The sequence below is a fragment of the Ruditapes philippinarum genome, unplaced genomic scaffold (assembly GCF_026571515.1).
Source record: "Ruditapes philippinarum isolate M1 unplaced genomic scaffold, ASM2657151v2 ctg6255_1_1_1_1, whole genome shotgun sequence".
Classification (NCBI taxonomy): domain Eukaryota; kingdom Metazoa; phylum Mollusca; class Bivalvia; order Venerida; family Veneridae; genus Ruditapes; species Ruditapes philippinarum.
The window spans coordinates 1-59114 of NW_026859679.1; the positions used below are offsets into that span (position 1 = coordinate 1).

General features: G+C 33.7%; 3 protein-coding genes and 1 long non-coding RNA gene across 4 annotated transcripts; 2 read left to right on the forward strand and 2 right to left on the reverse strand.

Moving 5' to 3' along the window:
* Window positions 1-13: 13 nt before the first annotated feature.
* LOC132757486 (protein furry homolog) lies at window positions 14-31734 on the reverse strand. The gene is made up of 10 exons (XM_060748774.1): window positions 30767-31734; window positions 30175-30299; window positions 27583-27805; window positions 24579-25269; window positions 23800-23898; window positions 19437-19520; window positions 16812-16922; window positions 5953-6152; window positions 4175-4272; window positions 14-1184 (listed from the first exon to the last, which is right to left on the reverse strand). Exons 4-10 carry the CDS (start codon window positions 24624-24626, stop codon window positions 1033-1035), a joined length of 792 nt encoding a protein of 263 aa, XP_060604757.1. The 5' UTR covers window positions 24627-25269; window positions 27583-27805; window positions 30175-30299; window positions 30767-31734; the 3' UTR covers window positions 14-1032.
* Window positions 7461-16220, forward strand: LOC132757485 (uncharacterized). The gene is made up of 2 exons (XM_060748773.1): window positions 7461-7615; window positions 12212-16220. The coding sequence occupies exon 2, from the start codon at window positions 12219-12221 to the stop codon at window positions 14019-14021; it is 1803 nt and encodes a 600-aa protein (XP_060604756.1). The 5' UTR covers window positions 7461-7615; window positions 12212-12218; the 3' UTR covers window positions 14022-16220.
* Window positions 31735-45737: 14003 nt separating the features above from the next.
* Window positions 45738-47156, reverse strand: LOC132757487 (uncharacterized). The gene is made up of 3 exons (XR_009629463.1): window positions 47082-47156; window positions 46482-46582; window positions 45738-46179 (listed from the first exon to the last, which is right to left on the reverse strand). It is a non-coding gene; the product is annotated as an uncharacterized LOC132757487 (long non-coding RNA).
* A 547-nt stretch (window positions 47157-47703) lies between these two features.
* On the forward strand, window positions 47704-55949 carry LOC132757484 (xaa-Pro aminopeptidase 3-like). Its single transcript, XM_060748771.1, has 7 exons — window positions 47704-47743; window positions 47919-48649; window positions 49708-49795; window positions 50552-50686; window positions 52398-52591; window positions 53529-53649; window positions 54854-55949. The coding sequence occupies exons 1-7, from the start codon at window positions 47704-47706 to the stop codon at window positions 55021-55023; spliced, it is 1479 nt and encodes a 492-aa protein (XP_060604754.1). The 3' UTR covers window positions 55024-55949.
* The last annotated feature ends 3165 nt before the right edge of the window (window positions 55950-59114 follow it).

Consider the following 59114-nt stretch of genomic DNA (forward strand, 5'->3'; position numbering starts at 1 on the left):
AGGGTTTTTTGTATGTATCATGTTGACAATGACCATGATAATTTACAATAGTGACAAATATATCACAACAAATATTTCTCTAACAAAGTCTACAACCTTTCTAGTTTAAAATTAACATGTTTTGAAGAACAACAACAAATTTGGCACTTCTTACAAATAAAGTTACATGACATGATTTTGTTCTCTGGTGAAAATTGCATGAAAACATCTCATTTAATCATATCAACAATAGTAAACAATAAACAATTTAATTTTGATCAAATGTGAAATGTGATGGTACCCTGATTGTTCGCTATAGATAAAGCCTAGCATAGGTGACATAAGAATTAACTGACAAAACGTGTTAGAAGTAATAAAGCACTGTAACTATGAATGTGCTTGGCGTGAACCAAATCTTTTTAGTTCACACATTATCATGTGATACATGTATATCACTTAAACATTGTCCCAAATTTAGCAATCTAAGGGTGCATTCTTGTTCTATTCCACCTCACAATACTTGTGTTTACTAGTATGCTCAAAATATATACATCTCAACTGAGTTTAATACACATTCAACAGTCACTTAACAATGAAATAAAAGCAATCCTTGTCTGCAAAAATTCTGGACAAAAAATGTAATCACAGCATCAGTAACAACAAAATTACATGACGATTGCAGACTCGATTTGATTAAGGGATTATGAAACAGTGCAATACCTTTCTCACGACCATTAGCACCGGCTTGAGCGGTACTCAATTTTCCACATGTAAAAGTGTTGTAAGCCATGTTTACTTTCCTAATTTATTCTCACAAAGCAAGAAATATGAATGCCATAATAAGATAATGTGATATACTTAATCCTGTGATATAATATCTATATACAATGTTCTCAAATCTGGGTGTGATAATTCATATCACTTTGTGTATCATAATATAACTGAGAACAATAAATTGTAGCTTCCTCTCATGTTCAGAATACATGTACTATTATTATTTATTCAAGTTCAATCAATTGTAGTTTTCTTGTTAAACTCAGAATATTCATATAATCATAATGTACTGGAGTCCAATAAATCGTTGTTTCCTGTGCATGACTGTTGAGGAGAGGGTATAGTCCAGTTTCTAATTTGTTGATTAATATCCAATAACTGGCTATATAACAAACCAATGTCAAACTCCACCTTTGTTAATACAAATACACCTGAAACATAACAAACATAGTTGATTTAATAAAATGATTATTGCATTTCTACATTAATTAATGATACAATATTTTAGGTTATCAAAACAATAATTTCAGTTTGTTCTTTTAACAGAAATAACATGCTTGAAAACAGAAGATATTTCCCTAAACAAGGGTGCCGTAGTCACAAAATACGCCCATTTACGAAAGCTTTAGATGGAGATGGGGGCATTATGGATAAGTGTTATCTAGCAAGCAAGTTTTTATTCTTGGCACTGTGTTGTTAAATGAACCTTTAAACAAATCAGTAGGGAAGATATGCACAGGATGTGTGACCTTGACCTTGGTCGCAGGGACCTGAATTTTATGCACGGCACTCAGCCTCACAATGATAAACATTTGTGCCGCATTTTATTGAAATCCCTCTATGCATGTAGAAGTTTTGCTCCAGACAAGCATTTTTCTATGAGCTCTAACTGTGACCTTCACCTTTGACCCAGAGACTTGGTTCATGTGCAGGGCACTACGTCTCATGGTGGTGAACAATTCTATAAAGTAACATTAAAATTCCTCCATGCATTTAGAAAATATGCTCCGGACAACATCTGGATATTTAATCATCTACAGTGACCTTGACCTTGCAAATATTAACCTAAATTAAATGTGTCACACCTGTAGTCATGATAGTTACCATTTTTGCTACAATCCATCAATAAATGATGACTAAATGGTCCCTATACACATCTTCAAATTTTTATCTGAACTTTGACCTCTATGTGTAACATTGACTTTGGTCGCAGGGATCTGAATTTTGCCTGCGACACTCAGCCTCACAATGGTGAACATTTGTGCCAAGTTATATTGAAATCCCCCTATGCATGGTAGAAGTTTTGCTCCGGACAAGCGTTTTTCAATGAGCTCTAAGTGTGACCTTGACCTTTGACCTGGATCATGCATGGAGCAATACATATCATGGTGGTGAACATTTCCATAAAGTATTATAAAAATTCTTCCATACATGTAGGAGATATGCTCCAGACAAAAATCTGGATATTTCACCATCTTTAGTGACCTTGACCTTGCATATATTGACCTAAAAGTACATGTGTCACGCCCTAGTTTTCCATGGGAAATTCCCTTTTTTTTTTTACAAAACCCCTAAATAAAAAAAATGGGTTTACTCGTTTTTTTAAAAAAAATTTTCAATATTTTTAAACTAAACTTTTTTACCCCCTTTTTGTTTTGAAACCTTTTAACCCTTTGGGTGCCCAAAAAGGCCCTTTTAAATTTTTTTTGCGCGGAAAACTTCCCCCTCAAAAGGGGGGAAATTTTGGGGCCAATTTATATTGAAAAAAACCCTCTTTTGGGAAAAGTGGAAAGTTTTTTCCCCCCCAGACCAAAACGGTTTTTTTAAAAAGCCCTTTTTTAAATGTGGGCCCTTGGGCCCCCCTTTACCCAGAAAAACCCAGTTTAAAAGTGCGTTGGAATTTCCCTTCCCCAAAAAATGGTGGTTTAAAAAAAATTTCTAAAGAAATTTTAATTAAAAAACCCCCCTGGCCAAAGTAAGGAAAAATTTAAAAAGGTAAATTTTATCATTTTAGTGGGCCTTGGAAAACCCTTTTATATTTTAACCCCAAAAAATTTTTTTTATTAAAAACCATGTTTTGATAAAGAAAACCCTTTGTGGTTTTTAAAACCCCAAAAAAACAAAAATCCTATACACATTTTTTTATAAATTTTAAAACTTTAAAATTTGAAACCCCTATGGTTTTTTGAACCCTTTTTAAATTGGGGGCCCCCCAGGACCCCGAAATTTTTTGGGCCGGGGAAAACCCCCCCCCTAACAAAGGTGAAAATTTTGGGTTTTCCAAGTTTTAAAAATTTTAAAAAACCCCCCTTAAAAAAATTGGGGGGGGGAAATTTTTTTCTTTTCCCGACAATTATTTTTTAAAAGAACTCCAGTGGACTTGAAAACCTTTTTTACCTAAAAAGACCTTGGGGGAAAAGGTGCGCCGAAAACCCGCTCCTCATAGTGTTGAACATTTCTATTTAGTTTCATGAAAAATCCCTCCATACATGTAGGAGAGCTGAACTGATATTTACTTGAAAATTAAAATATAATTTAAATTTCTATGAGAAAGTATTTACATTTGATAAGGTAATTACTGTATGATCTTTATGAACAAATACCAAGTCTACAGAACACCATAGTTATCACAGTTAAGAATCTTGACCAATGAATGAAACATGTGTAAATAAATGTTACATTCTTTAGAACATACTCAAGTCCAAGAAAGAGGATTATTTTATGCCCTTTGATTAAATTCTATTTTTAGAATTGAAAGTGAAAGTAGATCAAGGGGAGTAATTGTGTAAGTCATTTATGAACAAAGTAATAACTTTGTTGTCGCCTTTGATTAAATTCTATTTACAAAATCTGGATATTTCATCATCTTTAGTGACCTTGACCTTATATATATTGACCTAAATTATATGTATCACAGCCATAGTCTTGATAATGACCATTTGTGTTACAATCCCTCAATAAATGATGACTAAATGGTCCATATACACATCTTCATATTCTTATCTGAACTTTGACCTCTATGTGTGACCTTGACCTTGGCCGCAAGGACCTGAATCTTGCACGCAACACTCCGCCTAACAATGGTGAACATTTGTGCCAGGTAATATTGAAATCCCTCTATACATGTGGAAGTTTTGCTCCGGACAAGCATTTTTCAATGAGCTCTAAGTGTGACCTTGACCTTTGACCTAGAGACCTGTTTCATGTGCGTAACACTGCTCCTCGAAGTGGTGAACATTTCTATGAAGTTTCATTAGAATCCCTCCATACATGTAGTAGATATGCTCCGGACAAAATTGGATGCCACCCGCCCGCCCGCCAGGGGCGTTCCCATAATACGTCCCGTTTTTCAAACGGGCGTATAAAAATCACCAAGATCTTGTACAACTATGAAATATTGATAATATAACAGTACTGGTACCTGTTTTCTTTTCAGCCATTTCAATACAAAACACATTGAGCAGGGTAACAAGGTCATCATCCTGTGATTGTCCAAACATGTCACCAGGCCACATTGTCCTGAAATGTTTCTACATTTATGCATTCTAAAAGTAAACTGGAAACCATAGAGTGAAGTTTGAATGTCATGTTTCATTTCTCGGCATCAAAACCTTCCAAGATCAGCAATTATAATGGTTTTAAGGTAGTACACCCCTAATGCACTACCTCTACTTTGAAGGGTATTCAAATTGGCTATAATCACTGCAAAGTGTATTGAAACTGAGGGGTGTGGGTTCAAACCCCAGAAGGGGCAACTTTTTTTTTCTTTTTAACATTTTTTATTAATCTCTCAGATCCCTAATGGAAGAAAAAAGTGATTCATTTTAATTATATAATTATTGTAGGTATTTATGTACTAAATAATGCCAAATTTAATAGCAAATATGATACAAGAATTTTTCAAAATTTAATAAAAAAAAACTACACGGTAAAGGTATTATATATTTTGCAAGACCAACAAATATACATTTAAGAGAAATTAGGCAAACTTTGAAAACAGCCCCTCATTGTGGAAAATTTTAGGGATATTTTACATCAGGCCTTTTACATAGGGAAATGGTCAAAAAAGTGTTGAAAGTGGGTGGGGTAGGGTTACATTTTTATAAATATTAAAAACATTTCGTTTAAAAACAATCATTTTGCTTGTTTAATTTGTTACCTAAATGTCATTATTTCTTTCTTAACAATGAGCTATAGGAAAACATTTTTCATAATGATGATATTATAGTTTATTTAGAGTTTCCTCATTTCTGAAAAAAGTCCTTCTAATGGCAAAGTTATGGTTCAGAAAAATGTCCATAACTCATAAACCACATGGTAAATGTTGTTTAAATTTTGCATACAGGTGACATTTAAGGCATATAACTGTCCTATATTGTCAATTTTACAGTTCCTTATAGTGCCCATCAGGGGTGTATTAAGTCTTTTTTTTTTTTAAAATCCTTTTTACTTTGATTAAATGGAGAAATTTATATTTTAAATAAAAATAAATTATACTGTTTTCAGGTCTTCAAAATCCTTAAAATCTTGATTAAATGGACAAAATTAATGGATATTTTGAATACGGACAATTATGAGTTATGGTCTTAATTTTCAGTAAGGATAACTTGTTTTTTTTTTATATCATTTGCTCCTGTCAGTACCAGTGTCTATGTATCAATCAGCCCTCAATAAGATTCACATCGACACAGTATGGGTCATATCGCGACGTTCCAGCTTTACTGGTGGAGGAAGACCTCTGGTGCATTGTTTCAGGCACACACAGGCACCTGAGTAGAACCACCAACATCTCGTAAGCTAGCTGAATAGCTTCCTCACATGTAAGAATCCAAAGTCCCTGTCAGGATTCAAACCCAGAGTGATGAGGGGCAATTGGTTTGAAGTCAACGACCTTAATCACTTGGCCACACACCCCTCCATAAGATTCATGTATTTATGTTAACAACTGTTTTCAAAAATATGAACAAGTCCATTTACTTGTTAAATGCTTAGAACTCATTGATTTTCTACAAATTGAATATGATGTTGATGTTAAAAATGTTTAAACAAAAAAATTATAAAAATACTTTTTAAAGGATATCTAAAGCAAACTATTTAAACAGTTCACTACTTTAAAAAGGTTTTAACAAATTCCTTTTAAAATATCTTTCAAACGATATCTTCAACAAAATACTGAAATAGTTCCCTACCAAACCATACCTGAAAGATCTGACAAGCTGAATTGCTTTTTGGTATTGTTGACTTTTGATATACTCTGTAAGACTGGAGAATGCATCTTGTTTTGTGACTGGTTTAGGGGAGTCAACATTTAGTGGTGATGCCTGACCATTCTCTAATTCTGACATGGCAGCAGTTACTTCCCCTTTAATACTCTCCACTTGTCCAGAAATATCATTCACCTAAATCAAGCAAAAAGTACATAAATTTTGCCGATCAATTAAATACTATTAATCTGTCCCTATAAAGCTATGTGGCTCTCTGTGGTGATAACTATTTCTCAACAAGAACCAGTTGAACCAGGTGATGCTCCCCAAGAAGGTTTTGGACACAGGGAAGTATAAAAAAAAATGAACAAAGGACAGAAACTCCAAAATTAATGGGATCTATCTACCTACAAAGTTTCATGTTGATACCTCTTATAGTTTTAGAGTTATGTCCCGGACAAAGTTCAAAGTGTCAAAATGAACAAAGGGCAATAACTCCAAAATTAGGCAAGACAGAGTTACGGTTCTTAAGATAGAGTTACGGTTCTTGTGCACTGCACACCTATTCAATGATATCTATCTACCTACAAAGTTTCATGTTGATACCTCTTATAGTTTTAGAGTTATGTCCAAGACAAAGTATAAACAAAGGGCAATAACTCCAAAATTAGGCAAGACAGAGTTCACTGCACTGCACACCTACTCAATGACATCTATCTACCTACAAAGTTTCATGTTGATACCTCTTGTTGTTTCAAAATTATGTCCCGGACAAGAAAAGCTGACAAACGGAAAGACGAACAGCCAAGGCGGCGACTATTCGAAAATTTTCGGGGAGCATAATTATGAAAACTAGAAACATTAACTTTTATGTGTACATGTTATAATGAGACAAGCCATTCTTTAAAAACCACAGACAACTATGTCTGAGTAAGTAGCTTTAAAGCTGAGAATCTAAAGTATGAGTTTTGAGAGAAGTTTAAAACAAGAGATTAGATAGTTTGAGAGCAGCATTTAGCAAATTCAAACTTCCGAGTTTTAACAGTAACCTTGAAATCGTCATTAAACTTAAAGTGTTATGCACGAGATGTCAAATCATATTGATGAGATACCCATATATCATTAATCATAATAATCTTTCAATGGAAGTTGAAATCCCTAATTGTGAGGTCTACTCAATCTGCTCTAAATGCTTTAAAACACATTTACAACCCCCTTTAATGTATATATATCATTTATGATCCTTATACATGTAAATGTCAATTTAAACAATGTGGACATGTATAAACTTACAGTAGAGGTAATGGTTTAAAATCTGTGCAATCATGAAAAAGAACAACTGGGATTTAAATATCAAATTTATCTTTCCTGAATGATTAAAATACTAGTTTTAAACACAATATTAAAATCTGATATATTTTCGAACACCATGTACTTGTATCAGCTAAATAAAGGTCTTATATTTAAACTGTTAAGTTTAAAATGTATACAATTTCAAAAATCAATGTTGCAAAACAAGGAAGTAAATATTGTTATCGAATTCCATGAATGCATGACTCCAATAGTAACAGCAAAATATTAACATTAAACCTTTAAAAAATAAAGACATTACAGTGGATGATTTTAAACCTGTGACACAATTTTGAGGATAACTGAAGGTAGGATGGTTTCCTTTTTGTTTTTCTTAATATTTAAATTATGCATAAACTGCTTTTTAAAGCATGATGGTTTTGGTTTTAAGCTCTACGGTAATAAAATACTGTTGACAAATTTAGGTTTATGAAATTTCAACACATTATTGAATAGGACTTTTTTAACAATGTTTAACCCTTTACCTCATATATACGCGAAACAACGCACTTTCAACCCCCACCCCCCTTTTAGGCCTCAAATAGTAAAAAAATATCCTGTTTTGGCCCCCACACATATTTATGTTTGAAAAATGTTGATAAAAAAGTGAGCATATTTTCGACGCTGCCCCCAATCCAAAAGGTACATCAGGAGGTTGCCAGAAGGGGGATGTGCCCCCTTATCTTTAAAGGGTTTGAAAGGGGCGGCAGTCCCCCTCATCGCCAAAACAAATTTTTTTGGACTTATGAGAGGCTTAAAATGACCCCAGGTCAATCATAAGGTTACGTGCACAAATGCTGAAAAGCCTTTGACATCCATTGAGAAGTTGCAGCACTTTGAAATCAATTTTGATGGAAAAAATCAACGCAAAATAGAGAGTTTTGGCAATTTTGAGATGTCCCCTCGTTGCCATGGTAACAGGAAATTTAACACTGAGCCTGTTGTTACAAAGGCAATGGTCCAGTCAACATATGTGCCAAATTTGATTAGTATTGAAGAAGTTTTTATAGTTTTATAGCAATTTGAACTTATAACGGGAGACTTTTCAATGAAAACAGCCATTTTTCACAAAATACTCATGCAGTAATGGGTTCATACATAAAAGCATATAAATAACACTTTTTAAACAGTAATGATGATCGCAAAAAATTAAAGATTTTCATTCCATATATTTTTTGCTTTTGTGCTGTCTGTATGTCTGTCTGTCTGCAGACAACATTTACATTGAACACAGCATCTACTTTGTATAAACTTGTCATAATTGATTAATTTATAGTGTTTGTTTCCCCTCCCACTTCCTTATCAGAAATATAATTGCTGCCTAAAAAATTAATTATCAATATAATAAAAACACACAAAAATAGAGGATATTGAATGAGTGCAAGTTCAATACTGAATTTATTGCACGAGTTGAATACAATTATATTATGCGAGCCTCTGGCGAGCATAATATTTTTTTATTCAACGAGTGCAATAAATTCGGTATTGAATTCACACGAATTTAATATTCTATTTATTACATACCCAAAATAAAGACAGTTTAAAGTGAAATGAGAGTCATTTTCATTGACGCGCCTAAAGTATAACGCTAATATTAAGCGCGTCTTTACACTATGTTTGTATAACGCTTATGACGTCACGTCAAAATATATGCACGGCCGTGCAATACCATATTTACGGAGTCGCAAAATCGGCACGGGTGTGTGATAAAAAAATATATGCAATATAAAAGAATATTTTGGATAAACAAACTTAATTGTTTTGGCTGACCAGGAAACATTCGAAACAAAGGCTTTTCATTCTCACATACAAAACAAAATAACTTTGGCCCGAAAATGAGGTAAAAGTAAAAAAAAAACGAAAGCATTCAAGTGTATATACAATTCAGTCAATAGCCAATATAAGATGAAATGCAGTTTTTATTTCTTGTTTTTATTAAATTGTGTAATAAATGAACTTGACATTTGATGTCAAAAAATGGAATAATTGTGATAATTTAGGCTCATGAAAGTTTCATTGATGAGGTACTAAATTCTCAATTCTTTAATTAAAATAGTTAATGTCATTTTGCCTGTCACAGTATTTCATTTGCCTGTCAAAATGGCATACTTACATACATGTATTTGTACATATTTCATTTTTGTTTGTCACAATGGCATACTTACATATTTGTACATATTTCATTTTGTTTGTCAAAATTGAACTTTCATATATGTGTACATGTCACAATGGCATACTTCTATATTTGTACTTTTTTGTGAAAATTGTATACTTAAATACCTGTAACAATGACATATTTGTACATATTTTATTTTGTCTGGCACAATGGCATACTTATTCATTTGTTCATATTTTCTTTTGTCTGTCACAATGGTATTCTTACAAATTTGTACATATTCGCCTTTAACAATGGCATACTTTTATATACAGTCGACTTTTGTTATCTCAAAGTCATCGGGACCGTTCAAAAAATATCGAGATAACGAAATGTCGAGATAAACGTATAAGGTTTGAACAAGGCAGTAACTGATTTTTACAAAGGCATGTGCATACCTTAAGTCAAATAAATTAAAAGTATGATATCTCCATGTCTTGTTTTCTTGAGCCTTATATCCCAAAGTCGATATTTAACAAAGTTAAATTAGCGGATGTTTACCAGCGGAAATATGGAAGTCTGTGATAAAAACACATAGTGAGGTTTACTCAGTAAAACACCACTATAGTGAAAACGTTTTCAACATGGTCGATCCAGATATCCTCCCGGGTTGGTTATCGGACCATTCTCGAGATAGTTATACCGCTGTTTGATATTTTTTTCGATGTTGTAAAACAATATTGCAACGAAAATGTTTCTATACTGAACACTTTTTCATTTACATCTAAAGTCACAATGAATTTAATACAGTGTTCAAATATTTTAAAAATAGCGGAAGATTCACTCATTTTGGACATAAGTCAATCAATACGTTAATTAGGTAAACTTTTATAAACAAAGCTCGACTTGTTACAAACATAGTCATCATTTTGACACATGCTATTAAGTGATTATTGTCAGGTTTGTGTTTTTCACACCTCTGCAGGGGAGAGACAAAAAATTATTAGTCGAGATAAAGAAAGGATAATAGCATGAAAATTACTGTTGGGGCTGAAATTTTACTTCGAGATACTGAAAATGTCGAAATAAAAATATCGAGCTAAACAAATATTTCCAATATAGATAAAGAAGGAAGAAAATCGGGACTTTCAAAATTTCATTGAGGTAACAAAATATCGAGAAAAGCGATGTCAAGATAACGATCGTTGACTGTATTTGTACATCATAAATTAAGTGTTAGTTTGATGAGATATGATATCACAACAAATATTTTTACTTTAACAAATACATAAAAATATAAATTTAAATGAAAACCAATACAGATCTTATTATGAAGTAAGAGAGTTATACATGTATTATAAGAACAAGTCTAAGATGTCTTATAGATAATAGATTTTTTGCTCAACCTTTTACCTCAAACAAGCCATTAATGTTAGCAATGTACTACCTATGTTTTGAATTGTCTGCTAGAGTATGACATAATTACATATATACCAAAAGGCAATTTAAACAAGAGGGCCATGATGGCCCTGAGGTCGCTCACCTGTATATAGCCCCCCCCCCCCCAACGCCAGGCCAATTTTTACCCAAGGGCTTTTATTTGTTTATTTGAACAGACTTGGTAGACACCCATAAGAAGATGTTTCATGCTAAACATCTAAGTTCTAGCTCATTGGGTTTTTTAAAAGAAGATTTTTAAAGTTTTTACTATACACATACAGTTAAAAACAATGACACCCCTGGGGCAGGGCCATTTTTGACCCCCAGGCTTTTATTTGAACAAACTTTGTAGATATTTACTTAAAGATATTTCATGCTTAATATCTAAACTCTAGCTATTTGGGTTTTTTCAAAGAAGATTTTTAAGTTTTTGCTATACACATATAAGGAAAATCAATGACCCCCCCGGGCGGGGCCAATTTTGACCCCAGGGCTTTTATTTGAACATTATTGGTAGACACCCATTGGAACATGTTTCATGCTAAATATCTTAGCTCTAGCTCTTTGAGTTCTTTAAATGTGGATTTTTTAAGTTTTTACTATTTGCATATAGGGAAAATCTATGACCCCCTGGGGCGGGGCCAATTTTGACCCCAGGGCTTTTATTTGAACAAACTTGGTAGACATTCACTAGAAGATGTTTCATGCCAAATATCTAAGCTCTAGCTCTTACGGTTCTTTAAAAGATAATATTTAAAGTTTTTACTATATGCATATAGGGAAAATCAATGACCCCCGGGGCGGGGCCAATTTTGACCCAAGGGCTTTTATTTGAACAAACTTGGTAGACACTCACTAGAAGATGTTTCATGCCAAATATCTTAGCTCTAGCTCTTTGGGTTCTTTAAAAGAAGATCTTTTAAGTTTTTACTATATGCATATAGGGAAAATCAATGACCCCCTGGGGCGGGGCCAATTTTGACCCCAGGGCTTTTATTTGAACAAACTTGGTAGACACTCACTAGAAGATGTTTCATGTCAAATATCTAAGCTCTAGCTCTTAGGGTTGTTTAAAAGAAGATATTTAAAGATTTTTCTTTCGATTGCCATGGCAACCAGAGTTCTGCATGGAATTAAATTCTTTGAACAATTTTTAAAGGCGACCACCAAAGGAACATTCCTGTGAAGTTTGGATGAAATTGGCTCAGTGGTTTATGAGGAGATGTCATTTAAAGCAAAACTTTACGGACGGACGCCGGACGACGGACGGACGCCGGACGAAAAGCGATCACAAAAGCTCACCCTGTCACTTTGTGACAGGTGAACTAAAAAAATGCAATACACAGTAATCTATTATTATACATTTTAGGTAAAACATGGCAGTCTCAGGAAAGAAAGCATCAAAACAATTTTTATCATCTACAACATCCATGGCATCAGATGAAGATCTTCAAATTTACTGCCAACCTTGTGACGAGGAAGGACCTAGACTACCTGCCCATGGTTACTGCACTGACTGCAAGGAACACCTCTGCAAGACATGCTTTAGAGCCCATAAAGTCAGTAGGTTTTCCAAACATCACACACTTCAGGACGCTACTAATATGCCTAAAGTATTGCAGCAACCCTCAACATCTATTCACACAGGCCAGTCTGATGTCCTGACCACACCCTGTCTTAAACATCCACAAGAAATGATCAAGTTCTACTGCAATGACCATACAGAATTACTCTGCAGTGTTTGTGTTACCCTTGAACATCAAGCTACTTCCTGCAAAGTTGATTATATACCAGACATTTCTGGTGATATATTAGACAGCAAGCAATATCAAGATATTCTTAAAACATTGAATCACACTTCTGACCAATTTCAACAGATGGTAGAAGATGTCAAGAACATGACAAACAAATCAAACAGCTCACTCAAAGAATCATTGGCAGAAATCAAAAAGTTTCGGCAAGAAATCAACCAAAGACTAGATGTACTTGAGAGACAGGCTGAAGATGCAGCTAAAGTCATAAAACAAAAAAACAACAAAAATCTGAAAGCAGTAGAAACAACATATGAAGATATGAGCAAATCCCTGAAAACATCATCAGATAAAATCAAACAACTCAACACATCAAAACAGACCAACAAACTTTTCATGGAACTTAAACTTGCAGAGAAAACAATACACAATGTGAAGGGAAAAACTCAACAACTTTTATCATATGATATCAAAGAGCACAACTTTCAATCAAATGATGAAATATTAAATTTCCTTAAAACAGAGGAGTCACTGGGTACATTGACACATAAAACTTTTAATACAGAATCTCAATCTGTACAAATAAAGTCTAGGCAACCTTCACATGAGGGAGAAATCTGTGTGAAGACATCAAAAGATAAATATAGATGCTGGATAATAGGAATGACTCTGCTGACTCCTGATCTTCTTATCATCACTGACTATGATAACAAAGCTGTAAAGATGGTGGATACCAACAGTCAATCTGTGTCTGATCAACTACAACTAGATGCTGAACTATGGGATATCACTACAGTAACAAGTACTCAAGTTGCTGTCACACTTCCTAGCATACAGACAATACAGTTTATATCAATCTCATCAAACAAACTCATAATGAAGCACACTGTAAAGGTTGGTGGAAACTGTCATGGTATAAGCTGTTACCAAAGTAAACTTGTTGTGTCATTCTTTAATCCTGCAAAACTTCAGATCCTTGATATAAATGGCACTATACTGACAACAACTGATGGAAAATATATTTTCCAAAATCCACGGTATATCATATGTAACAGAAGTTCTATCTATGTATCTGACAGTGGCATGAAGAGAGTAAGATCTATCTATGGATCTAACGATGACATGAAAAGAGTAACAATGTTAAACTGGCAAGGTGATGAAATAGGTAGTTATAGTGGTATGGGTGATCCTAGAGGAATGTCACTGTCAGATGATGGTACTGTCTTTGTGTGTGTCTGGCAGAGATATGGGAGACACTTTGTTATAGAAGAGATATCAGTAGATTGTTCTACAGGAAAGGTGGTGCTGCAGGATCATAAGAGACCACAGGCTGTATGTTGGTGTGGAAAAACAAAGAAACTGTATTACAGCTGTTATGTGTCAGATGAAAAGTATGGCAACTTCCTTCAAATCTATAAACTGTCGTAGAACAATACAACTTTAACTGTATTTTATCAAAACCAGTTAATACCCAATTCACTGCCTATGTTTGTTATTTTGTCAACATTTAAGTGCGTAGATCTACAGTAAGCACATTTTCCATAAGTGTTTTAAAAAATTGCTATAAACAAAAGAAATGTATCATTTGGAAATTGTATTTAAATATTGCTTGGGAAAAAGTGTTATTAATGTTTTAACTAGTATACATAGTATGAAACATGTATATGATGGATAATAACATTTTGTTATAGAACATTTTTATTATCTGCAATATAAATATATGTATTATCGGATCATGTGTCTCACACCGGCCAACAAGATTTATAGAAACTTTTTTTGTGGTTTGTATTTATATCTAATACTAAACACTTTCAACATCATAATTTTTTGTTTTACAAATCATCCATTATAGACCGATTCACTTTACAGTAAGCCATTAAAAATAAAATTGGTTTTGTCATATAATCATATTACAAATTTAGGGAAGAACTGCTTTAAAACATTTAAAAGCCTATGTGATTTGGTCACATACTCTTTAATTAACATTACGGTTGAATGATCTGAGGTAATCTTCTGCTGATGAAGAACTTGTGTGATGATTTTACAAGAAAGCTACAATATTGAATAATGGTAATAAAATACTGAATAATGATAAATTTTACATTTACTGTCTGTAAATAGTAAACAAGAGGGCCATCATGGCCCTGAGGTCGCTCACCTGTATATAGGCCCCCGGAGCAGGGCCAGTTTAAACCCTAGGCCTTTTATTTGAACAAACTTGGAAGACACTCGTAAGAAGATGTTTCATGATGTTAAGTTTTTACTACACACATATAATGAAAAACAATGATCTCCTTCTTCACTCTCCCCCCCCCGGCAGGGCCAATTTTAACCCAAAGGCTTTTTATTTGAACAAACTTGGTTGATACCTATAAGATGTTTCATGCTAATCATCTAAGCTCTAGCTCATTGAGTTTTTTAAAAGAAGATTTTTTAAGTTTTTACTATACACATATAGTTTAAAACAATGACACCCCTGGGGCGGGGCCAGTTTTGACCCCTGGGCTTTTATTTGAACAAACTTTGTAGACACTTACTAGAAGATGTTTCATGCTTAATATCTAAACTCTAGGTATTTGGGTTTTTTCAAAGAAGATTTTTTAAGTTTTTGCTACACATATAAGAAAAATCAATGACCCCCAGGGCGGGGCCAATTTTGACCCCAGGGATTTTATTTGAACAAACTTGTTAGACACTCATTAGAAGATGTTTCATGCTAAATATCTTAGCTCTTGCTCTTTGAGTTCTTTAAAAGAAGATTTTTTAAATTTTTATTATATGCATATAGGGAAAATCAATCACCCCCATGGGTGGGGCCAATTTTGACCCCAGGGCTTTTATTTGAACAAACTTGGTAGACACTCACTAGAAGATGCTTCATGCCAAATATCAAAGATTTAGCTGTAAGGGTTTTTAAAAGATAATATTTAAAGTTTTTTCTTTCGGTTGCCATGGCAACCAGAGTTCTGCATGGAATTAAATTCTTTGAACAATTTTCAAAGATGACCACCAAAGGAACATTCCTGTGAAGTTTGGATGAAATTGGCTTAGTGATTTATGAGGAGATATCATTTTAAGTAAAAGTTTACGGACAGACGGACGCCGGACTGACGCCGGACGAAAAGCGATCACAAAAGCTCACCCTGTCACTTTGTGACAGGTCAGCTAAAAAATAATAAAAAATTATTATTCAACTGCAAATTTTAAATACCTATTTTATGCCTATTGATAATGTAATACATTTTTAAAAGACTTTTAAAAGAGATTTGCTTGGATATATCATTTGAATACTTTTTCACCAAATGGAACAAATTGCAAAGTTCTGTTTTAATGCATTTCTCTTTTTATTTCTGTAAATAACTAAAAAGTATTTTTTATATACCTTAGTCGTTTTTTTTAGTGTTTTTACTTAATAAAGTTTTACCGGTGTTTCACTTAATATTTGTTTTACTGGTGTTTCACTTAATATTTGTTTTACTGATGTTTCACTTAATATTTACTAACTGAAATACTTGAACAATTCTGAATTTAAGCGAGTAAGCACTGTGACTTAAATTTGTTTTCTTACATAGATACACATGTTATAATTTATATATAAATTTTGTACAGGACAATGTGATGTTACATGCCAGAATACCTATGCTCTTAACATTTATAGTTTTATAGAAAATTTGTAAAGATTTTATTTTTAAACATTTTTTAGCTCATATACCCTATGTGTGCAATGGACTGACATAATTTATATAACTTTTGTACAGGACAATGTGATTTTACATACCAGATACCTATGCTCTTAACATTATAGTTTTATAGAAAATTTGTAAAGATTTTATTTTTAAACATTTTTTAGCCCATATATCCTATGTGTGCAATGGACTGACATAATTTATATAACTTTTGTACAGGACAATGTGATTTTACATACCAGATACCTATGCTCTTAACATTATAGTTTTATAGAAAATTTGTAAAGATTTTATTTTTAAACATTTTTAGCTCATATATCCTATGTGTGCAATGGACTGACATCATTTATATATAACTTTTATACAGGGTCATTTTAGGATCATTCCTTTAGGTCAAAATTCACACATTGTTTAAGTAAATGTTGTTTATATGAATTGTTGAGAACAATTGTCAAATAGCAATGACTATTTAATGCCAGGGTTAGCTAAAAAAACATCAACATATAAATGAGAGAATCTTTAGGATGTTTACCTGTGAGGCTGTCTGTACAAGTTTGAAACAATCTAGTAGCTTGATGTTACTTTCAAACAGCATAACTAGTTGGAAAATTAGTTTATATAACTTTTGGCACAGATCTAATTTCTGAAAAAAAGAGAAGAAAATCTGATAAACTGTATCAAATTTTTACTACATGTGATTTTTTACTTGTATGCATTTTTAGAAAATAAAGTTTGATTTAACAAAGTGATAGTTATTTTGAATCATGATTGTCCCCAATTTCTAACCTGAAATACATTGATGGCAGTCAAACTCATTTCAGGTAAAAGCAATTTTGGGTTTAATGTCCCAACAACACTTTAGGTCATATGGCGACCTTCCATCTTTACCGCTGGAGAAAACTTCAAGTGGCCTTCCATGCTTTATTTCAGGCAGCATGAACGGGCACTTCAGAAGAATAACAGACATTCCAAAAGCTAGCATGAAGAATTGAAGGTCCCTGTCAGGATTCAGTTGTGGAGGGCAAGTGGTTTGAAGCTATTTGACCATAAACGTCACTTTGTATATGTTGTCATTTTTGGCCCAAGCTGCATTATTTTTGAAACATTTGTAGATCAGATGTATTCCAGGAAATGCTACATATGTACCAAACCATCAAAGCATTGTCTTCATACAAGATGAATTAAATGTGTTGTTATATTTTTCTGGTCCATGGGCATCATTGAGTCCAGCACTTTTTAGTGTTGAGAAATGAGTAATGCTCAAGTCGGTGCTAGTATAGGGGGCATAAGTGATGTTGCACTTTTTTTATTATATCTCATACATGACTCAATCAAACCAAGCATGCAATCTATATAATTTTGCTGTATTTAATGCTTCAAAGGGATCACTTTTTTCCAAGATATATACTATGCAGTGCTATATATACTATGTGACCAGAAGGCTGAACCTTTTCGATCCCATGGGCATAATTTTTTTCAATTTTGTTAAGGACCACAAAGCAAATGCTACATTCATTTGTACTCAAAGAAAATCTAAGTTCTGGGCAATATAATTTTACAAAAGACAACTTAAATGTGTTTTCCTATACAATTAGACATAAAATAAGTGACCAAAGGTATGGGCAAATTTTGGACGAAGGAGCAAGACTTATATAACTGTTGTTGAGGTTCATAAGGCAGATATACTTGCCAAAAATCTAAGTTCTGGGCTTTGTAGATTTTGAGAAGACCACTTTAAACTTAACTTTTTTCTTATAAAAGTTAATAAGTTAATATAAACTACAGTCGAACTTCAGTAAGTCCAAGTTGAAGGGACTTGCGTCAAAACTTCGACACATCGTTGCTTCGACTCATGAATCGCTCTCAATTCCATGACAAAATTTCGACCCGTGACTAGTCCTAATTATAAGATCTATAACGAAACCTATTTCATGTTTTTCCATCATTAATCTGATATTTACATTTTGCAAGGATAAATATAGCATGTTAAATAGGGTTTTTCACGGCTAATTATTTGGACTACCCATTGACATATACAAAAGAGTTATAAAAGACGTATTGATACGAAAGGGTGATAACTAAACCAACTTATTAGTAAATATTTTGCGTGTTAATTTCAGACGCAACACCAGGTCAAGGATGTTTTCAAATGAAAGTAGTTCTTACTGTTTACTTTCAAATACCACTACGGCAATTAAAATAGTTACGATTTAAGTATTTTATCACACATTTTATCGCAAACAAATGCTGTTTTAACACATGGCTGTGCAATTAACACCTATCACACAAGTTGATTGGAAATCGTCTTCGCAGCCAGATAAGGTGTGAAAAATGTCTCGAGATCAAAGGTGTCAAAACAATCAAACGACTTCGACTTATTTGTGGTAAATTGCACTAGATTTATTTATACGGACCACGAAAAAACCTTGACACTTCCAAAAATTTGACACATAAAATTTTAACTCATAAATAGGTTTTTATAAGGAATATATAGGGGGGAAAGTTGGGACTTTCATTTTTCTTCGATACATCGAGAAAAATCGACTAATCTAAGTTCGACTCATAGAAGTTCTACTGTAATTGATACCCTGGGTTGGGACCAATTTTGGTCCAAGGGTGGTATTTATAAAACTTTTGTAGAGGACAACAAGGTGATGCTATTTGCCAAAAATCTCAGCTTTTGGCATTGATGTTTCAAAAAATAAGACTGTATTTTTCCTGCACAAGTCTATATAAACTTGAACTAGGGCAATTTTGGCCCAAAGGGTAACTAGACCCTCAGGGCTGGGCCATTTTTTACCAATGAACATTATGTACATAATTTTATAGATGAGCATAAGGTAATGCCACATGCCAAAATTAAACTTCCACCATTGTTATTTCCAAGCAGCATTTTAAGGCATTTTTACTGTTACAGTCTATGTACAAAGGTCTATTTAAAATAAGTGACACATAGGTTGGGCCATTTTTGACAAAAAGGGAACGATTAGTGTAACATTTGTAACAAGGTGAATGTGTGTCTTTTAATATGAAACCTTTATTCTTTTAGAAATCATAATGAATTCAATACCCTAGATATAAACATAGAACATGACTCAAAACTTAAATTACATTACCATGTCACCATAAGTGTTACTAAAGGCTATCAAAATATTACCTGTTCTTCACTACATTGTATAGGAAAGCTTCCACCATCACCAAGTGATTGCTGTTTAATTGATACCTTGATTTCTTCTAAACTCTAAAATATAAATTTACAATAACATGAAATAAATCAGAGATAGTTAATACCGACAGCTTTAATCCTAATTGTATGAGAAAGCATTACCTAATGATTCTTATTGTTTTATTTCAAATTTATAAAATTGAGATGGATTGAGTAGAAAGCTATAAGTTATCTTAAAACATGTCAGTCTAAAGGGTATAAAGCTTTGTCAGTAGAATAGTTGTTTGTTTATTAAAACAAGAACCGGTTGAACCGGGTGATGCTCCCTGAAAAGGTTCTGGACACAGTAAAGTATAAAAAAATGAACAAAGGGCAAAACTCCAAAATTAGGCAAGGCGGAATTATGTTTTTTTTTGCACTGCACTTCTATTCAATGAGATCTATCTATCTATAAAGTTTCCTAATGATATCTCTTATAGTTTCAGAGTTATGTCCCGGGTAAAATTAAAAGTGTAAAAATGAACAAAGGGCAATAACTCCAAAATTAGACCAGGCTTTGTTTAGGTTATTTAAGCATTGCAGTTCTATCCAATGATATCTAGCTACCTACAAAGTTTCATGTTGATATCTCTAATAGTTTTAAAGTTATGTACCGGACAAAAGTCAAAAAGTAAAAATAAACAAAGGGCAATAACTTCAAAATAAGGCAAGGCAGTGTAATGATTCTTAAGCACTGCACTTCTACCCAATGAGATCTATCTACCTAAAAAGTTTCATGTTGAAACCTCTTATAGTTTTAGAGTAATGTCCCAGACAAAGTTCAAAGTGTCAAAATAAACAAAGGGCAATAACTTCAAAATTAGGCAAGACAGTGTTACGGTTCTTGTGCACTGCAAACCTACTTAATGAGATCTATCTACCTACAAAGTTTCATGTTGATACCTCTTATAGTTTTAGAGTTATGTTCTGGACAAAGTTCAAAGTGTGAAAATAAACAAAGGGGAATAATTAAAAGATTAGGCAAGGCAGAATTACAGTTCTTGTGCACTGCACACCTACTCAATGAGATCTATCTACCTACAAAGTTTCATGTTGATATCTCTTATAGTTTTAGTGTTATGTCCCGGACAAAGTTCAAAGTGTAAAAATAAACAAAGGGGAATAATTAAAAAAAAAAGGCATGGCAGAGTTACAGTTCTTGTGCACTGCCCACCTACTCAATGAGATCTATCTACCTACAAAGTTTCATGTTGATACCGCTTATAGTTTTTAGAGTTATGTCCAGGACAAAGTTCAAAAAGAACAAGATATGTTTTTAAAACATGTATGCCCCCTATCGGCAGCCAATTAGTCATGTGATCAGGTTATTATGTATGACTTCTGACCCTGTGAACAAACAATTAATAAGGGTTATCTAGTATCTACTGGTCATGACTAGTCACAAGGTAATAATTATTGTGACCCCATAGGTTGTGTGCAGCAAATTAAGTTATTACAAATCTTACCAAATAATATATGCACAAATTTTATGAATCATGTAGGCCTCATTAATGACAGCCAAGTTGTTATATTACATAAGACCTTCAAATTTGTATACCAAAAGCAGTTTTACTTTAATATAAAAATATTATTGGTTATTGGTCAGAAACCGTCATTAGGTACAAGTTCAATATGACATTGACCCCTTGACCCCAAAATCAATAGGGGTCATCTACTGGTCATGACCTATCATCATACAAAGTTTGAAGTTCCTAGGCCTAAGCGTTCTTTAGTTATTGATCGGAAACCGTTTTTACCTACAAGATCAATGTGACCTTGACCTTGGACCCCTTGACCCCAAAATCAATAGGGGTCATTTGCTGGCAATGACCAATCATCATACCAAGTTTGAAGTTTCTAGGCCTAAGCGTTCTTTAATTGATTGGAAACCGTTTTTACCTACAAGGTCAATATGACCTTGACCTTTGACCCCTTGACCCAAAAATCAATAGGAGTCATCTGCTGGTCATGACCAATCACCATACCAAGTTTGAAGTTCCTAGGCCTAAGCCTTCTTTAGTTATTGATCGGAAACCGTTTTTACATACAAGGTCAATGTGACCTTGACCTTTGACCCCTTGACCCAAAAATCAATAGGGGTCATCTGCTGGTCATGACCAATCACCATACCAAGTTTGAAGTTCCTAGGCCTAAGGGTTCTTAAGTTATTGATCGGAAACCGTTTTTACCTACAAGGTCAATGTGACCTTGACCTTTGACCCCTTGACCCCAAAATCAATAGGGGTCATCTGCTGGTCATGACCAATCATCATACCAAGTTTGAAGTTCCTAGGCCTAAGGGTTCTTTAGTTATTGATCGGAAACCGTTTTTACCTAAGAGGTCAATGTGACCTTGACCTTTGACCCCTTGACCCCAAAATCGATAGGGGTCATCTACTGATCATGACCAATCACCATACCAAGTTTGAAGTTCCTAGGCCTAAGGGTTCTTTAGTTATTGATCGGAAACCGTTTTTGCTTACAAGGTCAATGTGACCTTGACCTTTGACCCCTTGACCCCAAAATCGATAGGGGTCATCTACTGGTCATGACCAATCACCATACCAAGTTTGAAGTTCCTAGGCCTAAGGGTTCTTTAGTTATCACTCGGAAACCATTTGGTCTACGGACCGACGGACCGACAAGTGCAAAGCAATATACCCCCTCTTCTTCGAAGTGGGGGCATAAAAATAAACAAAGGGGGATAATTCAAAAATTACACAAGGCAGAGTTACTGTTCTTGTGCACTGCACACCTACTCAATGAGATCTATCTACCTACAAAGTTTCATGTTGGTACCTCTTATACATTTAGAGTTATGTCTCAGACAAAGTTCAAAGTGTAAAATAAACAAAGGGGAATAATTAAAAAATTAGGCAAGGCAGAGTTATGGTACTTGTGCACTGCACTACAACTCAATAAGATCTATCTACCTACAAAGTTTCATGTTGTTACCTGTTATACTTTTAGAGTTATGTCCCGGACAAAGTTCAAAGTGTAAAAAGTAAACAAAGGGAAATAATTCAAAAATTAGGTAAGGCAGAGTTACGTTTCTTGTTCACTGCACACCTACTCAATGAGACCTATTTACCTACAAAGTTTCATGTTGATACCTTTTGTTGTTTCAAAGTTATGTCCCAGACAAGAAAAGCTGATGGACGGACGGACGGAAAGATGGACAGACGGACAAGGTGGTGACTATATGCTCCCCCGAAATTTTTTGGGAAGCATAAAAATCATACCAAAGTATCGAAAATGAAAGTATGTTAAGTTGATGGGGTATTCACAAATGCAAAGCAAGACTTTCTAAAATCAGCAGTAGAAAATGTTTCGTCTGGGAAAATTTATTATAATTCATGCTTGAAATAATACAGACGTCTTAAAAATTTTCTCCAGGTATGATCATAATACTGTGAAATCCAATTTATTTTACAGTTTGAATTTTTTAGTATACATGTATTTCATCACTTTCAGCTTTACACCAATTAAAGCCAAAACATTCAACACTAATACAAGGATAGTACTTTTTCTAAACAAGAGCCGGTTGAACCAGGTAATGCTCCCTGACTGGGTTTTGGACACAGAAAAGTATATCTTTCATAGTTTTGAGAGTTATATCCCAGACAAAGTTTAAAATGTGATAATTTCAAACTAAGGCAAGGCAAAGTTACTGTTGTTTGCACTGCACTTCTACTCAATGAGATCTAACAACCGACTTGCAGGCAACACATTGTCTCGATATGGTGATCATTTCTGTGAAATAGTAGTAAAATCTGACCCAAATGCTGCGGGCGACATGTCCTCTAGATATGGTGATCATTTCTGTGAAATAGTTATAAAATCAGACTTCAAATAACAAAGTTATGGGCCAGACATGATTTTGCTGCAAGGTCATGCTGTGACCTTGACCTTCAATGAAGTGACCAAAATGTTGCGCACGACACGTCATCTCAATATGGTGATCATTTCTGTGAAATACCTGTAAAATCCAACTTCAAATAATGAAGTTATGGGCCGGACATGATTTTGCTGAAAGGTCATGCTGTGACCTTGACCTTGAAGGTAGCGACCCAAATTTTGCGCATGACATGTCTTCTGAATATGGTGATTATTTCTGTGAAATAGTTGCATAATCTGACTTCAGATAACGAAGTTATGGCGCAAATTTTGCTTGATTCGGGACGTACGTACGGATGGACGGACAACCCGGCAACTTTATGCTCCACCGAAATTATTCGGGGAGCATAAAAAAAGATTTATAGGATATATAACTAGTTTTTTTAAAATATTTTTCTCTAGAACAAAAATAGCAAACCTGTTCAGCTTGGTCTTTCCTCATACAGTAGTTCTCAAAACATTCCTGCATCTCTAGTAGACAATACTTGTGTTTGTCTACCACTCGACTACCAACCAACTAAATATACAAATAGATAAAATCATTATATATATAATATTAACAGTGTTCATTAAATAATATAACACCTATGTCACAAAATTTTCTTTTATAAAGCATCACTTTCAGCTCATGACGAAAATATTACAATTATCACCTCTACACAGACGATCAATAAGATAATCATGAATAAATCAGTGACAATTATATTCTATTTTCTTTGTTTTTTTGTTGGGTATTACGGCGAACCAACACAGTTAATGTCATATAGCACTGGAACTTGAAAGACGATTTTGGCCAACCCTAGGTGTTACAAACTTTAAGCATCACCAAGTATTAAAACTATTTCACCTGCTGGATAGACTCCAATAATTTTAACCCATTTAGTCACCTCTTATGATTATGCAGGGTTAAACCATGACTACGATTCTGATGTATCAACACGAAAAGGCAACCCCTCAGCCACAAGAGGCGCTTGAACGGACACTAGGACACAATCAAATTGTTTTGAATCGACTAAGAAGTGCATAATATGTTAATTATAACTCATTAAGTTAATTTGGATAGACTTCAAATTGCAATTTAAATTTATTTCAATATACATTTTGTATCAATATGTAAAAAATTCAACATAGATAATTTTTTTGTGAAAATTAATCGCTTTTTTAGGTAAAAATAGCTTTTTTAAGACTCATACATACCACATCGGTTTCAATGAAGAAATATGGACATTCCAGATGAGTGAACATGGTATCTAATGCCTGCAGTAATCTTAGTTAAGGTCAAAATAAAATTAATAACTTTGGTAAGAGCTTACATCACTTGCAACAATATTATTTTACCTATACCTCCTATATGAACTGAGACAAGCCTGTATATACCCATGCAGTCTGAGAAGATCCTATACTGTTTTGTTTGTTTTGTAAGTTTTAATTCAAAGTGACTATGTAAAGGACATATGGTAACTTTCCAAATTTCCAGATGCCCTATTCAAAGAAAACCACAGACCTACTAACCCTCTGTAAGCTAGGTAAAGAGCTTTTTCACATGAAAGAATTCTTGACACAATTTTGAAGCAACAGCAGTGAACACCAATTCGAATCTACATTGTTCACATTGCTCAAAAGCACAATTTTCAAATTTAGTCTTCATTGTAACAAAAACAAGCAAAGTATACAAATTCAGCAAGGGAAATGCCAATATTTATAGTTTTAGGAATAAATGCAAAGCTGAGGCTTCTTAAATACTTATGCAAGTTTGTGACTACAAATCAAACTTAAACTAAACTTTACAAAGGATATATAATTGAGCTCCGATGTTTTTCAGTCCCTCTGTTTTGGAAATATAATACACAGCATCTTTAGTTAATGTAGCAAGTCTTCTTCTCAGCTCCTGTAAATAATGTATAAACTTGGAATATTAAAGTGACATTATGTTTATTTAGTTGGGTTTAACGTCACACCGGTGTCATGGGGAGGTTCCAGCTTGACTGGTGGAGGAAGACTTCAGGTGCCCCTTCGTGCACAAACAGGCTAGGCATGAAGAGGTACCTTAGTAGAACCACCAACACTCAAGTTCTACAGCAGATAGGAGTGAATCTTCAAATTTCAAAAGCTCATAACCATATGCATCAATTCTACTATAAGTGTTCCATATCATTTGCACTAATTTAATGTAATATTTAACTGGACATTTTATCAATAATTAAAGCTGCATGCTTCTATATGAGCCAAAATATGTCAAGGAAATTAAACTTGTGAAAAATGTACTGAGAATTCAAACAAGAGGGCCATGATGGCCCTGAGGTCGCTCACCTGTATATAGGCCCCCGAAGCGGGGCCAGTTTGAAACCCCAGGGCTTTTATTTGAACAAACTTGGAAGACACTTATTAGAAGATGTTTCACAATGTAAAGTTTTTACTACACACATGTAATGAAAAACAATGGTCTCACCAGCCCCCCTCCCCCCGGCAGGGCCAATTTTCACCCAAGGGCTTTTATTTGAACAAACTTTGTAGATATCCATAAGAAGATATTTCATGCTAAACATCTAAGCTCTAGCTCATTGGGTTTTTTAAAAGAAGATTTTTAAGGTTTTACTACACACATATAGTTAAAAACAATGACACCCCAAGGGCGGGGCCAGTTTTGACCCCAGGGCTTTTATTTGAACAAACTTTGTAGACATTTACTAGAAGATGTTTCATGCTTAATATCTAAACTCTAGCTATTTAGGTTTTTTTCAAAGAAGATTTTTTAAGTTTTTACTATATGCATATAGGGAAAATCAAGACCCCCCGGGGCGGGGTCAATTTTGACCCAGGGGCTTTTATTTGAACAAACTTTGTAGACACTCACTAGAAGATGTTTCATGCTTAATATCGAAACTCTAGCTATTTGGGTTTTTTTCAAAGAAGATTATTTAAGTTTTTGCTATACACATATAAGGAAAATCAATGACCCCCGGGGCAGGGCCAATTTTGACCCCAGGGCTTTTATTTGAACAAACGTGGTAGACACCCATTAGAAAATGTTTCATGCTGAATATCTTAGCTCTAGCTCTTTGAGTTCTTTCAAAGAAGATTTTGTAAGTTTTTACTATATGCATACAGGGAAAATCAATGACCCCCTGGGGCGGGGCAAATTTTGACCCAAGGGCTTTTATTTGAACAAACTCGGTACACACTCATTAGAAGATGTTTCATGCTGAATATTTTAGCTCTAGCTCTTTGGGTTCTTTAAAATGAGATTTTTAAGTTTTTAATATATGCATATAGGGAAAATCAATGACCCCCTGGGGCGGGGCCAATTTTGACCCAAGGGATTTTATTTGAACAAACTTGGTAGACGCTCACTAGAAGATGTTTCATGCCAAATATCTAAACTCTAGCTATTTAGGTTTTTTCAAAGAAGATTTTTTAAGTTTTTACTATACGCATATAGGGAAAATCAAGACACCCCCTGGCACGTCCAATTTTTACCCCAGGGCTTTTATTTGAACAAACTTTGTAGACACTCACTAGAAGATGTTTCATGCTTAATATCTAACTCTAGCTATTTGGGTTTTTTCAAAGAAGATTTTGTAAGTTTTTACTATATGCATATAGGGAAAATCAATGACCCCTTGGGGCGGGGCCATTTTTGTCCCCAGGGCTTTTTTAGGGTTTTTTCAAAGAAGATATTTAAAGTTTTTTCTTTCGGTTGCCATGGCAACCAGAGTTCTGCATGGAATTAAATTCTTTGAACAATTTTTAAAGGTGACCACCAAAGGAACGTTCCTGTGAAGTTTGGATGAAATTGGCTTAGTGGTTTATGAGGAGATGTCATTTAAAGTAAAAGTTTACGGAAGGACTACAGACGGATGGACGAACGCCGGACGAAAAGCGATCACAAAAGCTCACCCTGTCACTTTGTGACAGGTGAGCTAAAAAAAAGAGTAATGACTTCCATGTTATGTGCAATTTATGACCAATTTTACAGTATTTTTTTCACAATATTTCTACTGCGTGAATAATGCAGTAAGGGCTATTTTAACAGGGTTTGACCTCTTTTTGGTAAAAAATATGGGTTGTAAGTGCAGTTTGCAATGAGTAAATTACTTTCTTTGTTCACTTCACAATATTTTACTTTTAATTACATTTTCAAAATTTTCATGAAAATTAGCATGAATCTATGGGCGTGTTGCTTTAAGAGAGAAACAGTTACCCTGTAAAGTTTGGGGAAGATCTGCGACGTGTAAACTGTATTGGTCACAGATGACTCTGAGATGACCTTTGACACGTGTTGTTTCCACGTCTCATCAACCTCGTCACCTTAGTTCATCAAGTACACATAACTGACAAGAAAGTTTGGGAATGTTACAGATGAAGCGCTTGCTCCAAGGTCAACTAAATCTGGGTCATCGCTACAGATGCTGTCAACACTATGTCTGAAATAGGTAAAGTCTACCTCATTCAGTATATCATTGTGATAACAACTACAGTCAACCAATAAACAAGATATGTTTGTAAAACATGTATGCCCCCTATCGGCAGCCAATTAGTCATGTGATCAGGTTATTATGCATGACTTAATCTGACCCAGTGAACAAACAATTAATAAGGGTTATCTAGTATCTACTGGTCATGACTAGTCACAAGGTAATAATTATTGTGACCCCATAGGTTGTGTGCAGCAAATTAAGTTATTAATACAAATCTTACCAAATAATATATGCATAAATTTTATGAATCATGTAGGCCTCATTAATGACAGCCAAGTTGTTATATTACATAAGACCTTCAAATGTGTATACCAAAAGCATTTTTAGTTTAATATAAAAATATCAACCATGGCAACTTGAGTTGTTGAGTTATTGGTCAGAAACCGTCATTAAGTACAAGGTCAATATGACATTGACCCCTTGACCCCAAAATCAATAGGGGTCATCTATTGGTCATGACCAATCATCATACAAAGTTTGAAGTTCCTAGGCCTAAGCGTTCTTTAATTATTGATCGGAAACCGTTTTTACCTACAAGGTCAATGTGACCTTGACCTTGGACCCCTTGACCCCAAAATCAATAGGGGTCATCTGCTGGTCACCACCAATCATCATACAAAGTTTAAAGTTTCTAGGCCTAAGCGCTCTTTAGTTATTGATCAGAAACCGTTTTTACTTACAAGGTCAATGTGACCTTGACCTTTGACCCCTTGATCCCAAAATCAATAGGGGTCATCTGCTGGTCATGACCAATCACCATACTAAGTTTGAAGTTCCTAGGCCTAAGCGTTCTTTAGTTATTGATCAGAAACCATTTTTACTTACAAGGTCAATATGACCTTGACCTTTGGCACCTTGACCCAAAACTCAATAGGGGTCATCTGCTGGTCACCACCAATCATCATACAAAGTTTGAAGTTCCTAAGCCTAAGCGTTTTTAGTTAATTGATCGGAAACCAATTTTACCTACAAGGTCAATGTGACCTTGACCTTTGACCCCTTGACCCCAAAATCAATAGGTCATCTGCTGGTCATGACCAATCAAGTTCCTAGGCCTACGGGTTCTTTAGTTATTGATCGGAAACCATTTTTACCTACAAGGTCAATGTGACCTTGACCTTTGACCCCTTAACCCCAAAATCAATAGGGGTTATCTGCTGGTCATGACCAATCACCATACCAAGTTTGAAGTTCCTAGGCCTAAGGGTTTTTCAGTTATTGATCAGAAACCGTTTTTACCTAAGAGGTCAATGTGACCTTGACCTTTGACCCCTTGACTCCAAAATCAATAGGGGTCATCTACTGATCATGACCAATCACCATATCAAGTTTGAAGTTCTTAGACCTAAGTGTTCTTTAGTTATTGATCGGAAATCATTTTTACCTACAAGGTCAATGTGACCTTGGCCTTTGACCCCTTAACCCCAAAATCAATAGGGGTCATCTGCTGGTCATAACTAATCACCATACCAAGTTTGAAGTTCCTATGCCTAAGGGTTCTTTAGTTATTGATCGGAAACCGTTTTTACCCAAGAGGTCAATGTGACCTTGACCTTTGACCCCTTGATCCCAAAATCAATAGGGGTCATCTTCTGATCATGACCAATCACCATACCAAGTTTGAAGTTCCTAGGCCTTATGGTTCTTTAGTTATTGATCGGAAACCGTTTTTGCTTACAAGATCAATATGACCTTGACCTTTGACCTCTTGACCCCAAAATCAATAGGGGTCATCTACTGGTCATGACCAATCACCATACCAAGTTTGAAGTTCCTAGGCCTAAGGGTTCTTTAGTTATCACTCGGAAACCATTTGGTCTACGGACCAACGGACGGGACGGACCGACAAGTGCAAAGCAATATACCCCCTCTTCTTCGAAGTGGGGGCATAATTATGGATATGTAAAATAAAAATAAATATGCTAATCCATAATATAATATGGTTATGTAAAATAAAAATAAATATGCTAAGCATTGATGTTTAAGGCAGCATGCATCCAGAAGATGAGAGAAAAACTAACGTCCTATAACATTTCTGTTCATATTTTAATGTTTTTGCTCTGAAAACAGACTGTTCACTTTTCCGCCAATGGATATACCTTCCTTTAGTACACTACGATATTCTTTCATCCGTTTTTTTTAGTACTTTGTGATGGTACAGTCTACAGGACAATATCGTGACCTGTGATCTGGAACGCAGGAATCCAGAATCATATCAAACATACAGGGATACAAATAAACTTCTTTGGTTGTGTATTATTTGTGACATAAAGAATTATAATTGTATATAATTTGTAATATTACTATTTTCTTACACAGATTCAGTCATGGGACTATTTTCTTGCTCCTCCATCAGTCCAGGGTTCTGTATAACAATTACACTGCTAGCACATGGTGTTATACTCCTGTGATGAGGCTCCTCTGGGGTTGATGACACAGACTGGTACAACAATTAAAAGTATTAGAATTAAAAGTATTAGAGTCAATATAAAAACAAAATTACTAATCAATTTGAAAATTTTAAATTTTGAACTGCCAAAACTATTCTTTAAACCAACATCTGAAATCTCAGGAGCAACAGATTGACAATTAAAAAACTAAGAAAGTGAAGGGAAGTGGTGACCTAATGGTTATGGTGTCTACCTCTCAAACTAGGGATCATGGTTTCAAGCCTTGCTTGGGTCATTACCAAGATTTCTTACATGACACCAGTATTGGTTAGCTCCAGGAAGCTGACTCCAAAGAGAGTGGCTTGAACTTGATTTACAATCAATCTTAAATAATGTTTAAAGTTAACTAAGAAAATAATTTCAAAGCAGAAAATATAGTTTTATAAGAAAATAATAAATAAGAGAGTATTTCTCATATGGTTAAAATAATCTGAAGGAAAGTGTGTTTTTAAATTACCTCCCTTCCCGACAATGTCTCCCTGTCTATATTAATACTCTCTGTGGAAATACCGTGACCGGGAATCTCTGTTAGTGAAAGCTTGCCAAGTAAATTAAGATATGGCGTGCTGCCAAACTGTGACGACCTGTGTCTAGAATGATCAGGATCAGGCGAATTATTAAATGAATGACGTCTGCTTTGATCAAATGATGTGAAATAATCATTGTCCTGAAGACGAATGGAAAAAAGAAAATGAAGATTACAAAATATATCATAAATGATAATTTTGAAATTATTATTGCCCTGAAAATGGAACATAAACAATGAACATGAACAAGCTTAACATTGTATCATAATTATGCGCATACAATAAGAAGGCTTTCATTGTGAATCAAATTTTTTTTGTAATATGTGTAGAATGATAAATGATCCAATGAAAAAAAAAAACAACAACAAAAAACAAATGAAATATCATATACATGTACATTTATACTTTGCTCGCTCGAACTCGGATCGGCAAAATTCCTATATAACACATATTGTTCTACCTTGGATCGCTTGAACACTGATCCCTTGAACTCTCGAACCTAAACTCTGGTCCCTTCGGCAGAAATATAGTGAATATTACATTCTTTTGGGCGACACAAAACAACAACAAAAATTGCAGGTTGACATGTTCTGACAGCCAGCGACATATGTTTTTAATACCTCATGGTCATGATAAAGGCAATAATTTATGGTTAATTGATACAAAATAAGAGGTGTTGTAACCGATTTGTTTGTTATGAAAATATTGTTTATTTGACCTCTTTAGTAACAATAAAATGAAAATAACTTGTGAAATGTGTAAATGTCAATAAATAAATGATGTTTACCCAGACAGCTTTAATTACAACCGTGGTTCATGTAACCTGAATTGTAACCATATTATCTATTTATAGATTGTCTATTTATAGACTTGTACACTGTAGCCTCGATATATCGCTCTTCGTTATAACCCTAATCTCAGTATAGCGCTTAAACAATGAATTTAAAAAAAAAAATCTTTTTTACTGTAGTCATTTACAAAAAAACACACATACACTACAGCCTCATTATAACACTCATATTGGGTTCCAATGTCTCAACACCACGTTCTAAGAGGCTCTCATTAGAACGCTCATTGCGAAAAATTACCGCATTACCCCACCCATCGCATACATAACGCCGACGATTTTAACTTAATGTTCAATGAATATCGATAGTATCTTTTTCTAAAACAATTCAATTCATTGTTTAAAATAAAATTTATCCAAAAATAAACATATAAATATATTTTAACCATTATGCAACAAGTTTTGAAAATGATTGCCCAATCGAACTCAACCAATTACAATATGCATGAATATAGATTAAACACAGTGTACTGCTTATACTACTTTGAAAACACTGGGAAATGATGTTTTCAACAAACTGATGTACTTACAAACAATTATATTGACGTATTTATTATTCAAACAATGTACGCTGGAAAAACTTTAGGCCTATGTCCTACATTATAATAGTTCAACCTCAGTTGACTCAAACTACTGATCTCTCAAACAAAATATTCCTCACGCCCTCAGAGTTCGAGCGAACGAAGTTTGACTGTTTTTCCAAGCATTGCAGTAAAAGCATCAAGCAACATTTACAACAAATGCCTCATACATATTATTGCATACTCTTTTTTTCTCTAAAAAGGCATAAATTTACCAGTGATTTTTTTTTCAATTTTCAAAACAACCTGTGGCTTTCTGAAGGGGAAAATATGGCGCAATAAATAAGAAAAGGGGAAAATCAAATTCTAACAACTGAGAATTTTCAATTTGGTTTAACGTGCATGGTACATAGCAGAGGCTATCTTCAGGAACAGCTTTCTATCTTCTAGCTGATATAAGTTAGCTGCTGTTAATTGAAGAATGTGCACAGGGCATTTTAGGGGAAAATATTACCTTTTTTAGGGGAAAATATACCTATTTTGGGCTAGGGGAAACAGCCTTTATTGGGCTGTAAATTACAGGGGAAAAAATCACTGTTTACCCTGAAGTAATTTAAACATTCGATTCAAATCAAATAAAAAGAATTGTTTTATTAAAGTAACAAAATAAAACTATGATGGAATAATGTAGAAAATGCATCATTATGTCTAACACATTTAATGCATACTAATTTTTAAAAGCCATCTATCAATGACAGAATTGTTGGCAACAAACATCAATGAATTTGTATTACAAATTTCCTTTGAAGTCAGTGTATGACATGACCATTGAGCTACAGACCTAAATCTTGCACATGCCATATTGTCCCAGATATTCTTTTTTCTTGCTTGGTTGGTTGGTTGCATAAAAATTAAAATTCACTTTTCTTCCTGACTTTATAATAAAACAAGCATTCTATGTTAAAGAACCTGTGCAATCTATTATCTACTTCAACCAATCTGTCAATAAAGTTGAAAAAATTGTAATCAAGTTAAAATTTTATGAATAAGTTAAACTTACCAGTCATAAATATACATGTAGGATTTACTTCCCTTTGTTTACAATCAGACTCGCCGAGGCGCATGCGTAAACTAAAAAGCAAGCGTTCATAGGACCGGGAAAAGCATGCGCCCCTCGGTTTTACTGATTAAGTGAGAACAATTACACCATCCAAATATTACCAAGGGGTAGTGGTGGGAAACTAGTATGACTGGTAAGTTTAACTTATTCATAAAATTTTAACTTGATTACAAATTTTTCAATTTTATTTCACTCGTTAACCTTACCAGTCATAAATATACATGTAGGATTGATTTCAAAGCAATACTCACCTCTGATGGTGGTGTAGGGTAATATCTACTGACAAAAATCTTTATGCAACAAATATGTATCTGTTCCCATTATGTACATGAAAATGTCCATTCTTTATTCTCCACTATGTATAGAATATCTGTTTCCTCTTGTATAAATGTACAGAACAACACTGTCAATACTGTTTCCACTTGTATAAATGTACAGAAAAACACTATGTCCACTTATATTCTCAGAACACTATCTTCTTTAAATGTACACAATATATGTATATATGTATATACCAATGCACTTATCGAGTGCCATAAAATATGAAAAATCCCTCAATAATTTGATATAGCGACTCGCTAAAAGTTAAAATTAAATTTTAGTTCAAAAACCTTATTTCAAGTTTTCAACACTGCTGAAGTAATATTTACATTTCTTAGATAAAAACGTGTAAAAGTAGTCTCTCTACTCCAGTCTGCTGAAGCTAAAATTGATTCAATTGATGCACCCTTGAACAATGCAAAAGATGGACCAATAGCTCTGATACTATGAGCTTTAACTTTAACCTTATCATCTTTAAGTGTTAACTTAATAAGTGTTAACTTTAACTCATTACTTCATGAGCATTTTGTGAAAAATGGCTGTTTTCATTGAAAAGTCTCCCGTTACAAGTTCAAATTGCTATAAAACTGCTTCAACACTTATCAAACTTGGCACAAATGTTGACTGGACCATTGCCCTTGCAACAACATGCTCAGGCTTAAATTTTCTGTTACCATGGCAATGAGGGGACATCTCAAAATCGCAAAAAAACACTATTTTGCGTTGATTTTTTCCATCAAAATTGATTTCAAAGTGCTGCAACTTCTCAATGGATTGAGATAGAGTCAGATGCTTTTCAGCGTTATTTACACGTTACCTTATGATCAATCTGGGGTCATTTATAGCCTCTCACAAGTCCAAAATTTTCTTGGCGATGATGGGGACTCCGCCCACCTTCAAACCCCCCAAACACAAAAAGGGGGGGGGGTCGAAAAAGGTGTTAAAGGCGTGTATATCGCATAATGGGTTAATGTCTGAACAATCCAGTTTGATAACGTTTGAGAACTCACTGGTTATGTGGCTCATTTAACCCAAGGAATAGTTTTGTTTCATCTTCACCAGTCCCAGACTTTCTATATTTTTCAGTTGCTTTCAAATAATAAAGTAAACACCTTTTAGGATCCAATTTCTTATTTTCTGGGAGGGAAAGATGGTATGAAAAAAGTTGCTCCGAAATGTGACGGTCTGTCCTGTTTAGCTAAACCATGACGAATAAAGGTGATACCTTTCTGTTGAATGTTTACTGAACCTTCTCCTAACTTCAGAGACTGCAAGTCACTACATCTCCTGAAAGTAGTTATTGCAAACAAAAATACAGTTTTGTATGTTATAACCTTCAACGGAGCTTTATGTTAAGGTTCAAAAGGTGCTTTTTGTAAAGCCTTTAACACTTCCAGCAAATCCCATTCAGGAATCAATCTGACTTGAGGAGGTCTAGAATTAACAAGAAGCGCAGCAATGCGACGAAAACAAGGTTTTCAGCTACCAAGTTTTGATGTGACAGCAATCAATAGGTCAAAAAGCACTGAAGTTATTGAGTAGAAGCTGAAAATTCTATTGTAAGCAAATGACCTTGAACTTGCTCCCAGATATCTTAGTGGCAATCAAAAGCTGCCACTCAGCAAGTTTGTTGTCAAAAGGTCAAAGCAAACTCAAGTTATAACATGAAAACTAAATACATTACCTCCTTGATCACAGACACCTGGTAGCAATCCCAAGCTGCCTCTTAATATAAGCTACCCATTCATCAAGTTTTGTGTCAATAGGCCAAAGCAAACTCAAGTTATTGAGCAGAAAACTGAATTTCTATTTTTAGTAACAGTGACCTTGATCTTGATAACAGACACCTGGGTAGCAATCCCAAGCTGCCTCTTGATATAAGCTATCCATACACCAAGTTAGGTGTCAATAGGCCAAAGCAAACTCAAGTTCTTGAGCAGAAACTGAATTTCCATTTTTAGTAACAGTGACCTTATACTTGATCACAGACACCTGGATAGCAATCCCAAGCTGCCTCTTGATAAAAGCTATCTATACACCAAGTTTGGTGTCAATAGGCCAAAGCAAACTCAAGTTATTTAACAGAAACTGAATTTCTATTTTTAATAACAGTGACCTTGATCTTGATAACAGACACCTGAGTAGCAATCCCAAGCTGCCTCTTGATATAAGCTATCCATACACCAAGTTTGGTGTCAATAGGTCAAAGCAAACTCAAGTTATTGAGCAGAAACTGAATTTCTATTTTTAGTAACAGTGACCTTGACCTTGATCACAGACACCTGGATAGCAATCCCAAGCTGCCTCTTGATATAAGCTATCCATACACCAAGTTTGGTGTCAATAGGTCAAAGCAAACTCGAGTTATTGAGCGGAAACTGAATTTCTATTTTTAGTAACAGTGACCTTGACCTTGATCACAGACACCTGGGTAGCAATCCCAAGCTGCCTCTTGATATAAGCACCCTACACACCAAGTTTGGTGTCAATAGGCCAAAGCAAACTAAAGTTATTGAGCGGAAACCAAAAGTTGACGACCGCCCGATCGCCCTCCCGCCAGGTGACTTCGGCATTACAATAACCCGAATTTTCGTTGAAAACCTGGTTAAAAACTCCTTTAAGTAGTTGAATTATATAAGGGTGTTGACCTACTTTATGACCATCAATGGCTGATAAAATAGACCTATAACCACTTATTGTTCTATTCTGTAAACGTTTATGAAACATGTTTGTTAGAAATTGTGATATATTAATCAGAGATGAAGAATAGGGATCAACTTTCCTTGTACGACACCAGCTATTGAATACTCTGAACTTGCTACCATAGTCCCTTTGAGTACCTGATCTCCAGGCTGCTTTGAGCAATTTTCTAGTGTTTTCAGAAAATCCAATCTTTTCGTATTGTCTGTCGATACCAGCCGAGCTGTTAAATGAAAAATTTCCGGATTCGGATGTTTTATCAGAGTTTTTGTTTGAACTAGTAGATCTGGAATGACAGGTTGTCTTAGGGGACATGCCACTAACAAGTTCAGAATTTCCGGATACCAATGTCTCCTTTGCCACTGAGGAGCTATGAGTATAATTTGACAATGGAACTGCTGTATATATGTCAGTATTCTCGGTAATCGGGCATAGAGGAGGATAAGCATACGCATACATGTTTCTCCCATGAAATACTCAGAGCATCTATCGCAAATGCTTGATTGGTCGGAAACCAGGAGCAAAAAATTGGAGTCTGATGACTGTCTACTGATGCAAATAGGTCTATTAGAGGAGTTCCCCATAATTGAAAAAATTTTCTGAACAACAAATGGACTCCGGGACCATTCTGTTGCCCTTATTTTGTGTCTGCTCAATGATCTGCTAAAATGTGTCTGTGTTCCGACTATGTGAACATGCCCTCAATGAAATGTTGTTTTGAATAGCTAATGTCCAAATTTCCGAGTCTGAATGCAAAGTTTGCTTGATTTTTGTTCCCCCTTGTTTTTTATGTATTGTACAACAGTCGTCATGTCGGTTTTGATCAACACTGATTTCCCCCTGAATCTGACTTAGAAAATGGCTTACTGTTAAAAGACAGCCTCCATTTCTAGAAAATTTATGTGCAAATTTATTTGATCTAATGACCATGTTCCTCTAAAAATATTGGTTCCCTAGATGCCGCTCCATACATTTTCTTGGTGGCATCGGTGGTTATTATTTACTTTTTGATAAAGTCTGATGTAATGAGCGACCCCTTGAAAATGTTGGCTGGGATTTAACCACCATCTTAGATGTGATTGAAGATGTTGAGTAAATGGAATGATTCATGTCAAAATGAATGGACTTTGAAAGGTTTCCATTAACTGAGCCAAATGTAATTGAAATAGGCCTTCATGAAAAAGTCGAGCATTTGGAAAATAATTCCAAGCAAGAAGCCATTTAGACCTTATTAAGTGAAGGAAATTTTTGATCCTTTGTTCTTACCATTTGACTAAGGGTCCAAGATTGGCATTATGAATTTTCAAAAACCTCCTCTTCTGTGGGGAAAAATAAGACCCAATTTCAGATTTGAATACTGTCCCAATATATGTTTAATTATCTGTTGAGGTATTCAAATTTGACTTTTTCTAGAGTCACCCAAAAAATCCTTGTTTTATTAGGAGATTGGGCAAACATTACTATCTTTGAGTAAATGCTGATGTATTTGATTTAAACATAACCAGTCGTCTAGGTATACTGCAAGACGTATGTTTTGTGTTCTTAAGTGAGCTGAAACTACTGACACAATTTTCGTAAACACTTTTGGTGCTACAGTAGGGCCGAAACACATTACTTTCCACCGATAGCATTTCCCTTGAAACGCAAACCTTAGATACTTGCGATGTTTCGGAAAAATTGGGATATGCATGTATGCTTTTGAAAATGCCCAATCGTTTGGCTTTACTAGATTTATTAATTTTTGATAATGTGTCCATTTTGAAATGTTTCTTGACCAGATACCTGTTCAGAGATCTCAGATTTATAACAGGTCTTAACTCCCCATTTTTCTTGGGGACAAGAAAAAATGTACTGTAGAAACCTTGATTTTGTTGATTTAATGGAACCATTTCTAATCTACAGCATCTTTTTCTATTAAAGAAGAAATTTCTTTTGAAATTATAGGAATATCTTTTTGGGGAACGACAGTTTGTTGAACACCCATAAATGCAGGAATTTTCTGGGATTCTAGTTTTTAACCTTCTCTGATTACTGAAATTACCCATTGATCTGTGGTTATCTTTTTCCACATTGACACAAAAAATCTGTGACGACCCCAACAGGTATCTGGGGTTCTAGACAAAGAATTTTTCTTACCTGGTCATTGTTTCTTTGGGATACGAAAAGTAGGTATAGCACCAGTGCTTCTAGGCTTCACACTTTAAGACTTGAAATCTTTCTGTCTGTTTTCTTTATTTCCACTTAATGGAAAAGCCCTACTGCTAGATACATTGTATGCAAAAGACTGTCTTTGCCCTCCAGTGTTATGCTGTACTTTAGCTTTCTTAAAATTTGACCTTTCATATGAAGTCTCAGGTTTCCTTTTCTTGAACTAAGTCTGTTAACTGGTCTTTTTGTTCTTTCCTATTTTTTAATTTAGACTGCAGACCAAACACACCATCTGCCGTAAGAGGCAAATACATAACTTTTGACTGAATGTCTTTCAATGTATTTAAACCCGAATCTGGTACTGCAGCCTTCCTACAGGAAAGATGATGAAACGCCCTTGATCTTCCAGCTTGATCCAAGGCTTTTGACGACATGTCAAAAATATCTCTCACCGTTTGAACTGCTTTGTCCATATTTGGTTCTTTTTCCTTAAGAGTAGACAATAAGCTACCTAAACTCTTTTGAATATAAGAAATAGCAATAATGTTTCAACCTAGACGCTAATTGTCCTTGGTAATTTAGTGTTTCAATTGACTTTAATGGTTGAGTGCACAATTGTCTGCTTTACCCCCATGCTTTTTGTCATTTTTGCGCGATGTCGTTTTTGTAGCATAGGTTCCAATAATTCATCCAATCCAGGAACTTTTCTAGTGAACTGGAAAGCAAAATTTATATTCTTCTTTATAAGCCGAAATACGCTCCGGATTTTGCGCTCTCCATGATTATTAAGTATAGACACTTGTAAATCATCTAAAATTAAACCATTAGAAGCACCATCATGTTGTGAACTATCTGAGCCAAATAACTCTTGTAACATAATAGGAGTTTCTGGATTAAATACCCCTGAAAAGCATCATTACGAGGTGCTGAACTGTCAGAAATAGATGAATGGAGGCAACATCATCACAAAGACCAAAACTGTCAAGCCTCTCTTAATCTCTAGGATGCAAGGACAAAATATCATCTGTAACAGCATCATCATTTATGTTCATACATCTACGAGGTCTGTTGAGCCAAAGTGCTACTACCCTCATCAATAGCTCCCAGCTGGGCTGAACCAACTGTGTGCTGTCCATATTTATCAACAGTTCTCAGCAGGGCTGAACCTTCTGTATACTGTGAGGTAGATTTTAAAGCTTCTATAGACTTAAAAAGTTTTTCAAAACCAGAATCAAACTTACGTTCCATATCCGAAACTCTTTTATCCAAATCCTTGACACTGCATTTTGAACCACTAGAACGAAGCATGTGGTGTGGTTTAGTGTTCGATTTCGAATGAACTGATTTCACCGAAGTCGAAGATTTGTCACTTTTCTCGGTATCAATAATACTGTCATCCTTATCACTAGCGGCCTGAAACGCTGCTTCAGCCATAATAAACAAAAAACAAACTAATAAAAGTCCAACAAAAAAAACTATATCGCTGTAACAAGCCAGCATAAGTGTAAACGTCTGATTGTTTTTACGCTAAAAGTAAAACTGAGGGGCGCATGCTTTTCCCGGTCCTATGGACACTTGCTTTTTAGCTTACGCATGCGCCTTGGCGAGTCTGATTGTAAACAAAGGGAAGTAAATCCTACTTGTATATTTATGACTGGTAAGTTTAACGAGTGAAATAAAATTATTGTTCTTTAAAAATGCACTTCATCTGCCTAGTTTCTCTTTTTTTATAACCACTTAAGGTTTCAACGAGATATTATTGATAATTCAAAAGTCGTACTTGGGACAAGCTTTATTTAACATTTAACACAAGTATCATAAAGGGAGATAATTAAAAGATTAAGCAAGGAAGAATTATGGTTCTTTGACACTGCACTTCCTTACAAAGGTATATATCAGCGTAAAGCTTTTATTAAATTCCTTCAATACAGTATTACTTTTTTCAAGTTATTTTCCAGACATGCATTAAGTATTATAAAGGGAGATAATTAAAAAAACTAGACTCGTGTTATAGTTATAGAGTTATGGTTATTTGACAACATACTCCCTCTTTTAGTCTCTACAATTGTTAGTAGATACCTGGGAGTGTTAGCACGAATGCACTCGTTTGCTGATAGATATTTCATGAATGGGTAGGGCTAGAGACTTGGGATCAATCTCATTTGGGAGCTTTAAATACGAACGTGAAATAGTGATAAAAGATTTATTTAATTATCTGGACAATTTTTTTCACAATGTCCTGGGAAATGAACCCCTTGCTCGTAGACTCGAATCTTAAGTTTAAAGCCTTCGCTTAACTTAAAGTATATTTTAAAAGGGGCTCATATTTCACTTTTTTTTAACACAGAGGTTTTTTTATCAATGTGGTCATATTTTCTTCCCAGGTCCAATACTAGAGCCTGTGATTTAAATCATCAAATCTGAAAGAAAGACAAATCATATGGGTAAACAAGTCTTACGTATTAGCCTCATAATTCAACTAGTCCTAATTATAAGACCTATACGTAACCTATTTCATATTTATCATTCATTAATCTGATATTTTACATTTTTCATTTTCCGTGTTACGTTAGGTCTTAACAGATCTTTGCAAAATCGTGTAGCAAAAAAATTAACATTAGACATCGATTTAGATCTAATGCATTTAAACAATTTAAAAACAGCGTGTATTTACATTAATTTTGACCTATTTATGAACAAAACTAAAAAATAAATACCTTTTAACAAAATAATTGAACTGTCACATCCGAAAAGTCATGATTAAATCCTCTCATTTAATTAAATGCCTTGTACAGCCGATATACAAATGGCCGCCATACAGTGCGCGAAATCTGATTGGATAATTCAAATGCAAGCGTTTAAATGAGTCCTGAACTTTCTAACGGAATATTTTTTCAACGAAATAATTGCCCATGCACCGTCAGTGTGTTCGAATATATTTTTCCGTTCAAAAAATTGGAATCAATCTGTAAAACGCTTTACTTAACCAGTATGGCCGATGAGAAAAATAGATTGATATTGATATTTTATTTTTAACTGATAAGTACATTGTTTGAAAGTTTTTGTTAATGATAGACCATGCAATTGAAAGAACAGAAGATAGGCTTTTGAATAAAGCTTGAAAGGCAGGTCAACAGACATTTTTTTTAATTTTTCAAAATGCTACGCGTTTATGAGCAATAACTATTAGACATCAGGCTTGACAAAATAAAACTATAACAAGCCTGTACGTCTAATCTATTGGACTATAATTCAACATGCTTCCATCTATTTTACTACAGACAGTGATAATCATGTGAAACCCCTTGCGGGATAAGAAAACAAGATTAATACCACCAAATTAGGTTGTCAATGTAATATGGTAACTGCATCATTTCCATCTTTTTAAACAAAAGGAATCAGTTATATTAAGAACAGCCTTCTTGCAGCCTTTTATTTGATATCCCTCAAAAATCGTATATATCACAGATATACACTAGGCTCACGCTGTCGGTCGCCATAGTCGCCATTTGCGATTATTTTATAAGATTGGCGATTATTTTTGCATTTTGGCTAATAAATCTGGCGATTATTTTTAATTCCTACAATGTTTATATAAGGTGTAAAAATCGATAAAGACTGCAGTAGACCCAATTAGCACCAGCGGGGTGGATTTAATTGAGTGTCAACTTTTAACCGGTCACGTGTTGCTTACTATTGCCCCGAGGTGATAAAAATACATGCGAGATGTAAAATTGTATAATCACTTTAAAGATATTGTCCATCATAATAAAAGCCATCAAATATCCGCCAATTAGCCACAAAAATCGTCTTAAAATTGATAAACTGGATATTGACCAACCCAAAATTTACCGTAAATTGCAGTAATGGCAAATTTTGATTTTTTTTGTTTTAAGCTGCTTGACTAAATCGCCAGTGGAAAACAATGATAAAATATTTAAAAAGTATTTACTTCCAAACAACTATTTGCACAACAACCAAAATTGCGAATATTTCTTCAGAAAACAATAAAAATCCAATTGTCACATATTTTCGCGACACCGATAATTTTGATATTTATTTAAAGGTGAAAATAAGCTATGTTCTGTTTAAAAATATTTACTATTATGGCAGAAAATTTGTGCTTCATTGGTGATGATGACTTTTTTCAGAAAGTTATTCATAAAAAAGGCTGCATTCTGTGAATGAGTTTGCAAGTGTTATTTCTATACATGTATATACTGGCTACTCCAGTTCTGTGTGGAATGTGGAAATTGACAGTGGTTATAGCTGAAAAATTTGATTAGAACAAACAAAAAATATTGTCTGATAACAGCATTTAATAATGTAAAGTTATAATGAATCTTTAATATTATTGTTATAGTCTGTAATTATACTATATAACATTTTTATTCTGTTCTATGAATAACAGTTAAAAGTTGTGGTTCTATGTAAAAAAGGTATAGTTATCAATATACACAAATGTATCAGTTTATTTGAGAATCCTTATAAAACTGAAAAAGTTTTATATGTAATGTTTATTTAATCAACTGCTTATGTTGTTATATATAATCGCTAAATCGTGAATAGTCCGTTGAACTTTTGGCTATTATTTTTTTAAGTTAAAAATATTGGCTATTATTTTATTTGAGCCAGATACATGGACCACACTTTGACAAAGGGCAAGTATCCGAATCCTATTCATCTAAAATAAAATTTCATTTAAAGATAGGGAGAGAAAAAATGGGTGTCACCAATATTTATGGTTTGCATATCATATAACATAGAACTAACACGGTAAATACAATAAAATACTTAGATTAAACCCTTCAGAACCGTGTAAATTACCTGTTTTTGACCACGTTTGTTAAAAGAAATTTCGAGCAAACTGTTGTTAATGTCGCTTAAACAATAAGAAAAAATATATGCACAGCTGTCATATTTACGTTAAATTTTCTCAATATTTGAATTATGGATATTTTTGTGTACTTCATGTAGCATTAATTTGATCGTACTTTTCTAAAATATTAAATAGAGCTAGTTAATTCATTTGTGTTTGATGTTGCAAGTAACAAATATGGCGGCGCCCATTAGCTTTTAAAAAATGAATAAATTTATAGTGAGATTCTGTACGAAATTTATTACGAAAGCAACCAGGACAGGATATGGTACTTCATTCCTCCAATATCTATCGTGAATAATGATGTTATTATTATATAAAAATAGGAATGTCAAGTGGCAAATAATGAAAATTTTCTCCAATCCATAAATCTTTTCATAATTTAGACATATTTTAGTCATAATCATACACAGTATGCATACATAATTAATATACATGCATTCAAAATCTACATTGGTGAAATGAAATGGAATAGAATGAAAGATATGAAATCTTACAAAGTTCTTCTCTGCTTTATATATAAAAAGTTTGGCGGAGTATTTTAGAAATAGACAGCAAAATAACCCTTTGCCTTCCAACGCTAACCCATAACACAAACTTCTACTGGTTGGTGACCACCAGAACCAGACAACCATCAAACCTGAATGGCCCTGAAAATGCATGAATTAGTTTTTGTTCTTTGTTTATTGGTCGTTGATCAATCAGTTGTTTAAGAAATAACATCGGCCTGAGAGGTGTATATCGGCTATTTAACACCGGTTTGGAGTTTTGATGCGTAGGAATTGACCACGAAGGCCGTAGGCCTGAGTGGTTAATTTTGTCGCATCAAAACGACAAAACCGGTGTTAAATAGCCGATATACACCTCTCAGGCCGATGTTATTTCGATTCTAACACGATAAAATAAGGAAAATCACGAATGTTATTTTTCAAGCGGAAATAACTTCCGGTGCCGATTTTCGTATATAACGCTGTTCGATTTTCGCACCCTACTGTTGCGAAGATTTAGAAATTATCAAACAAAAGAAATAATAAGAAAAACACGTTATTTTATCAAGTTTTCAACACTAAAAACTTACGTCGTATTGTGTTTACATCAGTGCCCCATTTATCATTCTTGTATGTATGAAATAACGTCAGCTTGTTTATGAATGAGTTGTTTACTTAGGATGACGTCATTACGCTGCTTACGGATTGGCGCCGTTTCGTCAAAATATTTATTAACTGATATGGATCTAATATGTGGCGTTAGTGTATGTGAGATATTATTTCGGTATTGTATGAAAAGAAAACATTACACGAACTGAAAATATAAATAAAAATGCTTTTTATTGTTGCTTTAAAATGCTTTGTAAACTATACAATCGAGGGTGAAAACATAACAGCGCATATACAAGTAGTCCCTAACCGGTGTTTATTGGCAGTTTTAACACCAGTTTTTTTCCTTCTTTGTCTATAGTGGCAAAATCACGTGAGTGTTAGAATTTTTTATCAACAATAACAGTAACATTTAACAGTAATATTTAATGTCATTTAAAATTTGGATGTCAAAAGTGCAATAGGGGCCTAGTACAATACCTTTATGAACCAAGTGTTTAAATCAAACACAACAAATGCAATACACTGATCTGTCTCTCCAGTGTGCTGTCCCAGCAAACACATGACGTTGTTTCAACGTTGCTCAGACGTTAGAGTCCGACGTTGGATAGACGTTGGAATTAAGTTGTATATGAAAGTTTTTTAGACGTCAGAGTCTGACGTCAATCCAACGTCATAAAATGACATAAATCCAACCTCTATTCAACGTATATACAACTACTTTCCAACCTATTCCCAACGTGAATCCAACCAGTTTCCAACATGATTCCAACCAGTTACTTACGTAATACCAACTAGGTTCCAAAGTAATTCCAACCAATTCCCAACATAAATCTGACCCGTTTTCATTAAATAATTCCCAAATAAAGAGAAAATACAAAACTTTTTATACTCGAAAAGTGATGTTATTATTTTAAGAAAGTGATCATAAAAACAATTAAAATAAATGGATAACACAGTTTCTGATTTATCTATTCATGTAACACTTAATATACAGTAAATATATATTTCCAACACATTTGTATAACATCACAAAAAATGACTCACTTTTAATCATTTATAGTGATAATAAAATAAAGTTTGATATTTATAAATTGTATATAAACTATTAAAATTAATAAGAAATAAGAGCTACATGCCTTTTCAAAATTGAAGTTCAACATTTATCAGACCTCTTTCAGTCAATACAATAATACACATTTTGTAATCCAAAATTATAACAGACAACAGTCAACAAATTATAATCCAAAATTATAACAGACAACAGTCAACAAATCATTTTCATTTAAAGGTCTACAGTATACATTAACTATTACAATATATGTCAATTAAAGTATTCATGTTTACAACATGCTTAAAAAGGTTTTCTTTTAAATTACTCATAGAAAATGGAAATCATGGAAAATAAAGTTTTCTTTTGCAGTTGATTTCATCGGTAACAAATCGGATAAGTGAGGGAAAATATTCCTTTCTGTCAAAATTAAGTGTAACACACAAAACAATAAATAAATATTCACATTTAAAGAAAGTAAGTAATTTTTTATCTTTATTCTTTCAAAACTAACTTAAAAGTATTAAATTTGGAGATATACTCCTCCATGTGAATAATTCTGGTATACTAAACGTCCACCACTGGATCCTGATTATTTTCATCTACGAAGACACTGTGTCAAACTTGTTTTGAGGTTCAATTTGTTTTTTTCCTTGAAACTGCAAAAATGAAACAGAAATAAATAGGTGTACATAACAACCAAAATGGTCAATCAAATTATATTAAATAGAAATAGTATTACCAATAGATTACCCTAGCATATCATAAATTAAAATCAGATGTCGATTGATGATGTAGAATACTCAAAAACTGTAACTTCAAATATATGTAATTTGCAAAACAGTAACATGTAAAGGTGCAAATTCAATCATAAGACATTTCACGTAATTATTTTACTTTTGATTAACAGTTATGACAAAACAGAAATTACAGTAAATAACAAAATCAAAATCCATATTACCTATATTTGATGCACTTATCATTCTTTTATGTCCAAATGGTGTTTTCTGCCGACTGTTTTTCATGCAGCTAATTGTCATCACATAAAAATTAAGTGTCAGTCTATAAAAAAAACAAAAACAAATGATTATTGACAAAAAGTTATAAATTTACTTTGACAGTATATTCATGTTTTGATAGATCCCTACTCTGACCTTTTACATGTAGATTTATTTGAATAACAATAGATTAAATCTCAAATATTGACAGGTGTTCCTTTGTTAACAAATACGTTGTGGTGAAATACCTATTCTTATCTAGTCTATTAATCTGATAAATCGAATTAGAAAGATTAAGGTCATGTAGGGATCTTGGCTTAAAATGACAACACAAATAAAACAAAGAGTTTGACAGAATTTCATACAATTTATATATCAATTGAATCCCAAAGTACGAGTTAAATGAGGGCGAATCAGACTACATTAATTAACTGGTTTAGAACTGAGATACTTCAATATCATGAAAATATAATTATATTCCTAATGTAACTAATAATTTTTCAGTTATTATACTATGCATGCAGTAAGTTTAATACTAATCTGCCATCAAAAATATCACTTACTTTTCACTATGCGAGTTGTCTTCTATGACCTGCATAATGTCCTTCCTTTGTCTTTGTTTGAATTTGAAAACAAATTATTGTCGTTTTGAAATTCATCAAGTTTCCATTATTTTTTTCAATTTATTAAATTGAAATACTAATATTGTTCCTTTTTATGGTCTAGTATAACAACATTTTTTTTTAAAATGCAATGGATGTGAAAAAAGAAGAATAACAAAATTCGAATGATTATATTGACCTGAAATTAGAGCCACCTATCGGGTTTATAAATCATAACAAAGGGAAATAACTCAATCAAGACTACTATGTTGGATTACACTGAAATCCGACGTCGTATCGACGTAATTCAAACACGTTGATACAACGTCGTAAATTGTAAGGATTTTGACGTCGTGACATAAATCCAACTTAGATCCAACGTTGAAACGACGTCAGGTGTTTGCTGGGGTTAATTATTAATAATAATAATAATATTCCATAAATCACAAAAAATTAAAAACGTGAAAACAATGTACATGTCTCTTCATCAAAACCCTGAACTGAAAGCACAATAATAGTCACATGATCAAACTGGCACTGACACCCATAGAAGAACACTGGTCCAGGGGAAACAACTCTCTAAATGACAAATAATAAAGAATCACAGATTGTGTCCCTGTTACGTATTAATTAATGATGTGTGGTTTCTTTGTATTCTTCCTTAATATTTATTTATAAAATAACTCAAGATAAATGAATTTGTCAACATCTGTCTGAATTAAAAGAAAAGAAATGCAGGTATTCAAAACCAAACTTTCATGGATTAATTTAATATTGTATCTTTCTTTTTCAATTCAGGGCCGTATAGAGACTTGTTAAGTTCTAACAAAAGTTTTATGCAGAAAAGACATTTTGGGCAGCCATCAGCACAAACACATCCCCATCTGGTTAGTCAAGGGGAGGTCACTCCAGGGATAAACAAAGAAGAGTATGATTCTACAAAAACATGTTTGGTGAATAAGATAGTGCATGCTTCCGGAAATAAGTCAGAAAATCACATAGTTATTTTGCCGTCTGCTTCAACAGTTTACATGACATATGATATCCCTTACCGTTTTAGACAAAATACAGAATTTCTTTACTTGTCTGGATTCCAGGAGCCTGATAGTGCCTTAGTTATTCATACAACAAGTGAGGGGTACAAGTCTGTGCTCTTTGTACCAAGGAGAGATCCTCACAAGGAATTATGGGATGGTCCAAGATCAGGGGATAAAGGTGCACTAGAATTAACAGGGGTCGCTGAAGCTTATAATACGGATGAGTTAGAATCTTACTTGTATAACTATTGTAAATCCTACAAAGATTATATAGTTTGGTATGATTTGAATCAGCCAGTTCTTAAACACTCTCATGAGAATGTGATACAGGATTTTCTGAAACAAGAGGGGAAAATGGCAATTGTAAAACCGACTGGTCATATTCAAGACCTAAGGGTAGTAAAGTCTCCAGCAGAGGTACAACTTATGAAACATACAACTGAAGTTGCTTCCCAAGCATTTGTTGATGTCATGAAATTTTCAAGACCAGATGTTAGTATTTTAAACTTAATTTAGGTTTGATATTTTTACTTTTTAGCTCAACTATTCGATAAGAATAAGTAGAGCTATTGTAGTCACCCGAGCGTCGGCGTCTGCGTCGGCGTAACCACTTATGTTAAAGTTTTTGTAATAGTTCAAATATTTTCAAAGTACATTGACATATGGCTTTGAAACTTTGCACACTTGTTCACCATCATGACCCAAATCTGTACACAGTAGGCGATAACTGTATCAAGAATTTTGACAGAATTATGCCCCTTTTTCGACTTAGACTGTATCAAGCATTTTGACAGAATTATGCCCCTTTTTCGACTTAGAATTCACGTTAAAGTTTTTGTAATACCTCAAATGGACATATGGCTTTGAAACTTCGCACACACAGTAGACAGCAGGGGATCACTGAATCAAGCATTTTGGCAGAATTGTACCCCTTTTCTGACTTAGAATTATGTTAATGTTTGCATACCACCTCAGATATTTTCATATACTATTGACATCTGGCTTTGAAACAAGTTGAAATTTTATACTCTTTTTAGAGCATAATAGGATTCTCTTCAAGGCCTATAACAGTAACATGGATTTAAAGGAAAATTTGGCCCTTTTGTTAACTTAGAAAATTTTACATTATCAAGGCTCTTTTACTATCAAGCACAAAGAATAGTCGAGCGTTGCTGTCCTACCGACAGCTCTTGTTTTCAAAAAATAAAATCATTGATAGTAAAAAAGGAAAGTTTTACTGATAAAACAGAGATGTTAAAGTCCCTTAATGCAAATTTTCTTTAACTATTGCTATACATGTAGTTTAAAATCTTGACAAAAGGACTAAATCTTTCATATATGGAAGCTATCCCTCTAGCTTATGGCTTGAAATACATGTAATGTGCAAAAGGCCCTCTGATGTCTTCACCAGTAACCCTGTGAAGAAATATGACTCATATATTGTCATGACATAAAACAATTATGCATATAAAACATTTAGAATAATACCAGAGATTATATAATATAGAAAACATAATAATATGTTTACCTGTAATTATATTGTTTTTTAGATCAAAGAGTCACATTTGTATGCTAAGATGGATTATGAATGTCGAATAAGAGATGCTGAGATTTTAGCATACCCTCCAGTTATTGCAGGTAGAGTAATGAATATTAAATTTAATACAAAATAGATATTTGGTTTGATATTTTATGTTGTCTAAAACCCCTGCTTTCAAGCTTTTTGTTGCATTTTTTATACCTACTTTGTAAGAAGAGAGTATAAGTATTGTTTGTGTGTTGATGGAACTTTAGACCAGTTTGTTTCTACATAGAGCCTTCAAACTTCCTAGGATGATTGCCTATATTCAGTGTAAGACTAAGTTAAAGTTGAAGTCTCAAGTGACCTTGAATAACTAAAAGAATGCTAACTCAGTTACTGGAACACCATCCAACATAGAGTCTTCAAAAAATCAGATTATCAGATTAGTGCCATCACTGAGTAAAGACTCTTAACCTTTTTGGGCTTGATAGGTGAAAAGTCATCTATATGCAGTATAAGACTAAGTTAAAGTTGAAGTCTTAAGTGACCTTGAATAACTAAAAAAATGCTAACTCAGTTACTGGAACACCATCCAACACAGTGTCTTCAAAAATCAGATTATAAGATTAGTGCCATCACTGAGTAAAAAATCTTAACCTTTTTGGGCTTTATAAGTCAAAAGTCAACTTTATGGTGAAAACCATTTCCATTCAGTTTATAGTGGTCTCATACAATGTCAAACATGCTTGTAGAGTTCCTAGAGATATTTTATAGATTTAAAGTTTTAGAGATATAAACTAAGGACCAATGGAGAGAGGCAATTTGCTAAACAAACATTTAAATGTATTTTGTGTCTTTGATCTATTACATAGGTGGAAACAGAGCAAACATTATACATTATATCAACAATAATCAAATTGTACATGATGGAGAGATGGTGCTTATGGATGCTGGTTGTGAATATCATGGCTATACAAGTGATATCACTAGAACTTGGCCTGTCTCAGGTAATTATACAAGTAATATTAATAGAACTTGCCTTTTCTCCGGTAAATATACAAGTGTTATCACTAGAACTTGGCCTGTCTCTGGTAATTATACAAGTGATATCACTAGAACTTGGCCTGTCTCAGGTAATTATACAAGTAATATTAATAGAACTTGCCCTATCTCAGGTAAATGTACAAGTGTAATCAATAGAACTTGGCCTGTCTCTGGTAATTATACAAGTGATATCACTAGAACTTGGCCTGTCTTTGGTAATTATACAAGTAATATTAATAGAACTTGCCCTATCTCAGGTAAATGTACAAGTGTAATCAATAGAACTTGGCCTGTCTCCGGTAAATATACAAGTGATATCACTAGAAATTGGCCTGTCTCAGGTAAATATACAGGTGATATCAATATAACTTGGCCTGTCTTTGGTAAATATACATTAGATATCATTAGAATTTGCCCTGTCTCAGGTAAATATACAAGTGATATCACTAGAACTTGGCCTGTCTCAGGTAATTATACAAGTAATATTAATAGAACTTGCCCTATCTCAGGTAAATGTACAAGTGTAATCAATAGAACTTGCCCTGTCTCCGGTAAATATACAAGTGATATCACTAGAACTTGGCCTGTCTTTGGTAATTATACAAGTAATATTAATAGAACTTGCCCTATCTCAGGTAAATGTACAAGTGTAATCAATAGAACTTGCCCTGTCTCCGGTAAATATACAAGTGATATCACTAGAACTTAGCCTGTCTTTGGAAAATATACAAGTGATATCACTAGAACTTAGCCTGTCTTTGGAAAATATACAAGTGATATTACTAGAACTTGGCCTGTCTTTGGAAAATATACAAGTGATATCACTAGAACTTAGCCTGTCTTTGGAAAATATACAAGTGATATCACTAGAACTTAGCCTGTCTTTGGAAAATATACAAGTGATATCACTAGAACTTAGCCTGTCTTTGGAAAATATACAAGTGATATTACTAGAACTTGGCCTGTCTCTGGTAATTATACAAGTGATATCACTAGAACTTAGCCTGTCTTTGGAAAATATACAAGTGATATCACTAGAACTTAGCCTGTCTTTGGAAAATATACAAGTGATATTACTAGAACTTGGCCTGTTTCTGGTAATTATACAAGTAATATTAATAGAACTTGACTTGTCTCCAGTAAATATACAAGTGATATCACTAGAACTTTATTTGATAAATATATATTTTGTCAATTTTGCTTAGGCATTCATCATTTATTCATATTTTGTAGGTACATACCTTGAGTGGTCTTCTAACTTAGGGTAGAGTTAGGAGTTGCTTAAGTCTGGGTTAAGGTAACAGGCGCTAAAAATAGATCTATATACTTTTGCTCATACAGCCTTCATTCATTGACTGATGTCTTTCATATAATATAGTTGATACATACCTTGTAACTGTGGTCCTCTAAACTTTGGGTAAGATATCACTTGGATGAAGATCAGGGTAATTGATGCTAAAAATAATTTTTACACTTTTGCACATACAGCCATTGTACATTGACAAGCATGCAGGTTTGAGGAGCGATGTGTCTTGTTATTCACAATACATGTATATAAATGAGTCTGTTGGTACTAGATACATCCAATAGCGGCTCAGTTGCTTTCTAGGATAGCAATTTTGTTACTGGATTATACATTTCTATAGCATGTGCCATTTATCTTTTTCTCTTTAGGAAAATTTACCCCAGCTCAGAGGAAATTATATTTATCAGTATTAGCGATCCAGCAAGTTTGTATATCGATGTGTACACAGGAATTCAGCTTGTCAGAAATCTACCAGGCGATGGTAAATGAGATAGCCTTACAGCTTGTGCTTTTGAAGTTAATACCTAGAAGTGTGGTGGATGACAGATCAAAGTTATTACGGGTATATATATTTATAGTTTGTGTAATACCCACACAAAAATATCTTGGGTAATTACTACACTTTTCTTAAAAATTGAATGTTGCCAATGCATTCAAAACAATATTTATAGAAATATCTGTGGGTCAGGTGGATTATTGAATTTTTTTTTTGCATAGTCAAGTATAAAATTGAACACATTTATAAAAAAACGCAAAGTTATTTTGCTTTTTACCTGTTTTCCCAACATTTACACTTATTTCACTGTAATTTCAACACTACATAAACTAATAGTTATTTTAATCCGTTATTTTCGACCAATGTCGCTACACACTTTAATGAAACCAATCATTGTATTAAGTATTTTAAATTTATGCCTATAGAGATTGTCACCGATGATATGGAACGCTTATTACAAGAATCATACTGGATTCATAAGCTTAACACATTATCTCCTAATGGTATGAATGCAAAAGTTTTGTACAATATATAACTTTGTCATTATTGAGCCGGTATACATATACATGTAGTATGTTTTTTCTCATATCAAGGTTTTTTATTATTATTAATTATGAGAATTTTTGTATCACATGTGCAGATCCATATTATATGTGTAATTTATTGTATATTGCTGTATTTATATTCATGAAAGATTCTGTATTTATTGGACAAAGTTTTTATTCCCGCGTTAACGTCACGTTCTGTTTAGCGTATAGTTAAACGGACGTTGCGTCATTTGTCATTTGTTATTTTATAAACGTCATTTTTTTCTGAAGAAGACTAAACGTCGAAAGCTTAAGAAAAGCGTTTGTTTTTATTGAACTGATTATATAAACTAATAGTAACATTCATAACGAGGTTTTATGATTTCATAAAAAGGTATTTAACAGTGTTGTTTTTGTTATGAAGTATTTCATAGTGATTTACCTTTCATTGTTCATCTTTTGTTTTATTTTTTCAGGCAGTACAGAAGTTTTGTCCACATCATGTAGGACATTATCTAGGAATGGATGTACATGATACAAGTCTAGTCAGTAAAACAATAAAACTTCAGCCTAACATGATTATCACAATAGAACCAGGTCAGTGAATAGATTAGAGATATGAGCCGCGTCATGACAAAACCAACATAGTGGGTTTGCGACCAGCATGGATCCAGACCAGCCTGCCCATCCGTGCAGTCTGGTCAGGATCCATGCTATTCCCTATCAGTTCCGCCACTTGTAATAGAGTTTGTAAGCCAACAGCATGGATCCTGATCAGACTGCGCAGATGTGCAGGCTGGTCTGGATCCATGCTGGTTGCAAACGCACTATGTCATTTGTCATGACATGGCTCATATATATTTAACCATGAACTAAGTAGTTAAAGTTGCTCACTTTCTTTAAAATTACTTAATGGTGTCATGAAAAATCCATTTATAAGTGATTAAAACTTTAAAGATTCTGTATGGTTACTATACTTTAGTGAAATTTTATATATGTATATAATTATGCTTCTAAATCAATTTTCAAACATCCAAGAATATGTAAAATATGTACTGCAAATATTTTTTTTCCAATAGGTAATCATTAAAATATATGCATTCATTTCTTATTAAATCTTGACTTAAACTTTATGGAAAATAAATTTCTACTTACCTCCCTTTATTAACATGAAAATGTAAATTCGTTAATATCTTTACAAATTATACTTTTTGGAATTTATAATATTGATAAATCTTCATTTAAGCATTATATTTATGATAAAAAAACATAAAAAATTGAGTTACAGGATATTTTAACACTCATTCCACACTCATTATAAGTCCTTATTATTTCTTTGATTAAAGCAAAATATTTCTTGACGTTATTCCCGCAAGCCTTTTTTTGAATGAATTACTTTCTTAGAATGATGTCACTTTGCCGTTATGATGGAAGTTGTAATTTCATACACTGCTATAAGAAAAAAGTGCTAAATGAAAATATATATTTAGTTTTCGTAATTTCTTTCCGAAATATGATTAATATTTAATTTGCAAGAAAAAGGATCAAACACTGGCTGTTGTAACAGACCGGAATATTTAGCTCTCGGATAACTGTTTAGCAGAAACTCTGCAAAGCCTCGTTACCACCCTAAACAGTTACTTACCCTCAAGCTAGAAATTCCGGTCTGTACCGGCAGCTGGTGTAAGATCCTTATAGACTTTTTTGGGTATTCCTTCACGTAACTGCTCAAATTATTAACTGAACAAAATTAACGATTATTTCATATATTTGTAACATTTCATTGTGATTTATTTTCCAGGGATATATATCAAAGCTGATGATGAAACTGTACCTCCAGAATACCGTGGCATTGGTATAAGAATTGAGGACAATATTTTGATTACTGAGACAAAACCTGTTGTTCTTACGAAATCCTGTCCAAAGCATCCTGATGAAATAGAACAGATTATGTCCCAAGCATCCAGATGATATTGTAATTGTGTAGATGTTTGTTAAAGCATCTTGATGATACAGATTGAAATCTGTTTGAATGATCTCCCTTCTCACTTTTTAGCTCACTTGTCACAAAGTGACAGGGTGAGCTTTTGTGATCGCTTTTCGTCCTGCGTCCGTCCGTCGTCCGTCCGTCGTCCGTCCGTAAACTTTTATGTTAAATGACATCTCCTCATAAACCACTGAGCCAATTTCATCCAAACTTCACAGGAATGTTCCTTTGGTGGTCACCTTTAAAAATTGTTCAAAGAATTTAATTCCATGCAGAACTCTGGTTGCCATGGCAACCGAAAGAAAAAACTTTAAATATCTTCTTTTAAAAAACCATAAGAGCTAGAGCTTAGATATTTGGCATGAAACATCTTCTAGTGAGTGTCTACCAAGTGTGTTCAAATAAAAGCCCTGGGGTCAAAATTGGCCCCGCCCCAGGGGGTCATTGGTTTTCCCTATATGCATATAGTAAAAACTTAAAAAATCTTCTTTTAAAGAACCCAAAGAGCTAGAGCTAAGATATTTAGCATGAAACATGTTCTAATGGGTGTCTACCAAGTTTGTTCAAATAAAAGCCCTGGGGTCAAAATTGGCCCCGCCCCGGGGGGGGGGGGTCATTGATTTTCCCTATATGCATATAGTAAAAACTTAAAAAATCTTCTTTTAAAGAATTCAAAGAGCTATGGCTAAGATATTGAGCATCAAACATGTTCTAATAGGTGTCTACCAAGTTTGTTCAAATAAAAGCCCTGGGGTCAAAATTGGCCCCGCCCCAGGGGGTCATTGATTTTACCTATATGCATATAGTAAAAACTTAAAAAATCTTCTTTTAAAGAACCAAAAGAGTTAGAGCTAAGATATTTAGCATGACATGTTCTAATAAGTGTCTACCAAGTTTGTTCAAATAAAAGCCCTGGGATCAAAATTGGCCCTGCCCCGGGGGGTCATTGATTTTCCCTATATGCACATAGTAAAAACTTAAAAAATCTTCTTTTAGAGAACTCAAAGAGCTATGGCTAAGATATTTACCATCAAACATGTTCTAATAGGTGTCTACCAAGTTTGTTCAAATAAAAGCGCTGGGGTCAAAATTGGCACCGCCCCGGGGGTCATTGATTTTCTTTATATGTGTATAGCAAAAACTTAAAATCTTCTTTGAAAAAACCCAAATAGCTAGAGTTTAGATATTAAGCAGGAAACATCTTCTAGTAAGTGTCTACAAAGTTTGTTCAAATAAAAGCCCTTGGGTCAAAACTGGCCCCGCCCCAGGGGTATCATTGTTTTTAACTATATGTGTATAGTAAAAACTTTAAAAAAATCTTCTTTTAAAAAGCCCAATGAGCTAGAGCTTAGATGTTTAGCATGAAACATCTTCTTATGGGTGTCTACCAAGTTTGTGCAAATAAAAGCCCTAGGGTTAAATTGGCCCTGCAACGTTTGGGGGGGGGGGGCTATATACAGGTGAGCGACCTCAGGGTCATCATGGCCCTCTTGTCTAAACAAGTGTCAGATTTTGTTGCACTTGTTCAGATTGTGTAGACGTCTTAAACATTTGTGTGGAGGCATATGATTTATACTACAGAATATATTTCTTGTATGTGCTCTGACAGTGGTATGAATTTGAAATCAGGACATTAAAACAGCCTCTAGATAAGTAAAATAAATCATGCTTTTGGAGTAAGAGAAATATTTGTTTATTTTTACAAATAAGGCCATATAGGTTTGTTTTGTTAAAGTAAATGTGTTAGGCAATCATTTGATATGTACACTTAATAAGAATTTTTACTCGTTACAATAGATTTTAAGTTTTCATTAAAAATTTACAGAAATTTGGAGAAACCAGTATATTGCTTTTATTATTTTCCCCTATTTAAAAAATGTTTAAAATGAATTAGCTTTTGAAATACAACAGAATTTATGGTTGTATGAAAATATATTTAATTAAAAAACTAAAAAAAACCTTGTATCATACAATATAGAATTTGGCCATTTGCAACATGTTTGAAAATGACCGGTTAAGTACTAGATACAATAATTTCATCTCAATACAGTTATATTTTCTATGTCATTTCAGGATTATCGTATGATTACATTACATTTAGTGTAGAATACTGAATAACGTATAACCTGTTTCTTGGAGGCATTCGCCACTGTATTTTATTAACAGACTCCTACAGCAAACCATGTGTGCAATTATTTTTGCTTTCACTGCCTTTGAGGGATTTCAATGTTTCCAAAATCTGTAATACATGTGTCCTGTATCTGTTAAAACGTATAAAAGTATAGAAACAAACAGCAGTATTTCTATTACTAATTTATTACTATGTCCTTTATTATCAAATATTGTATAAAATATATAGATTGTTAATACATGTTATTATGCATGTTTTTCATATACATGTACAGAGATCAACAGGGTAAGTTAAGATTTTTTTTATTAAGGTTCAAGTTCTTACATGTTTTAGTAAATTACTGAAAAAAATGCATGATATTTACTCTATACACTGTCAGATAATTTGTATTTTTATACTCCTTTAAGGTATATGTACAAAGTGATACAAAACCCTTTATTTGTAAAACTAGTATTATCTGTTTAATAAATGATTAAATTGATCCTTGTTAAAATCTTAGCCTAGTTAAGAGAGATAATTGTTTTACATCCTAAACAGTAAAAAAGCACTTTAAGGGGGTTCAGGTTTTCCTAACTGTTTGGACTGCAATAATTATATAGCAATTTGCATAACATATCTAAAATATCTTTAAAGAAATCGATGTCTTTAAGCTATGAAAAATCATTGCTTAGATCATAGCTTAGTGTCAGAAAACCTTTTATTTTTTTTATTTATTTACAATAACACTCAATTTGTATAATATAAAACACATGAGCAAATCAAATATGTAAACATATAAAAGAAAAAGGTCACTGTGATGTTTTCACGAAAAAATAATTATACATCATAGAGAACAACAATATAGATTTTATTTGTAAGCTGATATATATTAAAACTAGTATTATAGAAAATCAGATCAAAGTGCGTGTTTTAATATAAACTTTGCACTTTTCTTTACTAAATTAATGCTTATTTAATGGGTTGTCCATGTATTGAATTTAATTATAAATTGTTAACACGCTTTACTTTCTTGTATAATGCCTGTAACCAGTTGACATATAATATACATATACATATGTATAATATGTTCAAGAAAAATATGTTAAAACTCTTTTTTTCTTCTTTTTTATTAAGAATCACAGAAGAGTTGCAAAACATTTTTAGAAGTACATTGTATAATGAATTATTAACAAAATATTTACATTTTCATTTTTAAAGAGCAAAAATTAAGAATAATCAATAAACACAGTCTTATTCTACAGCAGAATTACTACATCATAGAGGAATATATAAAGCTGTTAATGTACATGTATATACTGATTAAATTGATTCAAGATAAACAACTGTTTTAGTCATAACATAAAATAGTGAAGACCATGAAAATAGATCCAATTAAACAACAAATGAGCCGTGTCACGACAAAACCAACATAATGGGTTTGCAACCAGCATGGATCCAGACCAGCCTGCACATCCGCGCAGCCTGATCAGGATCCATGCTGTTCGCTATCAGTTTCTCTACTTAAAATAGAGTTGGCAAGCGAACAGCATGGATCCTGATCAGACTGTGCGGATACGCAGGCTGGTCTGGATCCATGCTGGTCGCAAACCCGTTATGTTGGTTTTGTCATGACGTGGCTCATTAATAGTTCATGCATTTCTCAGCTATTAGCAATTCAGTCACGATTGACACATCTGATAAAATCAGACATACTGTATACTGACAACTTATGTTTATAATTTACTGCGAACACTTTTAAAATATATGTGATTTTATGACACATGTATACAGGAAAAAGTATTGAAATAAAATGAAATTGATTGCATCACAATAAGGTGATAAGCATGTATATGAACACAATTACATGTATATTATAGATAAAGAGTTTAATTTTTATCCCAAATAATCAACAATGTAAACGTTTTAATAATTTTTTTGATAAAATTGAATAAGTATTACTTGACC

Excerpts from the sequence above, each read along its gene's own strand:
- LOC132757485 (XM_060748773.1), top strand. The coding sequence starts at position 12,219 with ATGGCAGTCTCAGGAAAGAAAGCATCAAAACAATTTTTATCATCTACA.
- LOC132757484 (XM_060748771.1), top strand. The coding sequence starts at position 47,704 with ATGACAAATAATAAAGAATCACAGATTGTGTCCCTGTTAC. Across the intron at positions 49,796-50,551 it reads ATACCCTCCAGTTATTGCAG|GTGGAAACAGAGCAAACATT; the intron begins GTAGAGTAATGA and ends TCTATTACATAG. Across the intron at positions 53,650-54,853 it reads GATTATCACAATAGAACCAG|GGATATATATCAAAGCTGAT; the intron begins GTCAGTGAATAG and ends TTTATTTTCCAG.
- LOC132757486 (XM_060748774.1), bottom strand. The coding sequence starts at position 24,626 with ATGTTCACTCATCTGGAATGTCCATATTTCTTCATTGAAACCGATGTG. Across the intron at positions 19,521-23,799 it reads GGAAAGACCAAGCTGAACAG|AGTTTAGAAGAAATCAAGGT; the intron begins GTTTGCTATTTT and ends TTTATATTTTAG. Across the intron at positions 16,923-19,436 it reads TACAATGTAGTGAAGAACAG|AAATTAGATCTGTGCCAAAA; the intron begins GTAATATTTTGA and ends TCTTTTTTTCAG.